The 72,089-nt window shown below is 37.9% G+C and overlaps 1 protein-coding gene across 1 annotated transcript; it reads right to left on the reverse strand.

The window, feature by feature from the left end:
* Positions 1–3,805: 3,805 nt before the first annotated feature.
* KITLG (KIT ligand) lies at positions 3,806–60,014 on the reverse strand. The gene is made up of 10 exons (XM_064419674.1): positions 59,679–60,014; positions 34,343–34,456; positions 25,180–25,242; positions 20,546–20,725; positions 18,845–19,007; positions 17,873–17,968; positions 11,187–11,296; positions 10,601–10,677; positions 9,053–9,136; positions 3,806–7,855 (listed from the first exon to the last, which is right to left on the reverse strand). The coding sequence occupies exons 1-9, from the start codon at positions 59,691–59,693 to the stop codon at positions 9,097–9,099; spliced, it is 858 nt and encodes a 285-aa protein (XP_064275744.1). The 5' UTR covers positions 59,694–60,014; the 3' UTR covers positions 3,806–7,855; positions 9,053–9,096.
* Positions 60,015–72,089: the final 12,075 nt, after the last annotated feature.

Raw genomic sequence — 72,089 nt, forward strand, 5'->3', positions numbered from 1 at the left:
CAGACAGTCATGGAGCAGGAAGGGCGATGGTGCTGAGCTGCCAAGGGCTGGGGAGTGCAGCACAGCGTGGGATGCCCAGTGAACCTTTTGATCAGTTCATGGAACTTGGCAATCCTGAGGCTCACTCTCGCCAAGGGTTGGATTTGTGAAGAGATCCTGTGATATGCAGCCATTCCTTCAGGGTATATGATTGAAGTTTGTGGAAGTTACCTGATTTGCTAAAAAAAATTGCTACATTGAAGCACCACCTCCTCCTCCACCCCCACCAGCACCCCTCATCCCACACACGTGCACACTACATTACAGGTATATTAGGATCCCCACTTAAACTTTGCCATGTAGCACTGACTGTAGCACAAATTTCTATTTGAAATGCAGTGAGTACCCAATTATAGCACTTAATAGCATTCTTCATTCCCACAACTCTTTGTTTGATCCAGAGGTTGGAATATTTAAAATATCATCAAGAAAACACAGTGCTTACTTGACTGAGGCAATTGGATTCCTCTGGAACAATATGAAACAAGACTTAACAAAAAATTGCCAAGTGGTACCACCATGTCAATGAGATACTTTCTTCTCAACTTCTGACAAAGGAGTAATTGCGTCTAAGAACTCATTGCTTTATTCTTGGGGATGATATTTAAAAGATTTAGATGCTATGCCTCTGCCTTCACTGATGCTATTAATTGGTTTTGAGACACATCCCCATTTTTGTCATTTCTAAAGGTGAAGGCTGTTCTGTGTTTTGTTAGTGATGACAGCACTGCTGAGAAAAAGGAAGGTCTAAAATATTTGACTTTAAGAACATGACAGATTAAATAACCTGGGGGGTCCTAATAATCATCATTCACAATGTAGGAGATGACAAGGGGAAATTTTTAAGATGACATTTTGTCACTTGTGGTAGTCACTTAAAATGACAAAAGCTATACATTCTGCTCTGCAGCTTCTTTACTCTAATTGGGCCAATTTTGCTATCATGCTATTATCCTGCAGAGCAGAACTGGTGACAAACAAAGAGGCTTTTGTGATCTCAGCTGAATATTCTTCCATGAGCTCAAGAAAATATCTTGTCAAAAGAGAATGAAAATTGTCCTCACATTTTGTGACTGGCCAGAAGCCTAAGGCTCATGTCTGTCTGGAAAAAGTCGCATCTGTATTTTTACTTCCTGCTTGCTTATGGCGGAATTTTGCAGAAGGGGCCACAAGTCAGAGGAATTATAATTGCATTTGGGATTTTTCCTGTTACGTGAAATAACTTACCTTGGGATACAGCATGGGAAAAAGAGGGCTAAACTTCTCTTCTGAACTCTGCAATTTTGGCAGTCTGCTTTAATTTAACCATATTTTCCACTATGCACCATCACATAATAATTCCTTTTAAGTATGTAATGACATAAAAGTTGATTGTGTTAGCACATGCTTCTTTGTAGCTATTGGGAAACTTAATCCATTTTAAAAACGTTTGAACTTTGGGAGAAAAATTGTCATAAACAGCTACATGAAGAGTAGTAAGAAAGTGGTTCTATAAGCTGTTAATGTAGTGTGAAATCCTGAAACAACCCATCGTGTTAAGATGAAAACATATTATTTATTACCATTCAGAAGCTTTGGGAAAAAATATGTTTAGTAACACACATTTGTTAACATGGAATAAAATTACACTGGAGTGTAGCATGGAGTGTATATGGAGTGGGCATATATCCAGCTCATCTAAAATACAGTCATTTCATGGAAGTGTTAAGCTGTTAAAACATATTGCTATCAAGAAACAGTTGTTTATTACAATAAGCATTGTTTTTCTGCATGACAGATGTAGGAAAATGTCATTATTAATGCTGTCCAGGATTTGGACAAAGACAGCCTTTGTTTCCATCTACTGAACAAGATATTTATATTCATTGTTTTGGAGAAACTAAGATTGGAAAACTGAAGGTAAATATTTCTCTCAATCCTTTAGCACATTTAAATCTGCAGGGTTCAGATTAAGCAGTGATGATGGTGTGCAGTTAGTCAGCATTATGTAAGGCACCAAACACTGTAAAACAGACTACCAAAAATATTATGGTGGTGTCACTTTGGCTGAAGGGCTGCACATTTTCCCAGACCTTCCCTCTTGCCCTTTACTCCATCTGCATATGCTACAATTCATAGAATCATACATGAGTTTGGCTTGGAGAAGTACTTTAAAGACAATCCAGAACAGCCCCCCTGAAATGAGCAGGGGCACCTTCAACTAGATCAGTTTGCTCTGAGCTCTATTCAACCTGACCTTCCAGGGAACTTCTCTGGACAACCTGTTCCAGTATTTCACCTTTCTTACTATAGAAAATTGGAAAATTCCTTCTTTATACCTAGCCTGGATCTGTCCTCTTTTGATTTAAAACCATTGCCCTTTGTCCTATTGCAATCGTTCCTACTAAAAGGCCACTATCTTTCTTGTAAGCTCTCTCTAAGTACCAGAAGAGCCTTCTCTTCTCCAAACTAAATAGCCAAAACCATTTCACCCTTTCTTCACAGGAACATATTTCATCCCCCTAACCATTTTTGCATCCCTCTTCTAAACCCTCTCCAACAGGTCCATGCCTCTTGTGTGCTGGGGCCCCAGAGCTGGATGCAATACTTCAGGTGGAGTGCCACCAGAATGGAGCAGAGCAGAGGGCCAGAGTCACTTCCCTCAACCTGCAGGCCATGCTTCCTGTTCGTGCAGCTTGAGATATATTTGGGACCACTCAGCTTGGTGCTGTCTGTGAACATGGTGAGGGAGAACGTGATCCCATTGTCTGTGGCATTGATGAAGATATTAAACACTACCCTTTCCAATACAGACCTTTGAAGGACACCCCTCACCACCAATCTCCATCTGGACATTGAACCAGATTATGAGTTACCAGCTCCTGACTTCAGCAAGAGTTGTTTTGTTAGCTAAGAGTGCTCACATCTCATTTCTAGGTACCCTACTGTTACTTCTGCCTTCCTGAAATTCCAGGTCAAATTAGAGTTTTTGTTGCATTAGTGCAGCTTGCTCATGAAGTACACTCATTTCCAACTCTGCAGTCACATGGTGCTCATGGAGCCTTAGCTGAATCGAGTGCCATCCTGCTGCTGACCCACCTGAGCCACCAGTGCTGCTCCTCAGGGCATGACTTCTGCTACACCATCAGTGAGGGCTGCTTCATGGCCTTCTTCAAGCCATCAACTCTGCACTTCTGACTGTGTCCAGATCAGCAGCCACAGCTTTCATTCATAGAAATTCCGGCATCTCCAGAATCTGTTCCCCTGTGTCCCAGGCCACTAAACCTGCTCTACTCTTCTTTGTCAGTCCTGTCTATACTTTATTCTTATTTACAAATCCCTCTGTATCTGCCTACTGCAATGTCCCCTCTGCCTTCCAAGGCTCACTAGTGCTCTCTGAGGCAGCTGAAAGTCTCAGCAGGTTTACCTCTTCATCTTTAGCTGGCAACTTTTCATTCTCTTTCAGGAATGGAGAGGTGCCAGAGCTCCCTGAGCAGCTCAGTTTTTTCCTCCCAAACTCATCCCATCCCAGACTTCTTAGAGAAAAGCCGTAGTAAGCTGCTGAAAACTTAAAGTAAGGATGCCATCCTTTCCAGGACAAGCTCTGGTTTCTACTGAAAGATCCTGGTAAATGTCACTCTCTGCAAAAGAAGTGCATCATCATGAAATGTCTGCATCAAGTGAAGGAGTCTGCATCAAGTAGCATATGTTCTGACAAAGAATTCTTTCAGATCATGACAGGACATAAAAATGTCTTAATTGGGACTAACACAATGCAATATACTAATTATGTGACAGTGCATAATATCTTTATTTAGAACAATAAAGCATATGTATATAATGTAAATTCCAAATCTGAACTGGTATAAAAAAGGATCTGGGAAAACATCTATCTTTAAGTGGACACATATGTACATACACATCACATTTTATAAACTTTGTTGATTACCTTCAGTCAGAATGTAACTATGCAAAACTGTGCTGACATTTACATTGAAAAAAATGAATTTGCCCATAATGCAACCAGCAAACATCTGTCTCTATCACTGAAGAGTCTGAAGTTTCCACGTTCCATTAATTTGATAACAAAATAGCAACATGCTGCCATTACTGTAAATCTGCATTTAAGACAGTTGAATCAGATTTATGAATTGAAAAATGTTAGATAATTCTTAAACATAAATTAAACTAAAATATCAGTATTTTATGTGCACTGTTAAATTTTCAAATTAATAATTCTGTTTTGTGTACTGAACAGTTTCAGTATATTACATAGAGCAACAGAGAGAGCTGCTGCAGATGAGAATCTAAAACATGTGCAGGTTGTACACATACTCCATAGTAAAGCACATTTTGTATGCTTATAAAATGACCTTGTGATGAAATAAGTACCATTAATTCATTCAAGTAAACACACATCTAAAGTAGAACAGTCACTCAGTATAAGACTATCTGCTTTTTTATTCTCACAAGGCCACTAGTAATTGCATGCAAAGTTCAACTATTTCAAAGGAAACCTAAAAATGTTACATTTCTCACCAAGCCACAGATATCCAAAAGCCAAATTTGGTTGACTTTTATATAGAAAAAATAAATCACCCCTTTTTCCCCCAGATTTATTCTAAGAAGGAGTGTGTTGATTTTCCAACTGTGTTAATGCATGGGCTCTGTCTACCCAAAAAGAAGACTGAAAAACTGATCACTGTTTAGAAGTTAAACTCTTTAGGAATTAAGAAGCAATTAAAGGTCTATTTCTGCCACCCCATCTCCAGCTGAAGAGTACATTACTCTATTTCCATTGATTTCAAAGATGTCTCACAAGTCAGTAGTCTTTCAGAATCTCACTATGTCCAAAGATCTCCTCAGTGGGCACAGAAAGTTTCCAGTAAATTCATGATGCCACTTCAAAGCACCACACCACCTAGTGTATCCCCAAATGTCCAGAAGTCTCCTTCTGGTTTGCAAAAGGATTGAGAACACCCAATCAGATCTCTTTTGCATTCAGATCTCTCAAAATGAGGGCAAAGAATGAGAAAACCATGTGGTCCAAGAACAGTTCTGCTACTCCAGGTGTCACACAACTTTTGTGCACATTCAAAGAACAATGCTTGTGATGTGAAGGTCAAAAGTATACATGAGCTTTCTTTCTGATCTCATATAACTTAAAATTTACCTTGCTCCACAGAAAATATTAAAGTGTCTGACATTATTTGAAAGTGACTTACTTTAAGTTGTTGCTCCTGGAAAGTGAACATTTTGTCATAGTCAATTTTTATTTATTTTATGCTTCAATTCATAACTGATATTTTCTATAGTATTGAAGATTAAGAAGCCTAAAATATCATGCTTTTGAATCTCAAAGTATAATTTGGGGAACACCAGTATGACCCAAATGAAGTGTTATTGAGTATTTAATTTTCTGGAAATAATGCATTTAGAAAATGGAATATTTTTTGTGAACATTAGAACATTTTGTGAACAAAGAACATTATTAAATACAAAATTTTTGTTTTACTGAAGCTAAGGAAAAAACCCAAACCCTCAAATGCATAAGCTAGCCTCAAGAGCACATTGTATGAAGTATCTAAGGTTTTCATACAATGTGTAAGGATAATTGCTCCCATTTACTGTGGACACTTTTCCATTCAGTCAAAACCAATACACAGTTATTTTCTTCATTACCAATAAGGTGCAAATTTTCATCAAGTAGGTCATGCTGACATTTCTTTTAGGGTACCTTTTAAAAAAGTTTGAAACTCAGTCTGAGGGCGTTGTGAGTAAAGAACTACACAGAGTCAAAGGAGACTCAGCTTTATATGGGGAATTCCATTGTTTGAGGAATGCACTTGCTTTTTAGAAGTGATAAGCAACCCTGGTTATTAATTGGTGAGTGCTCCAGCATCTTCAGAATAAATGTGAAGGCCTAATTCTGACACTAAGCTTCTTTTGATCTAGTCTAAAAGAAGTTCCTCAGGTGATGTAAACAACAAAGTTCTGTTATCCTTAATAGAACTATGCTAATTTATGCCAGTTGAGTAGGACTTGAAGACCCTTTTCTGACAAACAGAAAGTGCAAAAAGGGCTTGAGTATAAATAAAAATTCTGCATGATTGATCAAATCCTTCCATCGGTGAATTCATGAGAAATTTCAACCTTATTGCGGTAGGGTCAAAATTCCACACAGTGTAGCTACATGCCACATCATCAAGTATGGTAAGGTTCTGAGATTTTTTTCTTCCTGCAAGTCTGAAAGACAGTTTTACCAACAATACACACAGAAACACACACACACACGTATATATTTTATGTATGAAATATTCTTTTTATGCATGGTTCTCAGAAAACTGAGCAGAGGATTAAACTTCCACAAGGACTCTTAAAAAATTTAGTTACTGTACATTTTAAGGAGAACTCCAACTTTATGCAAAACTTTAAAAGGGTTCGTGTTGGGTTTTTGTTTGGCTTTTGTTTGGTTTTTTTTTAAGTTTTCAAGTTATTTAAACTAAAACTCTTGCTGACCTGGTCAGTATCATGACAGATGACAGTTTGTCACCTTATGTGAGCCTTTACCATTTACCCTTCTGAATTACAGCCCCTAATACAGGTAAATAATTCATACTCATTAGCTGGGAAGAGACAAGATGAAAAGATGCACAACTACACTTGTAACTTTTACCATGGTATTTTTAGGATTTACTTGAAAATGCACATCTGTACATTAGTCCTGTTCATATGCCATGGATACTGTAACAGTAATAGATGCAAAAGACAGGTGGGAAACAAAGCCTTTCTCTTTTGTTTCAAAAGAATTAACTTTCAAGAGTGGAGAATGCCAGGATATTAAAGCTTACTAATCACTTAAAACACAATGCAAACATTAATTACAGCTGATGTAAGTAAAAGCTAAATACACTCTCAGGATCTTTCGGATTTTCTATGCTATACATTTACAGACAAGGTATAAATGGCATGCATCTTCAGAATTTAAAATGCATTTCATGGGTTTGTCCTTATTGTGATGTTTGAACGCAATTCAGACTCTTTACTTTGCCTTAGCATGACTGGAAATTTCACCAGTGTTCACATACCAGCAGTTATACTTAATTCTTCGAAGCTCCATGAGGTACATTCACCTCCTGTTTACTTTGTCTTCATCCAGTATTTGGTTCTCCTGAATAGAGACCACCAACGCTGATGAATTCTTGAGGCTTTCTGGGGTGGGCATCCAGCCACCTGGCACCCGATAGAGACCACGTGTTGCTGTACACACTGCCTTTGACAGTCATAAACACAGCTCCTTATAAGTCTAAGTCTAGAACACGAGCTCAGGGCATGACTTTGCTTTCAAGTTTTATATACAATATTGAAGAGTATCTTATCTGTAACCATTTCTGCATTTTCTGTCAGTTCAGAGACCTTCATCTGAAGACATCAATTTAAGGTAGAGGACACAGAATTTAAATTAAGGATGCAAAAGTATTTATGACTTGCAATGATTACACACTGTTGGAGGCATTTGAAAGATGCTTTTTTTGTCCAGGACATACTTTGTTTGCCAGAGTCAGCTGAAAGTATTAATGCAATGAAAAAACCTCAAATGTCACACAAGGTAGATATTCACATAAGATACAGTCCTGCTAAGTGCACACTCTTCTTGTCATTGTTCAATTCAGTGTTGATTTCACAGTATCAAACACAAATTGTCCTCATTTCTGTATCATGTCTATGGAGTCATGGGCAGCAACAACAGATGCAGACTCAGTCTGTCACTCCAGAAGGAATACAAATGCGCTTAAAGCTGCTTCATTTATGAAGCGAACACGGAACTGTTACCTGCCTGAAGAGAAAAACAGAAATTCTGATTTTGCTGATTAGTTTTCCTTTCGGTATTACTAAACAGTAGATCTTTTCAAAGACATACAACATAGGCATGTTTTTCTTATAATTTTGGAAATAAATTCAATAACACTTGCATAGGATTTCTGTACTCAGAAGGAAAAATGTTATAAGATGTACTTTCCTGATGCAAGAACACACTTGCCTGCAAAAGCTCATTGATATCATCTAAGGTAATGGAACCACTCTTGTGTTTTACATAACTGTTTGGGCATTTTGGTATTGGCAATCTCTGGCAGCAAACTTCCCTTTGAAGCCATCTGGACAAACCAAACTGAGTTTACATCTTTGGAAAAATAGAACAACTTGTCCAATGCAGTGACAACTTTGCCTCTCAATGAGCATATGGTAGAACAAAGCAGTTAAGGACAATGAAACACCTCTCAAGTTGCAGCTAACTCAATCATACTGAACACCTGAGAGTAACTGCTACAGGAAGAACTGCAAAACTGAGATTGTCTGTTATACTCTAAAGCTGCTCTTTCCACTCATGATAAATAATGAAGAGTTCAGCGCTGTCTGAATTTTCCAGACTCTTACATAGATGCCATGGGTTAAATATAGAAGAGTTTCTGTGGTAAGAAGCCTCTTGCCAGAGAAGTGCTGCTCTGCAGAGGACAGCTGGAACTGAGAAACCTCACTCACCTTTGCTGCTCACTCTTACATATTAAGTAAGACTGATGCATCTGATAAGGCTACAGAGACTACAGAAATGTGCTGACTAAGCTGCAATTATATAAAAGCTCAGCTCTACTTGGCCTGTTCTCCTACACTCACCTGCTAATTTTACCAGATTGTGCTTTTTAGTTCACCTTGCTTTGAAACATCTGTAGTATAACAGCTGAAGGCTTCTCTGTATCAGCTCTAACACCAAAAAGGAGAAGCAGTAGCTGTCCTTTATTCTGGAATTCTTGTAAATTTAATTTTGAAGCATTCAAGTTAAAATCCAAGGTCTACATTAATGATACAGGATTAATTCAATTAGCTGTTAAAAATCTTATACACCTACTAAATGCTAAATTCTACCTAATGACAGCAAGATTTCTTTTTTTCCTGAAAATGGACCCTGAATCACTTTATATTGCAGCAGCTGAAAGTAGTTAAGTCTATGCTAAAACTCTCACAATAACCAACTTACCAGTATATGAAACAGTAACAGTGTTGAGGGAGAAAAAGCAACAGCTACACTTGTAGATGTTCCTTTTCTTTTTGCTGCAACATACTGGGGAAAAAAAAAATAAAAGGTACTTTATAACTTCAGTAATAGCCTTCCAAGGAAATAGAATAGAAGGGTTTATAAGTTAGTTAAAATTTAAAGGAATAAAATAGAGGAATTATAATTCATGTTTGATATTAGTGCTTCCTACTTATAGATGAATATTCCTAATTTCTCAGGGAGGAGAAATTTGTGATGGTCATCTATGCCATGTATGCCAAAACACATGCCATATATTTACAAAGACATCTGATAGAGAATGCAATCAGTTTCAAGTTCCTGCAAAGGCTCTCTCCTGCATTTAACTGTGTCATCTTTTCTTCATATTAAAAAATGTTCTGTATTTTCTCTGAAGATAAAAGGAAAGCGTATGTTCCATTTCATAGGTTTTAACAGCTATGAGGATGACATGCAGAACGATCTATTTGTAGAAACTAATATACTTGGCAAAATGAATACACAGCCTTCCATTCTATATACAGTATATGAAGAAAATAAGAATGTATTACTTTAGCAAGCTTAAACATGGACTATTTCAGCTCCTATCACCAAACTGCTAGATCAGAGCCTCGCCTATTTGTCCCTTCACCAACGGGCAGCACCAGGCATTTCACACAGTGTGAGGACACTACAGGATACATCCTTCTGCCACCTGCATCAGATCTGTCCCTAAATCATTCATAGTTAAAATCTGACCACACATAATTAAATATGAAGTTAAACAATACTCTCAAAATGCTTTAGCATGGACTAAGTATTCTTACTTAAAATGTCCCTAAGTCCTTTCCTGGATTTCACAGAATTCCTTGCCTAAGTCATGTCCAAGGAAATTCAAAGCCTTGAATTGTTATTTCTAAGATATTTTTGATTAATTCAGAACTTTCTCTCTTTAAAAATCAGACAAATCAGTGTACAAGTAGGAAGAGATGACCTTAAGAAGTTATTAGCATCTGAATGAGTTCACATTAACTTTCCACAAATATTAAAAAAAAAAAACAAAAACAACTGGAAAACATAGTATCCCGGGGAACGTAAAAAAGTGAAAGAACATAAAAAATGTTATTGTAAAAGGTATTTAAAAGGATTTAGTAGCACAACCATAAAGACACTGCTTTCTATTTATTTCTATATCTTCAACCTAGCTTTACACTACACAGCAAATAACATTTACTTAATTTTGTTGGTTTTCCTATAGGTCTCAGCAATTGTTTCTCACAGTGGGAATAAAGACAGACAAAAAAAAAAAAGTCCCAATAATAAAATGCTGTACACAGAACTATCCTCCATATCAATTTCTGTGTTTAAACCAGAAAGTCCTTTAAATGGCACACTCTAAGTACATATTTTACCTCTGCAGCAAGACCTTGTGTTTGGGGGTTTTTTTGTGTGTTTGTCACACAGCTAAACAGGAAGTAGTTCTCAGAGATAAAGTTATACCTGTAAATACAAATTTTAAGTGAAACAATATACCTTATCTCATTTTCCTCTTGGTAGTCATGGCACTGTGTAGTTTCATCACTTTCTGGTCTGGATTTGGGATGTGTTTTCTAGGAAGAAAATGCACTAAATATAAATATTCTAAATCTATAAATATTCTAAAGCTTTCTTTAGTAAATAACAATTGTATGTTTCAATTTGCTTCAGATGTTCAATATCAAAGTCCTCTTGCAAAATGTAGGCCAAACCTTGTCCTCTAACATACATCTTCTACTGATATAAATTTTACTCTTGAAGTTTTTGTATTGCAGGCAGGGGCTTAGGGGCCAAAAGCAAAAGAATTCTTTCTCAATATACAATAGGAGAAATGGAAAATTGAGTGAATCACACAATTTTTGTTTCCAATTAGAGAGCAATCATGCTGATAAGACAGGATTTGCACTTTGATGGTAGAATTCAAGAACTTGACACACAGATTTACATTGGCAAGTCACAGTTAAGTGGAGATCAAAAGAGGTGTCGCTTACTTTCAAATACAGAATGGTTCTCTTATCCTCACCTCCCCCCAGCTAAGAAATGTAGCATCACTATGTAAACAATTATATGTAGTATCTCTTACCTTCCAGTATATGGCTCCCAAAATAAAGCCAATAAGGAGAGACAGCAATGATGTCAGTGCTATGCTGATCCCTTGCAGGCTGGAGCTGCTAATGAAGCCAAGTGCTTCATCTGTAATTAAAGATACTCTCATTAGTGAAGACAGATTTATATTGTCTTCAGGGCAATACTATTAGCAAGAGCACTTTCATGCACCACCTACATAACAGCATCTTAAATAGCAGAACAGATACTTCAAAGTGCAAGGTACATGAGATGTACTTCATACAAAATCATACAGGAAATTTCTGACCACAAGGATGCTCCACCCACTTCTGAAACAGCAGTGTTGAAAAGTACCAACACCAATTCTCTTTTTGCCATTTGTAGAGAATCATTTCTTTCCCACACTTCAAAGTTTTGGCTTTCTTAATTTTTACAGGTTTTACTTTGAAACACAAAGCACTTATTTGGAAAAGAATATATGCCAATTCATACATTTGCACTAGTTCATGAGGCAGCTCCCACTGACTGCAGGCACTTTGCCTTGCCACTAATCAATGACCAACATGAGGGCTCTCAGGAGAGGTTAATTTAATAGAATAAACTTGATCATTTCTAAAACTTCCTGGAAAGATACCGCTGACTTCAGCAAGATCAAACCCTTGTACATTGATGTTTAACAGTGTGTTATTTAGTTATAAGTATTTCTTGATAGCTTTTAACATTTTGTATAGAAGAGCATCAATCCTATTCTTTTATGTACACAAACAATTCCATTTCGTCACTGGGAGCTGTATGCATGCTGAGACTAAAATTTGTCCCTTTGGTTATTTCAGGATGTGAAAGTCCAACAGAATCACCTGGGGACCCCCTGGAAATGCAAAGTGAACCTCAGGAGACTGGTATTTTAGATGTCGTGCATGCAGGTTTGGTTCATTTCAAACTGGGTGTCTGCAGCACAAATGGTGGGTGTATTGACAGATTACAGAAAAAGAACCAAACTATAAGCACTGGAAAAGTGTAGGTGATTGGATACACAGAAATGAAAATGAACTGACAGCACTCAAAAATTGCGTGACTCATGCAAACAGCAAATGTCTAAGCACACACAGTATGATATTCTGGGTCAAACAACATGTGTTTAGTACATTATTAAACAGCCTCCAAGAAAATACATTAGTTTAGAAAGAAGTGCTCTTATAATTAACTAGCAACTCATTTTCAACTCTCAGATTTTCTTGTTGACATTTTTCAAGTTTTAGACAAATATTCTTTTTATCTTTGAAATTCAACTGTGTTTTCTAGGCTCAACATTGTTAGAAATAACAAGACAACATAAAGTCTATATCTTATATATTCATATACTACATACATCTCTGTGCCTCATACACTGTTTACAGAGTCTAGGTTCTTACTGTAGGGGCTTGAGTTTCACCTACATCTGGTAGCTTCTGCCCACTAAAAGGAAACATCAGTCAAGCAGAACTGATACCAGCTTCCCGTGAAAGAAATCTGTCTACAGAAGGGAAAGATAGCAGACAATGTTCTACAGAGGTGAACATCAGCTGAAAAAGAGAGCCTAGTGATTAGTCTGCCTCTCTCTGCTCAGACATTAAAGCCAAGTGCAGACATTAACTGGGGAGACATAACCTTTCTAGCTTTCTGTCCCAGATTAGGCACAGGGGATGTTTGCTTGCATCTTGATGATCTGCAAGAAAACTGGGCAAAATCAAGTAGGTGGGGCCAGCCTGAACAACTCTAGAAATGCTCTCCTGTAGTTGTTTATCTAAACTGTATTCTCAGAAGAAAATTCTGATATTGCTCTTATGCTCTAAGCAAGTAAAAAGGAATCCTCATTTGCCTAATGCCATCCTTCTCAGTGAGAGACTGCTGAGTTTTACAGCTAAATTATGTAAATCATATGGGGATGGCTACATTTTCTGGATTTCACCCTGCAAACTTCAGAAAAAAAATTTAAAAAGTGAAATAAAAATCAAAGGAAAGACTCTTCAGGTCATGTAGAGCATAATGTGTTTGATAACATGTTATGGTAGAGTGCATAACCTCAAAAACTTTCTGCCTACCCACAATGCTGAGCAGCACGTCATGGCAAGCATGCTGTTTTTCAGATGTACTACTAGAGAAATATTCTGCATGCAGGATAATCAGTGATAATTTTGTACCTTTGTTTTTAACAGTATTTTTCACAAACTTAATGCAATTTAAGACAACAGAAGAGACCCCTTTAAAATTGAGTATCTAAAACTGGAAAATTCTGATTTCTGAAAAGTTATCTCCAATGCAGATGATTTCTTAATCATCTATGGAAAACTGAAAGGAATTTATAAATTGCTTTCCATGTGGGGACATGCAATCCAGGGGCTGAGCCTAAATACAGTCCCATTGTGATGCTCTTCTTAGCCTATCTTTTAAAAATAACAACAGATTTTCCACAACCTGACAGTGTATGAATTAATTTGAAAGTTAAGTAACTACCATCCATAACTACCTTAAAAAGCAAGCAAAACTAGAATATTTAATTTCACTTTCAAGTCCAGAAAAAATTCTCTTGAAAGATCTGGGGAGAATGAAATGAGTCATGACAGGTTTCTTCATGTGCCTTTTATTTATATTAAAATTTAAAACAGAACAGGCTGAAGAATTTGCAGTCTGGAGAAACTCCCAAGGACTTGTCTTAATGAAGAAAATGGAGAGAAGGAAAGAAAGCTGGCTACCACAGGGACCTTTTGTCTGTTAGAAACTTTGGAGCGCTACACAGGAAGATTCTGATTCCCATCAGTTGTAAAGGCAGAGCAGGAGAAGGAATAGCAGGAATCAGGTGTACCAATAACTTTATGAACACTTTGGGCAATGCCAGAGGAACTGCTGACTCTATCCAGCAGAGTGAAAAATGGGAGTGGATGCAGGCCAGCATCTCTCAGAGCTCTCACTCTGTATCTTGTGGAAGATTCCCTAAGGAAGTGAACTCATTTGATGCTGATTTATGTATAGTCTTCATGGACATTGGGATGTTAAGCTGTAAACAAAATATATTTACATTAAAAGCCACTCAACTACACAATGAAGGTATAGAACCGCTTCCTACCTTGAGCCATATGTGATTATAATTGAAAGCACTGGCTTTTTATTTTTTTTTTGCCATATATGTCTCAAAGGAATTTCCAGTTTACCTCTGCTTAGTTCCAACACAATTACCACAAGATCTTATCTGTAAAAATGCAGAGCAGCTCTCACCTGTTCATTAGGGTTTTCCATTAACTATTAAGTTGGAACAAAGGAACAAAGGCACAGAAAGCAGCACCAATTGCATTAAGCCATGGGTGAACATTTTAAAGTTGTTGTGCAATTACTGAATTAAACGATGGTATTTTTTGCTTAATTAAAAAAGGAGACCTTCTTCCTAAAAACAGTTACAGAGATCTCTGTGTTTACATGCTCTTTGAGCTACTCAGTACTAAATAATTGGGCTAAATTATTGTGAGGAAATTACAGACAAAAATGTAAGGAGGCAACACTGAACTCTTAATAAAATTATAAAGAATGTTATAGCATTCAATTGAAGGAGAAGTTTTAGTCACAGCTAGTAAGTTCAAGCTTTGATCAGAGCAACATGAAATTCATCTGATGGCTTCAACCACTGAAAGAAGAGATTAGGACTCTAGACTTCTTATCCTGAATCTTCTTCTTTACATAGGAACCATCTCATCTACATTCTTTAGACAATGTGTGGTATAATCATGAAGAGAAATATGAGCAAGACTGGAGCTTTAACAGCTAATTGGAACTTCAGTGGATTACAGTCAGGTAACACAAAGAGGAAAAAAAAAAGCAGCCTAAATACATTTGGGGTGGTGGCGGTAGTCTTTTGAGAATTTTATGAGAAATAAGGAAAGATCTTTCTGTTTTTGAGAAAAGATGAAGCAGAAACATGTTACAAGTCTACATTCAATATACAAGAATGAATAAAGCACTATTACAATTCAAAGAACAATTACAGTAGCATAACTGTTCTATTTTTCATTTGGCTGAGCTAAGACTTTTTGTGTATATTTAGCTCTGATTCTACTCTATTATTGTAGTTTAACTTTATTGCTGTGTAAGAAAAATGGAGTCATGAAATATGACTCAACAAAAGTATCAAGAATAAAAATCTGTAACTTAGCTAATTTATATACAATTTCTATTATATTTCACAAATTATTTTATTGGATGATGCACTTCAGGCTTGTCTAAGTTGAATTTAGAATTGGGGCAGTTCAAGACATCTGACTACACAGACTGTATTAATAGATTCAAAATATATTAATCTGGAGGGGATCTTTTGCAAACACTGAATGTTTCTAAATGCTCTAGAAACTATTAAAATGAAAAATAACTCAGCTTAAAACTGTTTAAAATAAAAGGGTTAATTTAAAAAAAAATACTGTAGTTTGTGTCTGAAGATGCTTTTTTTCAGGCTTCCCCTTTTCTCAATGTTTTCCTTTTTGAAATTTGAATTTAGTGGTGCTTTTCTGAAAACAATACTGAAGCCAGAGGAATGCTATGCTGGGGAGTCTTCACAGGGGAAGTGCTAAGGTTTATTCACTGTCATTCATCCTAAGAAGGTAAGGATTAACTAAAACAAAAAATTTCCTCAGCAATGAAGTCAAGACAAAAGTACGATTGGCACTAAAGGCCATTTCAGGGAATAAAACAGTGATGTCAATAAAGATTCCACAGCTCCCTCCCTCCAAAAAACCTCCAAATGAGTAACTACAGTGTAACAAGTCTGCATCCAAATTAATGTAATTTAATCTGATTATGAGTTCAAACTGTCCTCAGACCCAGCCAGACATGCAGTCCTCATGTAATTTCTACATAAAGCTGTTAACTGATATCCAATTTTCCAATAAATTGCTTAAGAGAATGATAATCAGTTAAAACACACCTGTACAGCATATGGTAGCCAAGCAATTTACTGCATTATTTTAATTAAGCTTTTTTCCTACTTGATTATCAGTTCCAATTATAAAACAAGATTAATAATCCTTCTTCTGCACTCTTCTCCACAATACAGACACAGGTGCCACACTCCACTGCACTGCCCTTCTGTTACTGCACTGGGTCAAACGCCTTTCATCTGAACTGCTCCTGTAATCTGTCTGTCTTTTGGCTTGTTGATCCATTCCCATTGCTTCAGGCTGTGGCTGAATATTTTTCCTCTAGCAATGACAGCAAAAATTATCACATGTTCAGACCTGAGAGAGAGACAGGTATGAATACTTTAACCCCTTCCTAGTGCCTCAGAGTTGGCCCTGGGCTCATCAGGTTATTTGCAGACAGATCTGTGACCTCCTGGCAAGAAATCTACCACAGCAAGTCTTGTCTTTTCCAAAGACTCAGGCTGGCAGCCAGAAGTTGAGGGGTTTTTTTTAATTCCTTCTACTATGAGGGTTCTGGGCTGTGATTACTTAAGACCTACTCTTAATTAGAAAGCAATCAAGAAGGGCTTCAAATCTGATAGCAGCTGTCAGACAGCTACGAGGTAGCATTCATGATGCTAAAAGCCCAGAGGGTAACTAGATTACACATTCCAAAGAGAAGGATCATGAGAAAACACTCAGGCCTAGTAGCAACTGTGTCACCAACAGAAGCTACCATTGTGCCCACTAGAATACATCAGGCTGCCCCTCTGCTCATATTTCCTCAAGCACAGGGAGTACCAGTCACATACTTCATCACCACACATTCAGATACCATAGATGTTTGTGAAGTGAAAAGGGGAAATTGTAAAGAGAGCTAGATACATGTTGTCATCTTGACATGTCTGGGAAACAAGAACAAGGAAACAACAAGGTTAAACTTTGATCACCATTTCAGGAACCTCTAAGGAAAATCCCCTCTTGTTCACCTGGGAAGCTCCAGATAGTGTTCACCTTGTTGTACATGATGTCACTAAAAGCCCCTGAAACTTCACTGTTTCCTTTCACCTCAGATACCAATCTTTTGGCCACCTTTCTGACCTCACGATAGGTAATGTTGAGCCTCTTACAGCAACCATTCTGGACTCTTATCAGGGAGCTGCCTTGTAATAAGTGATCAAGACAGATACGAAAGGTGTACATGAGTATGCCAGAGAGAAGATTACAGCCTGCCAGAAAGATAGTGACTTTGTCATTAACCTCAAGTGAAAGCATGCTGACTTGTGGAGGAGGCCCTACTGCAACTACACCAAACAAACACGGGGACTGTCCTCAGGGCTAGTGTAAAGCTTGGTTGGGATTGACAGTACCCTCAATATGCAATGTACAGGTACCCTCTTTGTTCACATGAGCACCCTCATCGATTTAGGATAGCTATTCTGTTCATTTGGAGCAACTTCCTTTTCTGAGAGTTAAAATGAAGTGTCTGGCCAAATTTTCTGAGGCCATATGACTAGTGAGACCTCATGACAGCCAAAACGAAGAGGCCTGCCCTCTCCAAGTTGTAGATTGCTGTCACATAATTGTAACTCAATAGCATCTCTACATTTTGATTAGATAAGTTCATTGCATTTCAGTATGACAGCTGAGAAACACATGGTACACCATCAGGAACATGTAACTTCCCATTAATTTGCACAATTAATGACATTCTTTTCCTCTGAGCTCTCACAATCAGCTACCAGAACAAAATGGAGACATATATTCAATCACTTGTACTTACTGTTATTGCTAGCGCTACTGCCAATGCTGTCATTCCTAAGAGAGCTGGCAGCAACAGGAGGAAACAAAAATGTTTTTGTGACAGCGACTCTGGAATCTAAATAGAAAATGAATGTGTCAGAATTATGAAACTCAAAATACAGTTCCCTGTATATAGGATGATGGGCTACAGGACTACTCTAATGCAACTATAGGGCTGTTTTAAGAGCTGGCTGTAGGACTGTACATAAAGTGGATTAAGCCAAAAAAGGCAGTTTTATTAAGAGGCAGAAGTGTCTACATGCTGAGATGCTGGTGAATAGCTAATCTGGAAAAGTGGTTACTGCTTACAAGTTCTTAAGTTATGGCACTGATCTGCTTCTAGTTACTACTGACATAACTGTACAACTGCACACATTGCCCTAATTAAAAAGCAAATATGTGTCACTAGAGAGAGTAAAATAAAAGGTAATACAAACCTTCCATTTACTGGAAGGATAAGAAAGAGCTGCAGGAGCTTGACCTGAGCTTGTTAAAATGTTCAAATGAAGTAAACATTTCTCTGTTCAGGAAAAGTGGGATTAAATTGAAGGTGACTTGAAGCTGCTGCGATTTACAGCTTGTCCTAACTTCCTCTCCTTTCAGTTGTGCACTCTTAGGCTCTTTTACCGCCTTATAAAACCAAATAGAGCATTAAGAGAAGATAAGAAGGAGAATGTAAAAAAGACAATTCAGGATATATTTTGGATGAATAGAAACAGAGCAGCATAATGTGAGGTTATTTTGATTATACTGAGAAATGATGTATCTAGGAGTGATGGCACTAGAACTTGACTTCTAACAGAAACACAACCTTCAGTGTCAGTAGTTATTTTAACTTGCAGTAAAAAGGTGACATGAAGGCATGTCAGATCTTTAGCATCTCTGAAATCCAAGGAAAATCACACATTTATATCTGCCTAGGTTCTGCTCCCCAAAAGGAGACCCCTCTTACCATTCTCTGGTGTTCCTACTGTTGAAGGCAGAATGCAGTCATTCTCATCCAATCTGTCTGCAGACTCTTTGTAGACCTCAATGGTACTATTGAAGTGCCTAAAAAAATCCTCAGGAATGAAGTGACCTTCTTCATAAAGGTGACCATTTTCTTTTACAAAATCCTAGAGTAAAATATAGAATTCAGCTTGAAAGAAGGTCAAGGGAGAAGCTCATTTCAACACCTCAACAAACGATAAGAATACCCAAAGATAATAAAAAATAATTTATATTTTTAACTTCCAGACAACCAGATTAGCTGCATAGAATCTTCATAAAACAAAGAAGCCTTCTGATCTGAGGATTTCAAATTAGCTTTGCAAATAGAAATGAATTATTAATACAGTGTTGCAAAATTGCTAAGGAATGAAAGACAGTCTCCCATGATATACTGAAAACCAAGAGACTTTTTAAAATTCCCCTAATTAATAAACCCGCCTTGATTTCACATTACTTTGCAAAGTTTCACAGGAGTCTTTTAATCTGAACACATGAACACAACAATCATTGGTATTGTCATCAAGAGAATGTGGAATAGAATACAATAGCTGGGGTACACCACTGCTCAGAAACACACAGAGATCCCAGATAACAGACCTAAAAATAAAAACAACTATAAACAAGGAAGCCCAGTCACTCTGAGGTCTAACAGACACGTTTGTTATGCCAGACTAAACAACATGATTGAGATCCATGGTGATGATTGACGGTTTTCTTCTTTTTTTTTTATGTCAGCAAGTCAAGTTTGGCCTGGGGTTACTCTGTACTCTTAAGAAGGAGGACAGTGGTAAGAACATGGTCTAAGTATGTCCTAAAGAAAACCTCAAGGTTTTGGCTCCAAAATTATTTTATGTTTGATGGTGAAAGTACTAGACTTAAGATCATTATTCTCTAAGGAAATCAATAGCTAGTTGTTTTGCTGAACTACAGGATATTTACTTTTCCATTCTACAAAATAAAATTCCTCTTCCCCAACCACATCCCAGCTGAGTGTTTTGAATCATCAGGACAAAAATAGAAAAGAAAAAAAAATATATACACTGAATATTGGAGATAATTCAGTTTGAAATGGAAAAGTAGGGAATATCTAAATACAGCAGTGCAATGCAAGTACATGGCAAGCTTACAAAGTTATTCCACTCTAAAGGCACCTGAGTGTTTACTTATTTGATTCATTCTGGGTGTTGAAAAGCTGCAATTACAAGAACTAAGGACTTAGCTGATAAAAATAACTTAGCTGATAAAAATAAATAAGAGTATATTAATAACTTTAACCAAATCATCTTTAAATTTACATTAAGGTCACTAGCAAAATATATAATTTAAGCTGGATACACAAGGAAGATTTCTGCTAGCTTCATGGATTTATTATCTTAAGGAAGATGACTGCATTTCTGACTTTAAATAACTGCATACAGGCCATTGTATATACTGTAATTCCTTCTAAGCCATTTTTCTTTGAAATAGGAGATAAAAATTAACCAATGTTAGCACAGTGTACTCAATGCATTTCTAAACAAAGTAGGATTTCAGATGCACAGAAATAGAAATGAAAACAAATCTAATACAGCCTTGGAAATTCCTAAACTATTTCTGAATATTGTGCAACAGAAATTAAAAAATAAATATCCAGTACAAAAGCTAAAACTCTGTATAAAATTACCTTGTTTTTATCAAAAGCAAGGCATGCCATAAGATCATTGATTATCCTTGTGAGATTATTGATGATTGAATAGTTGCTTAAAACATCTGACATATCTGGAATATCTGAAAATTTCTGGAGAAGATTATGTAGACTCCTTGAAAATTCAGGCACCATCAAATGCAACCAACAGTGACTAGGCTGTCAGAGGATAAAAAGAGAAACAGATGTAAATTGAATAACAGGTATTTGTAAAAACTGGTTAAATATCTCAATGTGCAAAAGTAAATTAGACCATTCTTTCCAATTTAAACTCTCTCAAAAGTATAAATTACAATTATTTAATCTGACCAATTTTCACTTCAGTCCTTTTGGTAATATTTCTGTTATCATTCATACTGACATATTTATGGTTGTCTGTTAAATGCCATCCTTTCATTAAATTCTTAATGAATGCCAAGTGTCATTGTGTTGAGCATTTGAGCCTTGGAACATGTTACTATGAACCTTAGCCCATGCTTTTATTAACCTATTTGTTTTCTTTTCAATTCTTACTGCCCTAACAATTCTTTAAATATCAGTTTTCATTTATTGTTGTTACCTTACATGACTCAGTTAACCCCAAAGATCCTTGATTTAAATTTCTTTTCAGGAGGGATTCCATAAAAAATTTTCATGAAATCCCTGTGTGCTTTCATCCAACTTTAAACTAGTTAGCTGAGTTAATTCTTTCTCTTCAGCTTTTTCACTAAATGCCATTACTGGAACAGTTTCTAGATTTAAAAGCCTTTCTTCTTCCTGAGTCTTTGATAACAAAAGTGTTCTGCACAGCCTGTCACTGTACACACTAACACCTATGCAATTAGTTTGCAGACAAAGTTTGTACAGGTGTTCACATGACTGAAACCTGGTAATTCATCTTGCTGTCTTAGGGGAAGTCATTAACTGCTTTTACTTAGTTATATATAACATAAATAACAGTAGTCAAATAGAGGAAAAAGTCACCCAGCCCAGGAAAATCCCTAACATGGCATGATCAGCAAAAATACAGGTAATGCATTAGTCAGAACTGCAATTTGTACCTGTAAATACCTTCCCAATAAAAGCTAAATTTTAATAGCAAATATTATGAGAATTTATTCCATATATGACATTATTTTTCCAATATTGAAAATGTTTCATTAAAGCCTTCCAGATACAAATATCCTGGCCCAATAAATCCTAAGTACTCTCAGTATCACTAAACCAGTTTCCAGTTGCCGCCCAGCGGATAGGCAGCACCCACTGAATCCACCTTCAGCAACACACAGCAAATGTTTGGCAATGTACACACTTCTAGGCTTAATCTCATTTACTACATTTCTTCAATAAACCTGCATAGAGATTCTTAAAAAAAAAAATTAAATCCACAGGTGTTGTTCTTCTTTGATGTGTAAATCTTTCTGACAAGAAAAAATACACTTTTCATTTCTGAAGCATAACCAGACCTATATTAGGCTTCTAGGCTTAGAGAACCAAATGTAAATACATTGCTCAGCTCCACCTGAATTTCTACTTCTCTGTACAACTCTCTCACACAATGATAACCTGTGGCAAGTAAGTAATAAAACCTTTTGCAATTATCTCAACAATGACTTAAAAAAAGAAAGAAACAGAAAGCAAAATGGATAGCATTTGGCTTAAGTCTGCTTCCCCTCTTTCCTTTGAGAACAACAAGGTGAGGGGGAAGACAGGAGCAAGTAAATCAGAGAAAGCTTGTTGAAACATATTCTGTTCAAGCAGCGTATGTGGTGCCATGTCCCACCACTTCCACAAGACTGGCAGCACGTTTTCTTTCCTCTGCTTTGGGGTGGGAGCACTGACACAGAACTAACTACTGTGCTTCCCTGAACTGGAAATCTCAAAAACCTTTTCCTTTGAGGTTTTGTGGGTGAGCATTCTCCTCTGGCAGGGACTAGCATAAGCTTGCTGCTTCTCCTAGTGAGCATTTGGCAATTCCAGCAGGGAGTCTATTTTGCTGCTCCTGTGGTTTAGCATGCGTGTGGGAGTCTCCACTAACTGAACTGTTCTGACCTACAAAGCTGTATTTCACAAAAGCTCAGTTCTCTTTTCAGTAATGTCAAGCTGTGCAATCATTTGCTATGTCAATACCTACCGAACACAGGGATAAAACTGCTCTAATTGAAAAATATGACATTATGGAGGCTCTACTCTGATATTTTGTGTAAACTTTGACCAAGATTTACATTTCAGGACAATTGAAAATGTGATTTCCCTTGTACTTCAGGGTAGCTCTCATTTGGCTTTTACTTTCTAGTTCTGTGTAAAAGTTTGAATGTTATCTCCTCTTCTGAATTCAGCCCTTTGCTGTCATCTCTGCCTTTTAACCTGCAGGTTCGACTACACAAGACTACTTTTAAAGCCACTCAGTTGCCTTGAGCTATTGCATAATGCAACAACCCTTCTGTTTAATGGATGGGTCAGTCTGTTCCTGTTACATGCACTACACTGGCTTCCCATCTGCTTTGTGTTCACCCTGCCTTCCTACCTGTAGTCATCCACATTTGGGACTTGCTACCTTGGGTACACTTCCCCCTTTATGCACGCACTGAAGATTAAAATCTATTGAAAAAAATTGCAGAGCACCATTTCAATCCTTTCAGAGTTGAGCAAAGGGCGTTTACTTTAGGCAAAGCCATGGGTTTCCCAGCTTGCATGGACCAGAGCAAAGCCTACTTATTCAACAAGCCTCTCTGTGGTATGCATAACACAACCTGAAATTCACAGAGAGGAATTTGGCAAAGTGGGATCTGAATACTGCTGAATACTTTCTCCTGTGAAGGCATATGGCCAAGAGCTGCACCTGCCATTACCATGACTGAAAGTGGTGTGCAAAGGGAACATGGAAGCCTCAGCTCTGAACTTCTCTTCTTCCCTTTTATTTTTTGGCTGCTTGTTGTAAATGTAAACTGGGTCTAAATTCCTGGATATGATGCATCAAGATGACATAGCACTGAAAAGAATGGAAAAGAATCTGCATACTGGCACTCAAAACTGAACCATGGAGAGAGGCAAGAGAGAACAACTAGGACCCATTGCTCAAGCAGGTTCCCTGGCCTTTTTCATCTGCCAACACCCCCAGGAGTGCAGTGGAGGGAACAGCCTCCATCTAGCTAATGGGCTGAAGCTGGGGAAACAGCACTTAGGCTACAGCTGTCCTCCACAGGTGTGAATATCATCACGTCAGACACCAAGATCAGTGAATTTCAAAAAGCCCAGCAGTCAGGGGATGGTGGCAGCCAGTCTTGCTTCCTTTTTCTCTAAATTAGATATTCTAAGAAATGGAAAATTTTCTATTAGTTTTATTTATATGGAACCTAGTACCTGACTTCCATAGCATTTATTGTGCAGAGTTTTCCTGTCTTAGGAAGCAACATTAAACTGGGTTTTCCAAAGTACTCTAACTTTTAGTGAAAACCTCAAGCTTCCAGCAAAACTCTTAAAAACACTTCTAATCTGACATAACCCTTCATAACCTCACAACTCAGAGCCCTTCACTATCCTGCAGCCTCCTTTTCCTCTTCCATCTTCTTGTTATTCAGGATTGAATGTTGCTTCTGGTATCATTTTCCAATATCAATAGGGAATATTGCTATATTTGCCACATTGTTGTAGGGTAGGTTATATTTTATATGTGTATCACATACAAATTGGATTTTTACAGTGAAAACTTTGTACAGACAGGAAAACAGCTTCTTACATTTAGCAGATATTTTTCAGCTACTGATGTTTGTGTACAAGGATTAATTTTTAAGACAGGCACAGTGTCGTTCAATTTCACTGACAAAATCATGATTTTCTTACTTTTTTCCTTGCCTTAAAATAATATAGCATTCAGCACAATTTGTACTTTCACCTTGTTTCCTTTCCTCCTTTTTATTGCAATGTATGCAACAACCAAGTTTTCAATACAATATTTCAATTTTTGTTTTGTTAAATTGAGGAAAACAAAAAATATGTAGTAGATTGAGCAATAAAATAATATGATTTTTAAATAAAAATGTCATAAAATTTTAAGATGTAGAGGTAATGATTATTTGAAAGTACTACTATGTATTAAATATGGGATTATAAAGAAAGAATAACACAAAGTATGCTTGAAATTCTACTGGTTTGTTTAGTTAGTGATGCTACCATTTGCTGAACTTGGAATTCTGTTTACTGGCTACTTAGTATTTGTTGTGCTGTAGTGACATTTCCCCTGGCTGAAACAAGAAGGACTTCTACAGTGTGTTCTGAAGTACAATTACAGAGAACTTATTTCTTTAAGAAAGCAATATTTTTCCATTGACATAATGAAATTATATTGATGAAATAACAACACAATGAAAATTTGACTTTTCACAGAAAAAAAGTTAAAAAATTTAATATGAAGAAACACTTTCCTAGAACTCCTGTACTTAAATAAATTTTAAAGGACTGCAGGTATCTCTCTACATTTCTTTTAAATAAATACTTGGGAACCTTACGGAAAGTGAAATAAACATTATTTAACTGCAACTTGCTAAGACATAGGAATAGGTAAAAAATGTTACAGCCATCACTGGTTCCAGTGGGCTAATTTATTGGGAATAACCTGAAGTGGTTGTACATACCAGAGTATCCATCTTCGGGACATATTTAAGGGTTATCATATAATCATTTGGAAGATTTCCAACCTACAATAAACAGATAATAAAAATGTTATTACTTATTCCACGAAGTAAGACTTTATTTCCATTACTGCATTCAACAAAATCTAGAAAATATAAACACAAATTTTCAGGTGTTTACAGGTGCAGGCAAAAAATGTTTACTTATGCTCACTTTCCTGTGGAACTACTATTGACACTTATTTACTCACAAGTGAACCATCTTTCCACAGCTCTGCAATATGCCCAGATCTGATGTGATCATACTACAGCTTCCCAGCAAAGTTAAAGTCAACAATGGGTTGAGAAGAAGTGATCTGATGTTTTTCATTACTGCAGAAACTCCACTGCCCTTCTGTCTTTTAATGCCTTGAAGTGTCTACATGACAACTTCTGCTGTAGACATTAGAGGACCCAGAAGTACCTAGCCCTTTTTCCTTTAAGTGATATCTAACTTCAACATGCATCTGAACCTAAATACTTGCCTGCCACGTGCATAGTTATGTACCAGGTCAGAAAAACACTTGAGCACAACTTTAACTTTGGAATTGTGCTTCTTACGAATGTTGAGCAGTATCAATATATCATAGCAATGTCCTGCGGCAAAGGAGAGCTTCCACACACATAAGCTGCAGCTTTGCAGATGTAGGTGAGCATGAGGTGTGCTGCAGTAAAGACAACGAGTGGAAGAAGGTGCCCACTGAATTTTCCTACACAATCTGCCACAGATGGGTTCCAACACTACTGTGAGACATGGCTGAACATCTGGGCAATGTGCTGGGTTGGGAGATGAACAGTCCAACAGTCACTGGACTGCCACAAATCCACAGTCTTTTGAGATATTTTCTCAAAAGCATCATAATATGAGGCTTAATGATACAATAAACCTTTCATCTATCAATGAAAGCATCAATTGATATTTCTCATCCTAGTTTGAAATCCACATAGTCAAAAACAATATGCACAGATGTAGCTCCTTTGGTGCTAAAGCATTTCTACTTCAGGTTAAAGATCATTCTGTTATGGCTGCTTTTGATTCTGCTGCTATAGCAACCAGCACAGGGATTTCTTTTCCCCCTGAGCAGTTTATGGGTAGTATTTTGTTGGGCAAAAAATAATGTTTTGTTTCTTACATTAAAAGTTTGTTTCAATTAAAAATTAAACCAGTTATTTCAAAACATTATGGTTCTAGAAATTATCAAGGGCAATGCTTATACACAGCTAAACATAAGTGAATTCCAACCATTTTTTAATTTATGTGGGCTAAGATACAATTTTTCAGCTCAATGGCATCTATTTTTCTCCTATAGCTTAAGAACAGTTTCTGTATAAATGATCTTTAAAAATTCCCTCCCATAAATCAGTTTTATTTCTTCTTTTATTCTTCTCTTTTTTTTATACCTACACATTCCCAAAGCAGAAGCACCACTAAAATTCCCTATATTAATTTCTATTTACCTGGCATTTTGAGGAGTTGATTCAAGATGCTATAAATACCGAAAAATATTTCAATACATTTGTTCTTTCTTTAGAGCATCAGATCTATTCTAAATCCTCATCCAAATTTTTTGTCTATTATTACTTTCTTTAAAACATCATGGCATCACAGCATACTAACAGGTATTCTTTTTTTTTTTTTGAGCTTCCTTTGCATGCCTAGAGAGGTAGGATTAGCAGCACTTTAAGCAGCACAGATAGTGAAGATGCTACTCTATGTGCCAAGTTTCCCATACTCACTCTAGAGGGATTCCACACTTAGCAATGCCAGCAAAACCACTGTTCTTTAAGAAAGGTCACTGGAAGATTAAATTTGTTCCATATCAATGAACACTACAAGAATTGATATGCATTATGTATACAATCTACTTTCCTGGCATCACAGTCTCTCAAGCACTTTTCACGCACAGTTAAAAAAATGTAAGTGCCCAAGAGCTCTTACACCTTCTCAATCAGAGCTGGAGCAAACAGCTCAGCCTCAGATATTTCTTTCCTTGACAGACTGTGAATCAGATAAGATATTTTTGAATTTACTACTAAAAATGAAGATCACTGGGAGGAAGGTGTCAAAGACGAAATACATTCACTGCCTTAAGACAAAACTTGTTAAAATTTTGTTGACTGAAGTCCACATGTCAGATGCTGTGCTGGTAAATGATGGATCTCAGTCAAAGTGAGGGAGTTACATTTGTGTCACACTTGGACTTCCCAACTCACACACAGAAAATAGGGTAAAGCCTCTGATGTAAGAGTGAAAGATATGTCTATACTAGGTCTGCATTTTGTGCTCCCTTGCTTTGCTGAAATGTATCTTGAAATTTTGTTGAACACTAACCACGAAGACTCTGATCCAAACCCAACCGCTAGATTTTCACCTGCTGAAATGATCCTGAAAGGAATGAATGGACTCTGCACACCCACTCACTGCAGGGAGCCTGACTGCTGTGGCTTCCAACAAGAAGATGACAAGATGGCTCTGACCTGCCTGAGAAAAGGTGTTTGGAAAAGAACTCCAAAACAACTGTCCCTTGAAACCACCTGAGTTCTGGAATGGCTTTTTTATTAGTTCCTCTACTGAACTCCATGAGTACAGTGACAAATCTGGGGTGCCACAGAACACCTGCCTGCACAACTTACCTTGGTTTAAACAGAAGCAACAGTTTTGATTATTATAGAGAATGTCAACTGATAATCTTGCAAAGGAATGTATAGAACCAAAAGCATTGAACTGCTATTAAAATGTCACAAATTTTTTCTCTTATTAAGTGGCTGTGTGTGATTGCAGATATCCTAACAGGCTGAGAAAAATTTAAGAGCAGGGAATCTAGACTTATGTCTTTAAATCCATATAAAACCAACAGAAAGTGCTATAGTCCCAGCTGTAACAAAATCTCAAACTGGGGAATGTAAGATTACTTTTGACATAGAGAGGTCTGAATGTTTAATACAGCACTCTTAACATTGCATAGCCTAAACATGTTTTAAAAAATGCTCATGGTCACATAGATGTGGAGATGAAAAAAGGAATAAAAGTGATTTGAGTTCCATAAACTACTCTTTCATTGCAACAGCAGACATGAGAGATGACCTACCTGCAGTCACATCCTTTGAAATGAGGGCTACTGCTCCCGAAAATTCCTTTTATTGTGATTGTTATGAAAATTATAAGGAGACAAGCACAGATATTTTTTTACAGACATATAAAAGATAAAGTATGTTAATAAAGTAAAATTATAATTTTCCATTGTCAGTGTTTTCTTTTTTAGTCTGAAGCATATGATGGGAAAAAACATACTTTCCTTTTGGATCTAACTTCTACCTTGAATTTTTCTCTATTTATTACCCTTTTCCTCTTCTTTTCATAGAATAATAGAATGGTTTGAGTTGGAAGGGACCTTACACACCATCTGGTTCCAACTCCCTACCATGGACAGGGACATCTTCCACTACACCAGGTTGCTCAGAGCCCCATTCAACTTGGTCCTGACACTTTTCCAGGGAAGGGCCACCCACTACTTCTCTGGGCAACCTGCTCCAGTGCCTCACCACCCTCACAGTAAAGAATTTCTTGCTTATATCTAATCTAAATTTCTCCTCTTTCAGTTTAAAGCCATTCCCCATTGTCTTAGCACTACAGGCCCTTGTCAAAAGTCCCTCTCCGGCTCTTTCTCACTGCTTCCCTGGCTTTTCTTTTCCTGCAGGAGCTTACACTGTCTGTCCTTCATCTCTGCAATCCACTCTATCTCATCTGCTAATGAAGCAGTTAATAAAATCTTCATCATTTGGCTTAAGACAACATGCTAACGATTTCCCTTCACACTTTTTACAGTCATAGTGGCAGATTATTTGCAGCATAACAACTCTGGATCATTTTTTATAACCCCTTCACTCAGGAGAGTTAAATCCATTTAAAAATAAAATTCAAATGTGGCAGAGAGTGTAAAGTACATATTTACAGCAAAGATGTAATGTGAAAGCAAAGTATTTGACAGCATGTCTCAAACAAGGAACTGGTCAGTAAATCCTGACTATTGTTTGGGTTTACAACATTCAAAAGAAGAAAATTGCTTTAGAGAAGTAGTTCATGGAAGAAGAGGTATTTTAGATTTTGTTAATGGATGAAACAAAAATATGTAGGTATATTCTGTACATTCTGCACAGCTCAGTGAAAATTCTATTTATATGTAGGTTTTGATGTTCAAATTTAACAAACATATATACAACTTATTCCTAATTCTTATGCAAAATCAAATGCACAATTACAGAAATACAGCTTTCTGCTGACTTACTGTGCTGAAAAGAACAATGGGGACAGACTTTATTGACAGGTGCTGCAATTACAGTTTCATAATACGGAACATTTGCTCATCAAGTAATGTTCTTCCCTCCAGACATCTTCATTACAAAAGAAGCAGGAGGTCACGTGATGAGTAGCGCAGAATCAATACTCTCTACATACTTTCATTCTCTATAGGTATGAAATTATGCTCTCTTAAACTTCTCACCATTAAAAAACAAAAATGACTGTTCAACTGTTCTTTGTTTCTTAAGATAATTTTACTTAGGATATATTCTTCATATGACAAAATTATATTACCTAAATATGATTAAGTTTAATGTTACAGAATATACAAGCCATTTTTTTATGAAGAGATAGCAATCTGGCTTGGTCTTACATTGACTGATGCACAGAAGCCTTATGGTTATTGCATTTCCTTCTCTCCAATTCTTTACTCTGGTGTGAGTCTAGCATGGTGCTAGTGAAAATCCTTATTAAGACCACTGAGAACAAGTTACACCATGCATCTATCCTCAATTTATTGCTCAAAACAAAGTTGATTAGGTAAATGACCCACATTTTCAGGCACTGCACAGCATGCCTTACTTATTCTCCAATAACTTAGGCTTAGTAGACATCTAATGTCTACATTCACTGAAGGTCTTGACTGAGGCATGTTCTCATATCCTTACAGTACAATAAAGCTGAGGAGAACACAGCCACAGTCATGCTCAGGAGTTTTCTACAAGTGATGTAGAGTGTTTAGCGTACTTGGAGCAAGCCCAGTACCAAATAAACAAAGACTAGGTAGGGAATTGTGGCACTGTTTAGCAAGCTGTAGGTGCACTGTAGTAGAATAGTGTCTGTGGGAAACATACTGGAGAAAAAGCCAATATCCAAGGGATATGGATTCATACTGCAAAGAATTTTAGCATGACATAGGAGGAGGATGGGCATCTGCCTGGAGTTCATCAAGGAGCATTTTTCCTGTGACCACAAACAGTGTAACAGATACCATGGAAATAAGGAGGAGAAGCTGAGGGCAAACTCAGCATGTGTTATGACAACACAGGCAGTGTTAATAGTACCTTTGAAGAAAACCCAAGAAGCTTGCCATTGATAGTGGAAAAAAAGGAGGAACAGCTTGAAGGAAATAAGTAGAAGATAAAGGGTCAGAGCAGCATGTGAACAAACAGAAGAGCAAAATTACAGAAGCTGAAGCTAGAAAAAGATTTTTCATAGACTGAATTTTTATCCACCACGAATTTGGAAGAAAAATGTACTTATTTGTCCAGAGAACTATAAAAAATTTCTCCTATTATGACAAGAAAAACAATGAAAGTTTTAAAAGTGAACTTTGAAGGGTCTGTGAAGCATCAAGAGCCAAATCACACACCTTTGTTGAAGACCTGAATGGCTGGGGAGAGATGGTGATGTAACTTTACAGCAAGGAGAAATGGTTCAGGACAGACTAACATGAAAGAGACGAAAGAGACAAACTGTGATGAAAGAGATCATACTCTACCTCTGAGGAGGATTCATGCCAAACTGAATCTAGGCTCTAGACTAGTTACGTTTGATAATTTGTGATGAGAAAGGAGGAAGAAAGGCCAGTATCCTTAAGTGATGGGATTTGTGCACTACCGCTGAACAGATCATTTACTGCACACAGAGATGGGACTATACTCACAAATGTGGACAAAAAGGGTTAAAGAACATGACAGTCTTGCTGAGAATAAAGCATTTAGGAACAACTATTATATCATTGTGTCCAAATGTGACAGAGTTTGTGGATAACATCATAATAACTATGAGCAATAACTGTACACATAACACTTCTGTGAAATCCTCTGGGCTACAATTTGTTCTCAGTGTGAAAGGGAAGGATATTTATTAAAGACCCTATGTTCTACAGGCACAGATTATTTGGATGAGTGAAGAAATAAAACTTTTACTTAAAAGCCAATAGAATCAGCAGACAAAAATCCAGACTGTGGATGTTGTCTACCTCGATTTCAGTAGAGCCCTTGATACTGTCTCCCACAGCATACTCCTAGAGCAGCTGGCAGCTCATGCTTTGGGCAAGTACACCTTTCACTGGGTAAAAACTCTCTGGATGGCTGGGCCCAGAGACTGCTGGTGAATGGGTGCCACAACGAGGTGGTGATTAGTGTTCCCCAGGGCTCATTACTGGGGTCAGCCAGTATAATTTTATTTATTATCTTTATTGGTGATCTGGACCATGTGACCAAGAGCACTCTCAGTCACTTAGTTGTGTGGCAGAGTTGACCTGCTGGAAAGTAAGAAGGCTCTGCAGGGGGAGATGGACAAGCTCCATCAGTCGATTGGGACCAGTTGTCTGAGGTTCAATAAAGCAAAGTGCCAGGTCCTGCACTCCTCACAACAACTCTATCCTGTGCTACAGCTAGGGGAACAGTGGCTGCCTGGAAGAAAAGGACCTGCGGATTGCCTGGAAGAAAAGGACCTGGGGGTTGAGGGCTGGCTGAACATGATCCAACTTGTGCCCAGGTGGCCAAGAAGGCTGTCGGTATCCTGGTCTGTATCAGCAATACTGTGGCCAGCAGGACCAGGGAAGTGATTATCTCCCTGTACTTGGCAATTCTGAGGCCACAGCTCAAGTCCCTTGTCCAGTTCTGGGCCCCTCACTGCAAGAGGAACAACAGAGAAGGGCAGCAAAGCTGGGGAGGGATCTAGAGAGTGAGTCATATGAGGAGTGGCTGAGGGGTTGGGTTGAATTTTGAAGATACACATCATTAGAATATCACTGAATTTAATCAGTATATTGTGTTTCAAAAAGCAGAAATGGTACAAAATTTTTACTTCAATTTGCAAGAGTTTTCGGGTCTTTTGAACCATACTTTTAAATAATATCATGTTGGAGTCCTTTTTGTATGTACTACATATAGGTCATAGAGCATAAAAAAACCTGTACTTGCTACAAAGTAGTATGATCAGTTAGTATTCTCTGCAGGCTTTTCCCTTCTCATATTCACACTGCCAGCTAACAAAGTTTTGTTTTAAAAGTACGTCAAACCTGATTATGTATTTTTTAAATTTTGTTCTCAATGTCTAGTTGCCATGTTGTAGAATTTCAAAAGAGAATGATCACCATGCAATTTGGTCACGTTATTGGAACAAAGAGTTCTTATACTAAACTGATGGTACTAAACTTATTTTCATCTTATCCTTTTAATTCTCAAGTGACTTTATTGAAATTATTTCTGCAAATATTAACACAGACAAAACAGGGAGACAGATTTTCCTCAAAACATTCTCAGAACAACTCATGCAACTCAAAACAGAGAGAATCAATGCATCTGGGGCTTTGTACTTTCTGCATCTCTCGGTTATTTCTCCAACCCAAAGTATCTTTGAATTTACTTGGAAACTTCACCTCAATTTTGCATTTGTATGGTGATCTGAAAGATATGTCTAAGTCAGGAGAATAACCACACAACATCCTCATGGACGAGTGCCGAAAGAAGTTTAGCCCAACCCCACTCTACTCAAGCTGGGCAGCAGAAGAACAGTGTAACCTGGACAGTGTGATTATTCAAGCTGCTTGCATATTTTTTGTAATCTGTATTTATACAATCTTGAAGTTTAGATTATACTAAAGTGAAAGTTAAAGTATTTGATCTCAGGAGACATAACTGAAAAAAAAGTTATTACTATTCCTGAACTACACAATTTCACCAGCCCTCACAGGAATTCTGTTGCTCTTGCAGGCTTTCAACAGGTTTACATCAAAGCTTAATACTCTTCCAAGAGATGAAATATTATCTGGAATAAATATGCCAATACTTCAAAATTCTGCCTAAAGGAACTAATTTGAAGCACTAAACATTTAAGTAGGACTATAGAGCACACCTAGAGACTTACACTATGTGCTAATGTGTATAAAAAGGACCAAAGAAAACAAATTAAGAACACTGCACAGGCAGCCAATGCTAGGGGTTTTAATATAAGTATTTGATAATAATAACACTGATGTTGCAACTTTTTTCCCACAATGAAGCCACAATTTTCAGCTGGATTCAATACACAGATGTAGATAGGCTTGCCAAGAGTTCAGTATATATTATTTCTTAGAAACTTCAGTGTTATATCCTGCACTACTGCAAAATAGCATAATTATTAACTTCACTGGAGCTAAACACCAATTGACTTCACAAGCAGATGCTGTTTTTCAGGTTAATGCAGTGGTAAATTCAGCAACAGTTAAAACTTCCTTAAATTAATTTAGTTTTTATATGAAGCTGTGAGTCCTTCAGACTTAAACTTCTGGGTGCAGCAAGCAGAGAAACATATAATGCGTGTAACCCACTCGCAGCCAAAGACTGCAAAACCTGTTAAATTGTTACTGCTTTGATTGCTACAACAATGTCTAATATCACTCTATTTTTATATATGGCACTTGTCTTTCATGTACCCGAGGTAAAGAATTCTGCTTCAATTCAGCTGTTTGCTGCCGGTCTGCTCCATGCAAGTCAGTAACACAAAGACAATAATCTTTCATCTGCATGGGGAACAATCTGCTCTGAAAGAATGTTTGAGGAAATAAAGATTTTTGGCAATTTTGACTGAAGTTTGGAGTCAGGAAACTACATATATACATACACTCCATTTTGGTCAAGGTAATCTCTTCAATTAACACTAGAACTACTTTCACTGCAAAAAATGGTTTTGTTCAAGTGACAGATGTTGATGGATTTTCTTTTAATATTCCCCTAGTTCCAATACAGACTTAATAACTTTGCTTAGAAATGTAAGTGCCCTTAGACACTATTTTTTTAACATACGGAATAACATAAAATAAAAGGTACTTACCAATTTTGCAATGTCATTCACATCATCTGTGACTGGATTCCCGCAGGAACTCTGGGCTTTGACAAGAGGATTAAGTAGGAGGAGTTGAAGACAAAAGCAAGTGATAATCCAAGTCTGTTTAGCAAAAAAAGAAAAAAATAAACAGAAACCCCAAGTAAGCAATAGCCAAATACGAAGTAACAAGAGATTGTAGTAATGTTTCTCATATGCGTTGTCTAGAGGCACCAATACTATTTATCCTTCATGAAGGCATACTTGTACCATTACAGTATCATCTTCATGGCAGGAATCCACAAAAATGCACTTAATTGATCTTTTCTGGAAGCAATTATCTTTAGAGTGTTAATGGAAACCCTAGTGTTGAGCGATTAGGTTACTTACACATGATCATGCTTAGCTGGGTTTTTGCAAAGTTTACAGATAACAAAGAAGAGAAAGATATAAATCTTGCAATATTCTTTATCATGAAAATACAATTGATTATATACTTGTCCTTTACTTGATAGATCTGTGGCTCTAATGTGATAAATTATAAAGAACAAAATTATACCAGACTACATCAAGACAAAGGGAGAAAGTTCATAATCACAGCCATTTCGAGTACTTAAACTGCAAGCAAACCCACAACTGGACTCTGCCCAAATACTGACATCTCAAGCAGCAATACAGTACATCTTCTCCAAGTGACGTGCTCTGGCCTCTCAGAAGTGCCAACTTGGCTTTGGCACTACATTCCCCTCCTAAATCCTGTTGGAAACAGCAATGCAATGTACTTACACAGGCTTGTGAGACTCACACAGAAAAGCACCAGATAACTAGCTGCGATGCACCTGGGTGTCTCCTTGGCTACACTGCCTGAACTTCCTCGCCTTCTGTTGTTCCTTGTGCTTCACTGGTTTCCCACAGAGCCCTGTGCCAAGTTTAAGCTGCAGATCTTTATTTCCAGAATGTTAAAGCATTTAAGTTATGGATAATCAAAAGTTGCCTCGGGTTGTGAAGCTTCTTCTGCCAGCTGACTGAAGCTGTCAGCAAAAGCTGATGATGGTGTACATTTACGGCAAGTATGGAATTTGCCTGTGCAGGCTCCTCAGCCTCCATAAGGGCAGGACTCAGATCAGGATTTGCTTCTGCACAAACTAAGATACAGCTCAGCCCCGTCTGTTCTGTGTGACAGGTAGAGAACTCCAGCCTCCACCCTTGCCTTCATGTGCTCTCGAACCTTTCAATTTAAGACCAAAGCAAATGAAACAACAGCGACACAATTCTCTAGGAAAAGAAGAGAGAAATCACAGATTAAAAAGATGTATCATTATAGTAATCTAGAGGGCCTAAGAAAGAATGATAATAAAGATTGCTCAGGAATTTCATAAACTTGACAGAACAGTGTCAGGCACTTTAGCTAAAAGAGCTGTTAAATGACATGAGTAATCTCTTTCTTGTATCTTTTATCTCTTAAATCTTGTATCTATCCTACAACTAAAACTGGTCGTTTGCTTTGTTAGAATACAGCTTCCTGACATATTTAGGTAAAACCAGTGTGGGCTGCTGGTAGAAAAGACAATCCAGCTTCCTCTCCCTACCTCTTGCACTGGCAGTGAGGGTTTAGTCAGTTGTACCAGGCAGACAACTTCCATTTTTGTTTTCCTGTATTATTTTTCAGCTTTCTGATCCAAGCAACTGACGCAGCTGAAATGCTCTGTCAAAGATGAGACAAGCCAGGACTGCTGATTTCAGTGGAGCCTGCACTTGCCTTACCCTAAACTTTACCCTCAGACACCACAAAGAAATCAAAAGTATTCTGAGCAAAGTACATTTACAATATGCAACGTCTTTTGGGAATGTCTCTTGCTTCAACAAAACTAGCATTTAGAAATAATTTTATTTTAATATTTGTACAAATAATTACTGAGAATAATTACCAGTGTGAAGGATTGAGAATAATTAATAGCTCATCTTACAAAATCTCTGTGTTTTAAGCTACAGAAAGCTTTGCAGTTATATATATATGAACAATTTGAGCTCTGGGGAAATGCAAAGATGCTGCTCATTTTAGAAAGGACCTTCAAGAGCTCCTTGAAGTGTATTAGAGCTCAAAGCTGTTTAAGAAGTGGTTTCAAGTGATCAAGAGAAATGTGTCCCCTTCTGTCATAAGCTCCAGGATCACAGAGGAAACAAAAGGTGACCTCGAGTTAACAGGCTACCTCCTCAATCACAATATTTAGAAATTATTTGCTGTAAAAAGGCAAGAAGTTAACGACAACTATATACTACAACTATACTATAACTACAGTGATAACTATACTGCCTTCAAGTAGTTCAACCTTTGGAGTAAACCAGTACATTAGCAGTTGCACTGGCAGGAACTTTTCCCTGACATGTTCCTTGGAGATGGAGTTCAAACCAGGAACTGACAATTTCTTTCTTAGATTCCTCAGTATTGATTAGTATGTAAAGATGGAATTTGTTCACTGAACTGTGTCATGGTCATAGGATGATGTTCAACCCAACAGTCTAACAATCAAAAAAGCAACAAAATTCTTTAACTAGACACGCTTTTTCAGCAGATCAACTAAGTAATATTAATAAATACAGCAGCATGCTCCAAATAAAATCAGAATTTTGATGCACCTTGTCAATTTTTGTACTTCTGAAGTTTAAAATCACTGTACATTCTATAATTATGGAAATAAATAAGAATACTTTTTCTCCTATGTAAATAATGGTTGGGATTTAAAAGCATAATAATTTTATAACTGCTATTAAAACCAAATGATTTGTAAATTTTGAGATTATTTGAGGTTTTTCCTGCATATTTTCTCCCTGTGTCATCCAACAGGAACTGAAAAACCTTCAAAATACTGCTAGTTTCAACATGTCTATTATACAAAATCTTTTAATTATTTGCACTTACAAAATATTTACATTACGCATGCCTTCAGGCACATTATATGTAAGGACTGTACAGATCAAAGGGTTGAACTATTTTCGTGTTATTTACTAATGACCAAACCTGCTGTTTGAGCAAAACTTGAATAGACTGAATTAAATCAAGGACAGAATAAATGGGAACCTTAAACAATAGCTTTATAAATAGAGATGCCCATTTTATACTTTACTAAGCATAAATAAAAGTTACCTACACAGCACTCATAACAGATTTCCATATTTTATTACCCCTAAGTTAACATGGGATTTTTCAAAGCTGGCCTCAGAATTTAATCACACATAATTTATTAGCAGGAAGATATATAGCAGACAGGAGGCAGACCTTTATACCAAAGTGCATCTTCCTATTTTTGGCTTTAAAATTATTCAATTGTCTTTAGATTCTGCAGTCTATTAAATAGTGAATGTTTAAGTTTGTGCAAGGGGAAACAAATAATGATGAGACTCAAAAGGATAATTAAAACTGAAGATTTCAAGCATGCAAATTTGTTTATTCTGCAAATGATTTGCACCATTGCTTATAAGCCATAATCTAGAATTTCAGTAAACATCATTTTAGAAGCTCAGCCAGTGATCCAATGTGTTGATGACCACCCTTTCAGTTGTAAATCAACATCCTTTTCATTTATTCATTTCATTTATAATTTGAAGAGTTGACAAAGGCTGCTGAGTGAGTGGTTTAGCATCTCTTGCACAGTATGCTATGAAAGATACTCAATCATGTTAATGTTTAGCTAATTCCTTAAGTGAAAAGCAGCAAGGGGAATACCACATTGCTAAATAAACCATACTTTGGAAAGTCTGGACATTCCCAAATATCTAGTTTGTCCTGATAACACTTTTAATCGCAAGTAGGGAGAAGACATTAAAAAAAAAGCAAATAACAAACCACAAAAAAACTTTAAGCACAGGGAGAGGTAGTAACTACACAGATGAACAGGTTCTCCATTTTAAAATTTCTTGTATTCAAATCATATTAGCCATGGAATTTTTCAGCCCAGTTTCCTGAGCAAATCACCCAATTAACCACAACCAAGCCACAGCTGAAGTAGGTTAGCTGACAATGTGGAACAATGTTCACCCTGGGCTAGGATTCCCAAATTTATTTTCACTTCTGTTGGAGTAGGAACATATTTCAATATTGGCCCCTCAGACAGTGTTTATATGCTGCTTTGCTGAGACACAGCTTGTGAACTTCTGCCACAGACAACACAGGTTGGTCAGTCATGGACAGGTAACTTAATTTTCACACTTATGCCTTGAAAATCTTCTTTTCTTAGAAGATGTAGAGAAAATGTAAATAGCAAGAAAATATATTTCTCTGCTATTTTTTTTAAACCACAAAGCATCCAGATGCATAGAAGCACAGTAATTCTTTCCTATGTCTATTTAGTTATTCAGCTGTGATAGAGATTAAAGAATTAAAGTAGTGGAAGAACTGTCTTAAACCAATTAAGAAATTAACTGCCAGCATAGAAAAATCTTTAAATGAAATAAGAGCATTTATACAGAATGTAATCCAATTACCATTTACATGGTATTCAGTGACACCTTCACACCTGCAAATGGCAGTGCTAATTTCAATCCCCAACATGGCCATGCCTAAATACAGCTTAAGTGCTAAACATTGCTCAAGCCCCTGAAAAAGTGAGTTAAGTGTGGAAAAAGAAGTCATCCACTCACGACCACCTAGCTCTGCAATAATGAAGTACTTGGCGAGCACATTTGGAACTGGCAATGTCACGTCCATACTTAAGTACCCAGGAAATTACTTCAGAGTAGCTGAAGGAAGCACTGCTGAATAAAGCATAGTTAAGGATTAAGTCTAGCGCACACCCCCTGGCCATCAAAACTGGCACTAGTCTCACCAAATACAACAGCCGATCACCTAGGGTGCTCTCTAAGTGACAGACCTGGGTTACACCTCCTGCAACCAAGGTCATTCAAACTCACAGGAGTTGAGCTGTGATCCTCTGATATATCTACCTTGTAATTACCATGGAATCATAGATTCATTTAGGTTGGAAAAGACCTCTAAGATCATCAAGTCCAACCATAAACCCAGCACTGCCAAATTCACCAGAAGGCCACGTCCCCAAGTGCCACATCTACCACTGGAGCTGATTTCCTGTCTATTAGGGGTTGCTGGCTAAAAGGGGCAAATGAGGGGTACACTGGTACTCCTGACCCTTATTTTTCACAACATTTATGCATTTTACATTGTCAAGCCAATATGTAGAAAAATAGACATGTTCACTGAACAGGCATCAGAATGTCTGTGTGTATCCTTGTCTCACACATGCTCTTCCATCTGGGCACCCTAACTTCTGTGAAGCTCCCCAGTCAACTTGTGAGTTTTCTTGAACAATCTTTTGGCAGTCCAATGAACAAAATGCATAACTCCAGCTCAGTGAGTCACTCTGCAGGGGTGAGCCACCTAAAAGTCTCTGGATCACACCCTCCATGCTTTGTTACGATTACAAAATCCAGATACATTCTTTTCTAGTGACTGATACCACTCTTAATTTTTTTAACAATGATGTGTAGTAAGGAGTATGATGATAAAAGTAAGCAACAGAAAGTGTCAGAGTTATTTTTCTGCATTTTGATTTAAACACAGACTATAGAAATACTAATCACTCTTTTTCAAAATAAGTTTTAGAATGTTTTGGACACAAAATATTTGACCATATATTTGGTTACTTACAAAACACAGTATATTTCCTACTCAGTTCTGCATATAATATCTAAAATACATAACATGAGGTATTTCAAGGGGTTAAGGGGAAGGAAATTAACAAGTTCATGCTACAGATATAAGCAGGGAGAGGTGCCATTGCTACCTACATTCAAATGAGTTCAACAGGCAAGCTGCTTTCATAGCTGTTTGATCTTTTTGTGGCAATACTGTATTTGCCTTTCTGTGACTTTCCCAGCCCTAGAAGCTCTTCCCCCGCACCTTTACACTCACTTGTGTGTCCCCAGGGGACTCCTCTAGAATGACAAGAATGGGAGTTTTCATCTAACTGTTCATTTGTGGCAGAATGTTAAAGTGGCACTTGCTGGACTCCACCAGCCATATGTGCAAAAGCAAGCCATTTGCTTTTGCAAAGCCAATTGTATTCAGATGCTTATAGGCCAGTTCCCTTCCTAAAGTACACTCTTAATGAACTGGAAATAATTCTATTCAGGTCAATGGATAAAAGGTAGTCCCAAACCTGTTAAGTGCTAATGCAGAACTACTTTTTCTCCCGTATTTTAATTTTTCAGCTGGAAGGAGAAACCATTCTCTAGTTTTGCCAAGTTATTCACATCTATTTCCTGAATCAGACAAATTTAAGATATGTAGTCTTAACAGTGCTGAGAAAATGATGAGTCACACCATTCTTTCCCACCATCCAGACCTTGGGAAAACCAGGAAGCTGCTTAAAACTATATGCCAACTTCATTTCATATGACCTCAGGCCAATTGCTATTATCCTCTACCCCTTGCAGCTCTTCTTGACAGATGTGGCTGGCTGTTCCAGCCAATGTGCTACTGTTGCACTTGGTAAGGAACATCCAAACTCCCGCTGAGTTTGGTTTGTGTGTTTCAGCTGAAACCAAGATGAATGTGATAAGCAAGAACTGTAAATTGATAGAGAGTTTGCCTTGCAGATCAATGCAATTCAGGTATTTTGCAATTACACTCATTAACTACAAAAAAGTCTTAATTTGTGAATTAACATATTTATTTTCAATCTCTATAAGGATACCATTGCAAAATATTTGGCTGTTCTAAAAATATAAGCTCTGGTTCTTTAAAAATATTATCTGATCCATAATAAATTTTGTCCACTCTTTAATCTCACTTGACAATCAGGGATTCAGGCAGTTTCTATGCATCCCAAAGTTGTCCTGGATGACAGCCAGTTTGTTTAGTTCCCAAGTACTGGGAAGTGAAGTTACCAAGAGACAGGTAATTATACACGAATGTTGCCTCTGGAACTCGTATAAAAGCGTCTGAATAAATATTTACTGATAATAATCCATCAGGTGGCATTCTAGTTCAGTAAAAGAGCCAGGAGATTTAAAGGACAAAAGTGTTTCAGTTGGAAGAAAGAATTTTTAAAATGCCTATATTTTGAAAGAAATCTTCCTATAAAATCAGAATAAGAGATTATTAGGATGCCCAGAGGTCCGGCACTTAGCAGTCTTTTTAGGACATGTGTACTGTAAAAGGGAGATTTTCTTTTCCACTTCTTGCAAAATTCCACAGCAAACTTCCAGGACTGATACTGAAATTTTGTCATCTTTCTATCTATAGAGTGATAAAGGCCAATACTTTCTTGTCCTGTAACAAAGGCACTGAGATCGAAATACATGCACAATCAAAACACAAATTAGCAGAAGAGCAGACTTCAGTTGACTCAACAAAACCTCCCAAAAACTTCAAAGAGGAAGATGTCTTTTTTTTTTTTTTTTTTTCCTACTGTGAACTTATGGAATTCTAGCATAGATCCAAAGGCATTTTTAAGTAATTTGAAATCGAGGGAAACATAAGATACAAGATTATCTTTCCAGGGAGGACAAGCTCCTCACACTGTATGGAGGTGGATGATCTGTCTTCCTCAGGGAATAAAAAGTCATCCTCTTAGATCAAATACTTAATTAAAGATTTTTTCTAAAGATCTATTTCAGAGATCTTGCTTGTTTGCCAAGTTCATAAAAAAAAATCCACCATATTAAATATTCTTTTGAATTATAATGAAAATATATACCAAGCAATCTTCTTTACTCTTGGACTTTCAAGCACCAGTAAAGGACAGGAAATAAGACTTGTTATAGAGATGCTGTACTGGATCTTTAATTTTTACCATCTGCTACAAATTATAAGTTGTTTGGGTTGGAAGAACTATTACACTGGCAAAATAAATTAAAATAAATAAAATCATCTAGAAAAGTGAAAATAGCTATTTTGATACTTGGCATACACCAGAACACATGTACATGATGAAAATGTCCTCCCTTCTATATCATTCTTAGTATGAAGCAAAAAATGTTCTCTCATACACAAAAACTTTACTAGGTAATAACCTGCATTATTAATCTGAAGAATTTTCAGTTTATGCTTAAGCCTGTGGAAAGCAAACAACAGGAAAAAATACTTATACAACATTAAAAGGAGTTTAGGTGCTTTTCTTTTTTCCCCTTTATTTTGAATTATTTTATACTTTTTTATATAACTAGGGGATGATTTTTGAAATTTGCATCACAGAATTGTCAACTTGGTTTTAAATCAAAGACGTTCTCAGAAAGACACTGTTCTGTTTCTGAATTTTTTTGATAACATCCCTGACAGGCTGTATCTTTATAAGGATATAAATCCAGAACTAATTTCTCTGACCTGCTTGATATGAGACCTCGTTACAAAAGGCTAATTGCTGAACACAGACTGAAACTAGATGCCAGTATAGTCGAGACTGTGTTTCAAGCATCTACCTTAACTGTATTACATTTACAATTACAAGCTTAGCTGTGATTAAAGGACACTGTTTGGAGCTCTTTGATATGCCAACACCAGTATAAGCTTCGGCAGTGCTGATGGATGACAGTTTTTCACATCAGTATTGTACTACATATTGGAAGACTTTTCATTTCCTGACTTTTTATAGTTGCTGTCTACATTAGTGGTCTACAAGAATATGCAGAATAAGGTGAAGAAATAGAGTTTGCATTAATGATATGGCTTTATCATGACAAATATCATGGGATCCAACCTCAGTAGCTTTCCTCAGTCCCTCTCTCATTGTGAAGGTCTCATGACCAACATCAGGCAAATGTGGTCCTCTGCAGTCCATTCAGAATGGCTTTGGCATCGGCATTGGCATCATCTGCTACTAAAGGTAAACTATATTAGTAACCTGAATTACAACATACAGGGATAGGTCTAGCCAGTCCTCCTTGACAGACATTCAGAAGATTGGTATTCTTGGAGCATAAATCTCTTCAGTAACTTTATCTGCCCTGTGCCACAGCAGGTATCAGTTTTCAAAGACACTGTGGGCTTCAGGTAACTCCTGCAATAGGTAGGATCCAATAACACTTTTTTGTATCCCACTCCTTTGAAAAGATAGCTTATATTTTTAATAGGACTGGATAAAACCAAATAGAAAGAGAGAAGTGGAATTGGAGAGAATAGTCACAGAATCATTCAGATTGGAAAATATTTCTAAGATCAAGTCCAACTGTAAACTAAGCATTGCCACCACTAAATCATGTCTCTAAGCATCACATCTATACATCTTCAAAATACCTCTGGGGTTGATAACTCAACCACTTCCCTGGGCAGCCTGTGCCAGTGCTTGGCCACCATGTTGGTGAAGAAATTTTTCCTAATGTCCAATCTAAACACTCCGTGGCACAACTTGAGGCTATTTCCTCTTGTTCTATTGCTCATTACATGGGAGAAGAGATCAATTCTCACCTGGCTACAAACTCCTTTCAGGTGACTGTAGAGAGCTTATTACTCTCCTGAGCTTCCTTTTCTCCAGGTGAAAGAGCTGCCTACCTCCCTTAGCCGTTTCTCATAACACTTGTGCTTCAGACCCTTCACCAGCTCTGCTGCCCTTCTCTGGACACGCTCCAGCACCTCAGTGTCCTCCTTGTAGTGAGGTATTCAGAACTCAACAGAGGATCTGAAGTGAATCCTGGGAAATTATCCCATATTTTCACTGTTCTGATGGTTAAAAGCCTGGTACTGTCCATTGTAAGTGACAGTGGACAATGCATTCTTATGGAAAAGCTGCTCCTTTGCTTCTGTATTTATACTCCCATCTTTCTGGTGTGTTGTCTTCATGTAATTATGAAAATCAACCCTAATGTTTGAGTCTTGGCTATGCATAATGAAAAAGTCTATTTGACTTTCATTGCTTCATGACAAAAAAGCAACATAAACTCCCCCCAAATCTCATGGAAATAAACAAAATTTTCTCTCTTACCTCTTCTCAGATTACAAATTTTATTTATTTACTTTCTACAGTACCTTAGTTTCACAGACTCTCCTCTGTGAAAAAGTATAAATATAGGATTTCCCTAACTCTTACTAAGTATTGTTACAACTGTCACAATGGTGCAGCATCCAACCAGGTGTTGCTTCTGAAATGAAGACAAACAAACCAACACTAAGACTGGCAACCTTTAAATGGGATCTCTCCTCATTAGTCAGAGCAGTTTCTCCCATTGATAAGTAACTGTTGACACAAAACGTATTCCCAATCTACTTTTCACAAAAGCTGGCTTCTTTGGATATATTCCAGACAGCAGCACCTGCATCAACTTAAAAAGGTTTGAAACAGGAAATAAAAAAAGTTTTCACTTTGATCCCCCAAAAACCCCAGCTGAGAACTTTCCAAATTGTGATGTAACATGTATGTTGGTGAGGAAAGTGATTTTGTATTTTGAAGAGTGTTGTGGTTTAACCCCAGATGGCAACTAAGCACTACACAGCTGCTCATTCCCTCTTCCTCCCCAGTGGGATCTGGTAGAGAAACGGAAGAGTAAAAGCGGGAAAACCCACAGGCTGAGATCAAGACAGTTTAAGGGGACATAAAAAGAAGAAAACAATAAGGGTAAAAATAGTAACAAAATAATTAGAAAATACAAAAACTAGTAATGCATAGTTCCAGTGCTCACCACCTACTGACCTGCCAGTTCCCAAGCAGCAGTGGCTCTCAGCCAGCTTTTGCCCCAGTTTACATGGTGAGCATGATGCCATATGCTATGGAATATCCCTCTGGCCAGTTTGGGTCACCTGCCCTGGCCATGTCCCCTCCTAGATTCTTGTGCCACTCCAGCCTTCTCACTGGTAGGGCATGAGAAGCTGAGAAGTCTTTGACTTAGAGCAAGGTCCACTTAGTAACAACTAAAAACATCAGCATGTCATCACCATTATTCTCCTACTAAATCCAAAACAGCAATGCTATACGAGCTATTAGGAAGAAAATTACCTCTATCCCTGCTCAAACCAGGACAGAGAGATTTAGAAAAATAAAACAACAAACAAATCAGATAGCTAGCCAGGCCTGTGGTGAAAGTTTTCAACACCAACTACAACACTGATGAAAGAGGGTCATTCTGCTCTACAGCTGCATTAAATCTTGGATCTTTTGGGAAATAAGTAAGAGATATTTAAGTTTCCTTCTATCATCAGTAGTGACACATAAAATTTTAAATATAAGTAATAAAAACTGTCATTTATTCTTTCAGAATTCAAAAGATGCTTTTATAAGCATTATTCTAAACCTAAATTATCACCTTGGGGCATGTATCAAGGATGAAAAGTATTTTGAAGACATTGATCTCCTGTAGCGCGAGAGAGTGCCATTACACAACTCAGCCACAGAAATGGGGCAAAGTTATGGTCTTCCATAGCGAAGCCTGCATTTGTACTCCTTCTCACTATTTTTCATCAGAAAACTTATTTTATCTCATATAATGTCTATTAATGATGTGCCATTCATGATTTAGAAACGTGACTTTACAGATTGAATGCTATGTTTTACAAGCATCTTGGTCACTGTGCCATAAAAGAATAAATTAGGAAAATTATTCAACAAAACAGGGCCTTGTTTGCCAGAAACAGTCTGAGATTTAAATAAAATACATAATCCTTTCCACATCATGTTCTGTGTATTTTGAATAAAACATGTTGTTAGGCAATGAAGTCAGCTTCTGGTCCCATAAACAGCCCCTGTGGACATTTTAAAAATTGTCCATAGTCAATTTTTACAAAAACTGCCAAAGGTTTTTGTAAGATACTTTGGTAGGGCAAAAGATTAAAAGCATTTACAGGCAAGCTGCTTAAGAGCCAGCATATTAAAAAACCAAAAAAGTGAAAAATGGAACCTGAATCTCCTGTTCTTGCTGTAAAGTTTTCATCTTCATTCATCAAGAGATACAAGAAATCCCCTGAGGACTTTCAACATGTTGAACATCTTTGTCACAACAAAAACTCTGTTCTTTGTACAGAGCATTTCTTGGTACAGTAGTTACCTGTCCATTATCCAGCATAATGTCTGTCAAGGTATTTCCCTGGGAAATGTGTAAGTTTAAACCTTACCATTCAAAAACTTGGAACCCATGATTCCATATTTGTCAATCACCAAAGAAAGTTTCATTGAGATGATCACATAAACACTGCTAGGCTTCCACTTCCCCTAAAACTATACATTTCTGAAGTTTAACTAGATCTTGAATATGTACTTCTTATCAGTTTACCTGAGAAGCTGAGCTGCACATACTAGTAGTGATCCAAGAAATGTTTACGAGAATCATGCAAGTTTACCTTAGCTGTTTCCAAATAACACAGAATATGGCAAAATCAGGTTTAAAATGCTTTCTGACTGGGAAAAAAGCCCCACAAAATGCCATAACTTTTTCCAAATCCTGATTTCAACTCAGTTCTTTCATATGTCTGACAACATTTTTTTTCCTACATAATTTGAATTGCATGTCTTCCTACATATATACAAAACCAAAGCGAACAATTTAGCTATAAGGTAATGATCTGTAAAAGGATACATTACACTTACACTGTTATTAGAATATATGTACATTAAGAATGGATCTACATTTTTTTTTGTGAAAAGAATATTTATTCAAAGCAATAGACCAATGTATGAGATTATTCTCAAATGCCTTGAAGCTTGTGAGACTGCAGACAAATCAGGTAAGAGACACATCAAATTAGAAACTAATCTTCAAAACATTTAAGTATGCTTGCAAGACAACGTAAGCACTGGGCAGCCAATAAGCCATTTACCTCAGCAAGCTGGAATTACAAACACATTATGCCTTGTCTTAAAGCAATTACATTAGTATATTAGTAAGAAAAATCAACTGCATTTTTTTCAGGTTTTTGATCTAAACCAAAAGCATTTTCATATGCCAAAAATACTTTAGTTGTTATTATTATTCTAACTGCATATTTCTACAGTAGAAAACAAGCATCAATTTCTTTTTCAAGATGCACTAAAATGCATCATGTCATTGTTAATTCTAAAAATTCTTTCTGAAATTATTTCCTGGGGCATATGTTGCTGTTTTTTTTAAGAAAGCAAATAGTCAGAATGGCCATTTTAAGAATTTCAACCCCTGTGTAACGATTTTCCAGGAAAATGTAAGTTTAAGATGGCAAAAATGGAGTGGGACTGATCAAAATGCTTCCTTTAACACAAAAATTCAGCAACTGCATTACTGCATCAGGAACTCAAGCATATTTTTAATTCCTATGCACCTCTAAAAGTGCACACACTTTTAAGTGCTTTTTCCTGCTAACACTGAAGTGCTGTACAAGTGTATCTTTCATTGATGGTACATGGAAACTCCACTAGTTTTCCATGGCTAGAGCTGTGCGACAACTTTACATAAAATTTTGACTTGTCACCATTGATAGTCACATGGTAAAAGAATGATCTTTCAGTGTAAACATCTCAGCTGTCACTACTTTCACATGTAATTGAAGTTCAGCTACAATGTATCTTAAAAGTGTTTTCCTTTCCTCTAAGCTAAAGGCTGAATTGTTACAGATGGTAATTTTGGCAGATGGTTGTATATGAAACTGAGTTTATAATTAGGCCAAACCTGACTTCTACAATTAAGGCAATGAAGTTTTGAAAAATAAGAAGTGTCAAACCAGTACATGATTAGTCTGGTGCCCACTGAAAACTGAAGAAACCTGATAATTCAGATTTACAGAATACATTGCCTATATGAACATTTAATCAGAATTACATGAATTAGAAGATAGAAAACACTTCATGTACAGAGTGTAAACTGAAATAACCATGGCGTTTTACCTACTTAAGTTTATAATCCCTTTTTCTTCAGTCGAGGCTAATGAGATGGTCTGAAGCCATCTAACAGCTCCCTGCTGCTGAGAGGGGGCTCCTTCTCCGCAGCTTCCCTCCCTCTGACATTCACCCGACCCCTGAGCAAGCCACTAAATTCAATGACAGTGACTAGCCAATTCAGCTGAGAGACAAAAAGTAATCCCTGAGGAATGAGCGGAGGAGATGAGATGAGCAAGGATGAGAAGACTTCGATACCCCTTTCTGGATGTGACCTCTTGGGCTTGCTCTAACATATATCAAGCTGCATTTCAAGCCATATTATATCCAGTGTCAAAAACCGTTCCAGACTGGTAATTTTGTGTTAAGGTGGCATTGCCAGTTTTAGCCTCTTCTGTTAAATATTTATTTATTCTTGTACCAAGAAAGGATCAGTAATGTCCAGCAATCATTCCTTCTACTACTTTCTGCATATCATTCAGTAGTTTCTTGCAATCAACTTTCAGTCTCTCTTCATATGCAAATTGCTCCCTTATAATGCTTTTGCCTATCTTAAGATTCCTATTTCTGTTATGTTTCTTTTTTCAATGGGAAAACCAGAACTTTTTTCAGGATGGCTGATGAAAACTCATAAAAGCACTCTTCTTTCAAATTTCTCTTTCTGCTCCTACTTCATCCTGCTATGCTGTCTGATTTGTTCTACTATGGGCACAATATAGGGATTTTTCATTCATTTTCCTGACCAAGCATTGCTAAAAGAACATAAATAAGAGCTTGTAAGTAGCTTTCAGAAGTAATTGAAATGGCCATTATTAATTCAGTTACAATTAGTTCAAAACATTCCTTCCAAAATGCATCCCCCTTGCTCTTCAACACAACAAACTCCACTTGCCATCATGCCATCTGTTCTCCATTTCCTCTCCATCTTCTCTAAACCTTTACAAAGTTCCTCAGAATCTCTTTTAGTTTCAATTAACCTGAGTAATTTATGTAGCTTGCACATGTTGTCATCAATCTGTGAACCCTATTACCAGATTGAATTGTATGAGGTTACTGACAATTAGAGAACATTACCTTTTAGGTTTTTGCTATGTTACAAATTAATGACTTGTTCCTACACTTTGCTTTCTGTCCTAATTAATTTTTTTTCCCTCAAACTGTTACGATAAGAGAGATACACTGTGGGGCTACTTAGGTTTTTTATTAGGTCTTTATTTTTTAAGAATCTAAATAAGTAATTTCCATTCTTTCTCCTTGTTCATCCATTTCAAAACACAAATATATTTTGTGCATTGAATGCATTTCTTTTACAGGAACTGGGCTTTTCTTTTCCATTCATTAAACTCTATTAATACAGAGTTCCCATCTGCCTTCTACCAAGCAAATTAAATACAGCAAGATCTGCTAGCAATGCAACAATAGAGGCAAGCTGGTAAGAAAAATTCTTTTCAACTCTGGACATATTAATTAATTAATTAATAAAGACAAGAATTAAGAGTTAATGTGCTAAGAGGTGCTATATATTTAAGAAAATGAAAAAAAACACCAAGCTCACTATTTCTATGAAGTTATAATCACCTTGTTTTTACCTTAAAATTAACCCGACTTACAATTTGTATCCTGCCTTTAACTTTACATCTCTTCGCACAAACTGTATTTTTAATATCCTGGTGGTTTGAAGGTGGGTTTAGAGGATTTTTGGGTTTTGTTTTTTGGGGGTTTTTTTTGTTTTTGTTTTTTTGGGGTTTTTTTGGGTTTTGGGGTTTTTTTGTGGGTTTTTTTTTGTTTGTTTTTTTGTTTTGTTTTGTTTTAGTTGTTTGTTTTTGTTTTTGATTGGGATTTGTATAGACCAACAACAACAAACTCCATCAAAGTGTTTCTGGTATTCTAGTGTTTCCCCACAATTCTGCTATGTGTCCAGGAAGAACAGGCACATTACTATGATATATACCAACATGCAAGTGCTCTCAGCTTACAGTTAAGAGACACAGGATAAACTCCAGCTAACTTCATCATCACAGATTTGTGACCACAGAATTAATATCAATGTCATTCACGTGATATCTCAATGTTTTTGTTTGAGTTATGCTAACTAGAGAGAACTTTAAATATCTAATCTTAAACCTGAAGCTCCACTTGTGACTTTCCTTTAAAAAAAACACAGAAATTGTGGGGTGAACGTTCAAAAAAGCAGTTAAGTCATTCAGCTTACACTACAGAAATGCACACATAACTGGACAGAAAAAAATCTGAGAAAAAAGCTCCCTAAATCTGTACAATTCTGAAGAAATATAAATGCCTATTAGATACAAATGCCTATAAAACATAACTCTTACACCAGTAACACTGTATTATGAATTTAGTTAAATAACTGAGATTAAATATTAGTTATTCTCACAGCATCTGCAACAATACAACAAGACACAAAACTTGTAAAAAACCAGCTATTTTACCTTACTTTTACTGATAACTTTCACAGGGGTTACTCATTAAAAAATGGAATTGTAAATCACATGTAGTACAGAGTTTTACATTTGGTCAGAAGTTTTCATGTGAATCAGAAAGAATGGCAGCTGTCAGCAGGGAAATTATTTTGGCACATGTTCAACAGCATCCTTGTTACAGATGTGCTGATTGAAAAACTCATACAAATATTGACACAATATAATATGTTTTCTAGGATTATTGTTACACCTAGTTCTCAAATGCTTCCTAGAATCATTCTTATTAAAGAAAACACATTAATTTTCCTGGCCTATTATGAAATTTCTTTGGCTTCCATAATTAATCTCACAGAAAATATAACCCATTGTTGAGATTAGTGTAAATATCCTGAGAACATATACTTTTCAATGTCTGCACTCTAAAATTCCAGTAATATTACTATGCATTTTCATAACTAATACAATTTTTAGCAAGTTTACTTGAGTGACACTTATCAATTTTTACAGGAGAAAAAAATCTTCCCAGTTTTACACGTATTGTGCCATTTACTTTGAAATAAGTAATGGAGTATGTATGCTAAGAAGATGACTCCATCATAGTGAATAAAGCCAAAAAGAACATAATTGTTTGACAAATAGCATTTTTAACAGGTATTAATTCTACAGTAACTAAAAGAGTGTTCTTGGATGCAATGGACTGGTTTCAATGGAAATAAACCAGATTTTAGTAGGCTAAAAGCAGATTAACTTCACATATGTCTCAGGCCATTTGCAAATGTCAACAACGTTCTGTTACAGTGGGAAATGACCAACTGTAGAGAATCTGACCATTACTGGCAAATGTTGAGCTGATCCCTAAAACCTGCATGTGAGATTTTTTTTTTTAATGCACTGAGGAGAATGAGAAGATAAAAATTCTCTTCAATTATTTAAAGAATTTATTAGACCAGAACTTTTAAAAAGTAAAACGAACACACCAAATCAGTCATTTCTCACTTGGTTAGGTAACAGAGCTGAGAGGCAAAGGGGAAAGCAATAACAACTACTTCTAAATGGATTCCTTCTAAAAAAAAATTATAAACAAGAATTTTCTTAATATATTAAGAAAATTACTGACTTTACAGAGAAAAAAAAAAGCATTGTCACTTCTAGAAATGGCAGACCAGTATTTCAGAGGGCTCTTCCTAACTGTAATAATAGATTGCAAGCATTGTAAAACAAAAAAAACCAACATATTCCTTGGAGCAATGGATTCATTCTAATCCTGTCCAAAGAGACACTTTGTTTCTACAGATGATAAAAAATACAGTGACAACAGGTTACTCAGAGGACTAATATTTGAAGTGGGCCCCAAAAGGTAATGGGAAATGAAAATGCCAGAGAAAATATAGAGAACATACACTGGGCATGAAGCTTAAGGTGTATGGGAGCAAACAAGATGCTGACAGACACACCTGCAGTACTGTGGATACTAGAAGTGCAGAAGGTCTGTTGTCAGAGGTGAGGACACCGACTTAAACACAACAGAGTCTGGGAAAGTTCCATAAAGAAATAAAGATACTTTTCTTTCTCAAGGGGAAAAGGAGATAAACTTGCTGTCATTTTCAGATGTGGCCTTGAGCTATGATGGTAGGGAAAAAAACGCAAAAGAAAATGGAGTATTATGAACATCATCTGACTTGAGATTGGAGTAAATTTTTTAAAATTGTTTTTCACTTATTTTGAAACGCTGCCTAGTATTACACTATTAATGGAACAAACACTGAAGAAATACATCTAAACAGTTTGGAACAGACTACAATTATGGCCAGAATTTTTAGAGTGCATGGCAAATCTAGGGCACATTCTTTGCCAGGGATTATAATACAGAAGATCAAAGCACCTTCAGTGACAGTATTTAAATTTATAGTTTGTAAGAAAGGTTTGCATTTCCTAGAAAATAAAGCAATGCCCATCAGAATCATTTAAACTGGTGTCAAATACAGCACTGGCAGTTTTTGCTGTTAGAACACAAATGCAATCTACACATTGCTGAAGCACAGTAACTTGAAAAAGACACCAATTATGAATACTGGAGATACATTTTTTCCCTTCTTTTTAAAATAACCACCAAAAAGCTCTGTTTATTCAGGAACATGTTTTTTAATCCAAACGAAAGAGGGTGCCAAGCAGTGTTATACAAGCTTCCTAAATTCATTTGGTTGACTAATGCTCCTATTCCTGCATGCTTCAAAGTAATAAAAGAAAAACAAATCTCAGGAAGAACTGACATTCAGATCTGTATCAGCTTAACGACATAATGCATAATATTGTCTGCTTGCTATTTAATGCAAAAGACAAATTTTGCTGAGTTCACTTAATAAGGAGCAAATGGAGGGTGGAAATTAGAGGGTTGGAACTTAGGACTTTTTTACAATAGACTATTAGCATGTTTAAATTCCAACCTCCCTAAATTTCTAAGCACTTCTTTTCATTTAGTGAATTATTTTGCATATAAACAGCATATTATTAATTTAAATGTATCATGCCTGACTCCTTAGTGTCTTACTTCAGTTAGACCACAAAAGCCAGCACCTTGGTATCATACTCCCATTTTATACAATTATGAAATCTCCATAAAGAGACGGGAATTTTTTTGGACCAACATGAAATGGTGGAAGAAACTTTCCTACACACTTTAAACCCTCCACATTTACAGGCACTTTACAACATCAAACATTATATATTATTTTATATCAGTATTATACACTAATATAATATTTAAAGTTTAAATATATTATAGTAATTTCTTTTAAATTAAATTTTTACATCAGTGTATTACACTACATTTTCAGAATGTGTTATATACACATCATCAAGTTCATTCTTTTGTTGCTGTATGCTTTGCACAGAGTTCGTTTTGTGTTTTAAACAGAGATAGATTGCCAGGACATGCACAACTTGGTTTTACAGTCTGACTTATACTGCCAGAATAACTTTTTTCCAAAAGTAATTAAGAGGTCATGTGTTACTAAACAGACCAAAGAATCCATCCAGTAATGATGTATCATGCTGCAAACATAAAAGGAAGACATACCTTGGTCTGCTGCTACAGAGCAAGCATAAGCTCAAGAGAAAAGTTACAAAACAGTGTGATTCATTTAGGAGGAAAGGCACTGGAAGGTTATCAGTACAAGTCATCCTGACTACATCAAGTACAGCAATTCCAGCCATAGCAAATGCAGAATTTAGGTTCACAATAAATACACTGCATACGTTTCACACATCTCTAAAGCTGTATTTAGGGTGCTTCTAAAAACTTCTCAAAGTATATCTAAAGAAGAGATGACAGAGCTAATTGGACTAAATTTATTCTTGGCATTAACTGTCAGTGAACTGATGTCCCTGGAGCTGATGGCAGCAGAACAAATGAAAGGCAGAAGGCCTGCTAAATAAGACACTGGATAAGGGTTTATTGTCACTAAGACATTTAAGGTGATTGAAGCCAGGTTCAGTCACATGGGATTGGCCAAGCTACAAGAACAGATATGACAGACAGACTGATATTTTCAGACAGACTTGAAAATGCTTAAATTTTTCTGGATGGAGGTTCAGACGGTGGCATGATTCACAATCTGTGAATTAGGAGTTGTGGTCTGAAATAGTCTCCCCCACATTCTTAGCTCATGTGTAAGCCACCCTCAAGATTGAACAAATAAACCTTCAACAGAACAGCTTCAACAAGATAAACTAGATAGTCAGAAGCTTCCCAGAGACTTAGGATGCTACCCAAGAAAACATGTGAACGTGTGTCTCTCTCACTCTAGTGATCACGTAAATTTTTCGAGATTAACTTTTCAGTCTGGATTGAATCAAAGTTTTTCACAAACTCAGAGTTAATTGCTGCAGACCATGCATGCATCCTTTTGTGACAGCCCAGACTAAACCTGCATACTTTGCAGAGCAATCAGTCTAAGCTTAAGAGTGTAGCCCACTGCCTGGCCCAGCTCTGAGGCTGCCAGGACACAACACCTCTCTCTGACTTCCCAGCTCCGCTGCCTAAACCAGTGAGAAGACAGTGAAGGTAGAAGAGGACTGAAATACCCAGCTGGACTCCCAGAAATTTTTCACTGGTACATTAACAAATACATGTGAATGACTGTTATAGAGGTGGGAGAAAGGGTGGCTCTTGTGGCTTGGGCTAAATATGATCTTGAGGGTCCTAAACTCGATTTTCTCCATTGAGTAGGTTTTGCAACAAAAGTGAAGAAAAAGAAAAATAACCAAGTGTTCTTTAGCAGCAGTGAAAGTTTAGGGCTGGAAGGTAAGTGAAATGTGACCTTTCAGAAGACCTGCTTGAGAGATCCTTCCAGGAGCACTGACCACTGTGTAGTAGCAGTTAGCTATTGGCCCTGCAACAGAGAAGCCTGCACTCAGTCCCCCAAGCCTGCACCACATGGTCTCACTTTTACTGTTGCTTCAAGTGGTAATGAAATAGCTCGAAGCTAAGCATTTACCTCCTCACTTTGCAAAACATTGTCCTCCACAGTATGGCTGCAAAGCAGTGAGAACCATAAGGGACTTCTTCAGGCAATACCTGCAGTGGTATCTTGTTGATGCTAGACCTGATGCTATTTTCACCTTGCGCACAAAATTAGGTCTGCTCCACATAGCAACAATAATGGAAAAACACATATAGAGCAGAAAATTCCTAATGAGATTTAAAATCATTACTGTATTCATCTACTTTGTATAATTTAAACCTGGTTTAAACAGAAACAGCAACCAATCATTCACTCAGTGGTTATTAGATAAGTGTAGGAAATTAGATGACAATTATTTCCTACACTAATGTGATCCAAAATGTTCATAAATCTGAACTCCTAAACTGGCTTTTATTCAGACATACAGTATAATTAATGTGTCCATTATCATACTATCAATGACCTCTACATGCTACCAGCTTTAATAAAATAAAATACTTAACACCATTTTTGTTTTCTCCTGTTTTCATTCACATACTAATAAATGTCTGACACTATTTACATATGTCAATAAGTAAAACCATCCAGCAAAGAAATCTGTATTTCATGTGCTCCCTGCAGCCAGTTATTTCAGCATTGGTAATATTTACAAAAAGTCAGTTTTGCAGGTTTACATATGACTGGGTAGACAATACAAACATGGGCCAAACAATAAAATTAAAAGAGAAGCGCTACTCCTTGCCACTCACCTTACATTCATCCATCTCCTTTTCCCACAAACACATGGAGAAAAACACAACTAACAAAAACCAAGCGGTTTTACAATGTGTTTAAAAGGCTGACTAATCTCAGGTTTGGCACACCAAAGACAGACCAGGGCAAGAACAAGCACTTTCGTTTTCATGTCAGCTCCCACAACACTCAAATGGAATTGCGTAGGGAGATTTTTCCTTCCTTTGCTTCTAATAAATGGGTGTTGTGTTTATATACTGCATACTGAGCATTGCCCATCCGAAGCCAAGGGCTGCATCTTGCCAACTCTTAACTTTCATACAATATGGTGATTACATGAGCCAGCATACCATTAAATCACATAACAAAACCTGGAGAATGGCACTGTCAGCTTGCAGAGCCGTACCTGAAGGACTGACATGCAGTGCATAAAGGGAAAAAACAGATTTCAGTGCAATGGCAAAACTGGGTCAGGAGAAGACTGGGTTACTGGCCTCACTTTAAACGACAAAGTGCCAAATAGTTCACAGAGATAAAAACTTGCAGATGCATAATAAAAGCAGGTGAAGAAAATAAATAAAAAAAAAAATCACTAAACATTCCTTACAAAACGCTCCCCCACCCCTGAATCCATAGGACTCTTTATTCCAGGATGTTCTTTCCAGTTGCAGTACTTGCAAACTGGCTTCCCTTGAGCAGAGGCAAAACCAGGGGAACAGAGACCTTAGTCCATTGCTTAACATGAATAGCACAGCATCTTTCTGGCTACAGCAAATTCTCTTTTTCTATTTAATGAGCAGCAGATCTATACCTGCCATGAGCTCCAAATGTCTTCCAGTTCCTAGTGTTCATTTGTTGCAAAATGAGCAATAGAGACTGATGATCAGAAGTCTCTATTTCCCCTAAAAGCAAGCTCACATCAAGGTATCAGGTATCTGATTTGCATTTCTGATTTAGCCTGCTGATAAGAGACTAGAAATGCCAATTTAAGTACTAATTCTTTTTCCAGGTACTGGTCCACGATAATCTCTGCAGAGGCTTCCACTTTAGTGACACAAACATACAGATAGAACAACCTAAGATGGTAATTTAACTGCCCATAATTTCACGTTCAGAAGTAGAAAGCTGTGCTGAAATCTAAGACACTTTCAATACTGAGGTTTCTAAGAGGATGTGCATCTAACTTACTGCAGGAGATCTAGAGCCTGAACCATGTATCTGTGATACCTTATCAGTCTTCAGAGCTACCCCATAGGTGACCCCTCTTTGCAACATATTTCTTAGTAACTTAATCCTATTTAGATTGTCTTCAAATCACACAAAGAACAAGCAAATCAGAAAACTGCCACATGTTTTTGCAAGATCATATCACTAACCCTGTTTATTCAAATTGTAAAAGGCTGTCCAGACATCAGTGATCTTTTATTTGTTATCATGTTAGCATGCAAAAGGACATAAACTCACTTCTGATAATAGTTTTAATTACTAAGTATATAAGCCTACAAATCCTCTCATCCAAGTAATCCTTCAATAAGATTAATTCATGGAAATAGCCTCATTGAAAAAGGATTTGTATGACAGAACCCTAAATGCTTAATCACTTCTTTAAGGAAATCATGACTTACAAAGAAAAATCCAGGTGTTGGTATGTTTTAAAACAGGGGGGTTATGTATCCATCAAACCACAGAGTTTCATAAACATCACTTCTAGGACTGACACTGTTAGGGAATGTGCTTCTGCAGTTCCTGTGGTTTCTCAGGTTAAGAATGATTTAAATAAACGGACCAACTTGCTCACATTGAGTCTAGTTCTCTACACAACTCTTCTTTCAGCACTTTCGTTGTACTGACGTATGACTCAGCTACTCCTTCAGCTGCACTAGTTATATATTATCACTCCGCAACATTACCCCAAAGATCAAAATCCCTGATTTATTTTAAACAATATCCAGGCATTACCAAGTGTTTGCAAGGCTCAGTGAGTGTGTGGTTCTTGCTATCTGTACTATGTCTATTGCAGAATATTTTATTGTAAGAAATATTAACCTCTTTCCCGGTTTTCCGACCTTGTTCCTTCCACTATGACAGTTACCAGTCTAGACAATGACTGAAGTAGCCACAGGAGAGCATATGGATTAAGGTTTACTTTAATGTGTCGAGTGCCCTCAAGTGCTTAAGTCCTCTTTCTTGTACCCACTTCACTTGCTCTCTTTCTTTGCACAGGTTCTTCATGGTTTTAATGGCAAGTCTTCTTGAAGTATTTCCTGCTCTGATCCCCTTGGAATGATTAATGGTTTGGTATCACATTTGTTTGCTACTCCTTAAAATATAGGAAACAAGCCTTTGGAGAACTAGGAGTCTGTCAGTGCCTCCAAAAAGCAGGAAGCATAACTGCTTGAAGGCTGACAGATGCTTCACCACCATGACAAGAAGCTGCTCCACAGGCTACAGCTTGTGAGCCCCTGAGTCAAGCCATATGGTCCTGAATGCCAAGACTGCCTGTCTTTCCCAGTTTACTGGGAGAGAGGGATTGTTCCTGCTTTCCTCTAAATTTGCAAAAGTAATCTGTTGACTTTTATAAGTTTACAATTCAAATGTAATAAAATGCTTGACTGCTTCCACTCATAAATCCTGATTTGTAAACACATAAACACGGCTCTCAGACTTTAAGAGACCCTTCACAATTAACAATCTATTCAGCACATGTAAATAATTGTATAATAGGGTCTGGAACATCTTTGTTCAAGGCATCTATAGCAATCTAATGTGAATAATAGCAATGGATATACATTGCTAAAATTCAGAGCTGATAATTTAAGATGAAACCCCAATATACTTTAGCATCACAAAAATTAAGTCTCCAAGTTTTAAGTTCTTAAACATGGGTACATTCTCCAGTGCTTTGGTCAGGTGAAACTTAAATATTTCAGAAAGTGAGAATTTCTAATTTTTCTATCCCTTGAAAAAATATTTAACTACTCAAGATACTTTGGTATGATCGTTTTTAAGATACGTTTTATGTCTTTTCCAGTGACTGTATTCTGAAGTGTCTTCACTGGTGTGTAGGTGACCCAGCAATTGCCAAGAAATAGACGAAGGCAAAAAGTATCTCGTTTCTATCGCAAAAATGTAGGAGGAGGGAAAAGCCCCCAGCGCAGAGGCAGCGAGCAGTGTGCGTGTCCATGGATTGTTCCCTCCTGGAGCAGTCCTGGCTCTCGCTGGGGTCTGCCCGGATAGAAGGTACCGGCACCTTGCAAAGTCCAGCCTTAAACTTTCTCCTGTTAGTTTCCTTGAGCCATTTCTCGTTACAATTTTCCACTCATGCCTCCCTTGCTTCCTTCTAAAAAACGCACAGCATAGTGATGAAATCTCTACAGAGCCTGCAGAAATAATGGCAAGGCCCCCGCAGCGGCACTTCCCGGCGGGATGCGGGAGGACGAAGGGCGAAGCGCCGGGGTTCCCACAGCACCCGCCCGGCGCCGCACGCTGGAGCGGCGTGCGGGGAGACACCGGGAACCGCAGCCACCGCACCGCCGCCCCCGATTATTTCATGTTCTCGCACTCGTCAGGGTAACACTGACAACTGATTTACTACGGCAATTTTCCCAGTGCCTTCCGAGATCTCACCAAGGCTCGGCCGCTGGTCCGGCCGCTTGCTGCAACTTTTCCAGGGTCTGCGGAACGCCGAGGGCGAGACCGGGCGGAATTTTTTTTTCCTCCCCCTCACCTCGCTCCCCCAGCCCGTTCCCCGGCGGCAGTGGCTCCCAGCCCCGGCGGGTACCCCCCATCTCCCGGACGGCCCGGGAGCCGCCGCGCCCGCGGACGCGCCCTCCCCGCCCGGCGGCGGCCCCGGCCCGCGCCCCTCCGCGCCGCTCCGCGGGGCAGGTGGGTGCCCCCGCCGCCGCCGCCCGGCCGCACTCACTTGTGCCTTCTTCATAAGGAACGGCAGCGCTGCAGTCCAGCCCAGCCGGCCGTGTGCAAACTCCCTTCAGCGGAACTGTAGCTCCAGCATAATGCAGCAGCCGATAGTCCACGCATTGGGGTTGCCCACGGCGAGCCCCGCGCTGCCTCCGCCCGTCCCGCCGCCGCTCCGCGCGCCCCGCTGCGCCCCCTCCCCACGGCCTGAGCGTCCGCGCTCACTGAAGCCACCGCCGGCCCCCGGCCAGGTCTTTTATATCTCCGATCTGCCTCCAACAGCGGCGGCGGCGGCAGCCCAGGCAGGACACGCCTTTCCCCTCCCTCCCGCCCTCCCGGAGGACCGGGAGCCCAGGCAGACCCTGCGGGGCGGAGGAAACCCGAGTTAACTTAGGGCGAGTTGGAGGCAGGAACAAGCCGAGCCTGCCCCTCGCCAGCGCCGGAGGGGAGCGGGGCCGCGGGCGGGCCGCCGCGGGGAGCGGCGGGCGGGGATGCGGAGGGGGGTGTGGGCATGCGGGGCGGGGGGCGCCGGGTACCGGCCCCGGGGGGTGGATGCACAGGGAGCACAGGGTGCCCGGTGCCGGGGCTTCCGCCGTGCCCGGGACGGGCGATGCCAGCCGAGCGCGGGGAGCGGGGCGGGGGCTCCGGCCCTGCCCGCGGAGGGCTCCGGCAGAGTGCGGGGAAGCCGCACGCCGCAGCGGCATTTGAGGTCAGCCAGGCTGCGGGCGCCGAGCCAAGTCCTTGGGTTGGGTCCCCCCACCCACGCTGGGGAAAAGCGGGGGTGCCCCCCGGCTGAACCCGCCGCCGGGAGCCGACTCGGCCCGCGGCGGGGAGGGCAGCGGGCTCGGGGGCTGGCGGGGCTCCCAGCGGTGCCCGGTGCTCCCAGCGGAGCGGCCGCTGCAGCGGCGCGCACAGCCGAGGTGGCAGCCCGGCGTTTGCCATTGCCATTCCAGTGCTGCTTTCCCATACTCGGTGAATGCAAGTTAAGCACTGGGATAAGCATTTCAGCTGGAGCTTAAAAACTCCTTTACCTGCTCCAGACACAGAAAAAATTGTTGAGCAGTGCCTCCTAACGCTTCTTCAAAGGTGATCCTGCGGGTCTTTTCACATGCTGTTACAATTTGCATCCCGTGTAAATAATGCATTAGTGTTGGGTGTGGAAAAGCGACTTGACTTACTTCTTGGTGTCTTCTGGCCAATCCATCACAGCAGTAGCCACAGAATTTGAGTCCTCTTTAGAGAAGGCAGCTCCCAAGGTTAATATTAATTAAATTTTGGGTGTGAATTAAATGGAATGTAGAGCACTTTATGGAACTAGTATCTCCTGAAACAACCATACTAGGTGAAAATTTAAAGACCATTAAAAGGAGGAAAGAATAGTCTGACCCAGTCAATGGTCATTTCCTAAAGGAGATTAGGCATGCTCAGAGTGTACAATAAGATAATTCATTAGAAAAGTTAGTCTAATTTTCACCTAGAATTCATGATAAATTTTGTAAAGACTTGATTTCTGCCTAAGTAAAGGTGAGCTGTTTGGGTATGGAAAGGTTTTGAACTCATCCCCAGTTTTGCTATATATTTGGACTTCATCAGATAAACATCTAATATAATTTTGCAGATAAAAATCTAATGTCATTTTGCTTCTGCATCAAATGCAGAAAAATGGGTCAATAATTTTCCTTTACATCGTGACAGTACTGATGGATTAATTCCCTTTTTGTCAGGTTCTTTTTTGCATTTCATGATTATTACTGAACTGAATTTGTCAGACTTTTATATTCATATAAATAATAGTGTCTTCTGCTAAAGCAATAGATAATAAGTGAAAGGGCAGAAGCCTGTAACAACAAAAGAAATCAAGGACCTCATTCACTGGAAGGGCTGTTTGTGTATCATCTAGCAGTGATCAACCAAGTACCTTTCACTGTCTACACATTTAACCAAATAGGGCCAGGAAATTAAAATGTTATGGCATGTTTCCTCCTTGGAACAGATGACCAGTTTAGTCTCCTGGGGAGAGGGCCTGGAAAGTGTGAAAGAGCAGTCTGTCGCAGCAGTTACCTATCTTATGGAAAACACTTCTGGTCTTTCTCTGTGTTGAACTCTATCACAGTTCACCATTAGTCATGACAGGAAAAATTTTGTGGATGCCCTGGTTACATTTTTACAATTACGTTATTGGTAACTGTGCAGAGTGAATAACGCTTTTGGGCATAATTAAGTTTCTTTACCACCCTGGCATCATGCACCTTTTCTCTCCATTCCCAATGTGACTATTTGTACCTGCCCTTGTGTTTAATGCCCAACTATAGTAAAGTAGTGCCCTTTTCATCTCTTCCTTTTGTGTTTGCAATTTTCAAGTGTATTACTGCTGACACTCAGTTTGGTTTGGGAAGACTTTTCTATGAAGTTCAGAATTTAATAGTTTAAACTTATTAATATCTTGTGTCTGTATCCCCTAGGAAAGCATGTTTTTATTTATTAGTCTTGTCCATTTCCAACACAGTAGCAACTTTTGATTTCCTAGAGGTGAGAACTGATTAGCCATGGACTGTTAGTGCATTGACTGGGAGTTTTCCAAAGCCCAACTGCAAACCACATTCTGTCTTCTATGGCCTACCTTATTTGCATTTCTAAGTGCTTGGGGGTGAACACAGGCCCTGTCATAGTTTTGTGCAAACCTGTTCCTTCACAGGGAAGATATGGAAAACACTGTTAGTTATCCCAGCTCTTCACAGGATTTAGTTCCACCCATTCAGCAGGATTGTGCTCACCAGGAATACTGTTTGACCTGTATGGAAATACCAGCAACTGCAAATTAAGCCTTTCCAGTCTAACATGAATGGAAAAGTCTCACCATCTTTACCAGCTGAGAAATGAATGTTAAATGGCTCTTAAATGTGTTTTTATTCTGTAATTTTATGGAATATCTGCTGTGCTTTCCATAGCTTCAGCTCTGCACTCAGTCTGTTGATAGCTTGGCTGCTGGCTGGAACAGCGGGAATTTGGGAATATGCAATATCACATCCAGCCTCAGCTGCTGAGATTGCTGGATTAAAAAGTGTTCTGTGTCAACTTGGAAAATTGAAAAAATTTCTCCTAGGAAGCCATTTAAGCTGTGAAGGCAAACACCAGTGTGTGCATATTAGAAAGACAGCACACTAATCCCGTCTAATCGGTTACAGACTGAGCATGTGGGCGCTGTGCTGGCACAGAGACCTGGCCTGTAGCATCAGCTCAGTTAAATCCCCTCTCACCAGTCTTTTTTTAAGGACAGAGAGTACTAAGCACACACATTCCTAACCTAGATCAGATGTACAGAATTGAAAAAATTATATTTAAAATTGAGGTATGAAGAGCCAAGAAACTGAAAAGGTGGCCTCAGACTTCTTTAAGTTTTATTTACAGAAGTACATGATTGTAGAGGAATGACCTTCTACAGAAAAGACAAACTTTGCAAGATTTACAGAAAATTGCATTAATTACTTTGACATTGAGGAAGTACATTTGGATAACTATCTCCTTAAGAAGTCTTTTATCTTTGATACCACAAAATGTTCTAGGTGTTATTCTGTGATTGTGAACTCGTACACTCTAATTTCAGAGCACAACCAAAACCAATACTTAATATTCTGTCAAAGCACATATTTTGAATTTTTAATTGAGCCTTATGTTCAACAGTTACCAAAGGGACTGTTAGTTTATTCTAAGCATCATACATCTTTTGTGTTGTATACAAGTGACAAGGGAACTTCTGCTGATATTCAATATCACTGGTCAGTAAGTAAACAGATGACTCAATCAGTACTTAGTCCACAGGGACATTTACACTACTACAGAGCCACTTTTTATTTCATTGAGTACCATAAGAGCAGAGGATTCAGGTGTATTTTTTTCATTCACATGACCTGCCTCTAAAGATTGATTTGCAAGAAGCAGTTTTCATGGAACGGATTTTTCATAATATATTAGTGCAGACTCAGATTTTAAGGATAATTAAGTTATTATATGGTAAAATCATAATTCATTTGGCAGAGTAGTTGGCAGAGCAGCTGTAAGGACGTAAAGAGCGCAGTTGCCTGTCTCAAACACTGTTAGGGCCACAGAAGGGCTTTGTCGTGAGATAAGCACAGAATGAAGCAACAGGATGGCACAAACTCCAGGCCTGGTGGAGATGACGTCCTGGTTAATGCATCCAGACAAAAATTCCCTCTGTGGCAAACTGTGTAAAGAGGCAAGTTCTCATACACATATCACTGGCCAAAGAAAGATCACCCCAAATTATGGGACAGATGGCATCTGTCACCACCAATAGCCACTGAAATCCCCCTGAATATGCCTTCATGGATCCTTGGAATTTAGACTGTAAATTAAGCCACCACAGGGAACTTGAGATAAGAAAAAGATGGGTTTTTCTCAGACCTAGAGGGAGGTTAACAGGCTGGGGGAGAAGAATCTATCACTGATAATGGATGTAAAGAATGCAGAATTTACAGACCACAAGGAAAGCAAACTCAGCAGCTGTGCTGAAATCAGCTCAGACTGGGTAAAAGTAAATTTTGGCAGGGGGAGGTAGCAATCACTGACTCATAGCCCATCGACCCAAGAAACCCACTTACTCAGAAAAAAAAGACTGAGCATGGGACTAAATAACTTTAGAAGTGAGGGAATAATTTAACCAATAGAATGAGAGAATTTTGTAGCCAATGAATATTAATTCCTTTGCTTGTTAAAACATATAAATAGTGAAGTTTTGAATGCCCTCAGAACCCCCTCCACAGAGAAGCCCAGGGTAAAGAAGGACAAACAGAAACACTGATTGGATCAATGGATAGTGACTACCTTCTGCTTGAACTGTCTCTCTCTTCTCCCACCTGGTGCCTCTTTTCTGTTTCTTTCTATCTCTCTGATTTACATTCATTGATAATCAAATCTGTCTTCATGACTTTGGCATATGTTCTCATTTGTACCTTAATTCAGGCAGGGGCATCTCTCACTAATCAGATGTTAACACCAGCTGGGGGAAAAATGCAATATTCTGGATGAACAGAGATAGCTCCAAAGGGAAAAAAAAAAAAAAACAAAAAAACAAAAAAACCCCCCCAAAACAAAACAAAAAAAACCCACCCCAAAAAAAAACCCAAAAAAAAACTCCCAAAAAAACCCACCAAACAGGATTGAAATTCAGTTATTTATTGTAGTGGCAGAATTTGTAGTTCTGTATCTCAAGCTCAGTATCTCATTATGATGCTTCTCCAAAACCCATCTAAATGGAAAAAGAAGAAGCAGGCAGTACATCATAGGAGAGGAGCCAGGGAACTTCAAACTATTAGAAATCTGTTCAAGAATTGCCAGTGAAGGAGGCTGGAGTTACATGATTGTGTGTGAGATTTATTTGCCCAGAAGCAGATATGGAGACAAGCAGGTAGAAAAAGCTAGAGTGTAGTCTTTGTTTTCAGTAGAAGGAAGGTGAGCTTTGTTTATTTGAGTATGATCCTGGTCTGAAATAATGATGGAGTGAAAGAATGATGGACTTTTACTGGATTAAAAGTGCTTCTGTCTGTTGGTGTCTTTACAGGTTTACTTTGCAGTAACATGACAGTTTAATTAGCATGCAAAGGATACTGTGTTTTACTAAGAGAACTTTTTGGCGAGGAAGACAAGCCCAAAATAGGAAGTTGCACTGATGCTGCTAAAACTCAGTCAGAGCCTGTAAAAATATAGTTGTAGATAGTAAAAAGTAACCATTATCTGACTTACAAGTAATCTTATTTCTACTACTCTTTCAGTATGCTACAGTTTTAGCCTCTGAAGATCTCAATTGGTATAGGTGGATTCTCAGCTAAGAAAAAAATTATACTTGGAGAACAAAGCCTGGCAAAAGCTGATGCTGCTGAAGATTTTTGATCTTTGGCAATCCCCTTTTGGCTTCTGGTGACCCTCATGATGTTCACAGATGTTAGCAAAAATGTGAAGCTCCTTGAAACTTGTGTAAAATTTTGCAGCTACTAAAGTTCCAAGAAGATCAGAGGGCAGCAGCATTTCAAAGATTTTTTTGGTCTTAACTCTCAGGGTTTTCTTCACATGTATGCCAAGAGGGGTCTGAATCTGGGATTGCACTAAAAAACACTACTCTTTTGAAGAATTACTTATGTGTGTTCTCCTGAAAGATCAGGGAGACTCTGATGGCATGCCTCTGTTTCCTTCTCTTGGGAGGGAGGCAGGAGGGATAAATGGTGTCTGTCCAAACCTGATTGTTGGCATTCAAAAAGAGACTGGAGTATACCTGAGGATGGACTGATCAGCTGTTTTCCAGGCCCTGAGGCTGAGTACACCATGCTGTGGTAGTTGCTAGTGGTTTTGTTCAACAGTGTTCAGTATGGCTCAGTTTACCAGAGCACAATCAACACCTTTTTTTCTTTTTCTGAAATGATGGTATACCAAGCCCACAAGGACTATTTGCTCTTCCTTGCAGAGTTTTTTGTGTTGGAGTTTTGGAGATCAGTGCTTAAATCTCTGATCAGCAGATGCAGTTATTAATTCTAACTCTGAAAAATATTCTCTTGCTGAAGTTTACCAGCCATCTGCTGAGGGGTGTCCCCAGAGATGTTGAATGAAAATGGAGCAGTTATTGTATTCTGCAGATTGCAATTCCTTCAGAGTGCTGTAATTAATGTGACTACAGCTCATGCTTCCAAGGAGCATATCCAAGGAGAGTGTAAAACACACTGCCTACAGCAATCGCAGGGACTTATAGGTACTGTATTAAATGATCATTATTTCCCCAACATTTACATGATTTTTCACTTTCTTGACATTTTGCTTATTTTCCAATTCGTGAGAAAAATAAGATAATTATGCACTACAATCACCAAGCCAGGCAATGTTGGAGGTAGTCAGGTTCAAGCTGATACATCCCCTTGAACAACTGCAGTGCAACTAGATGTTTATTACAGGACAGGACAACCACTGCTTATTATATCTAAAATTCATGTTTTATGTCTCTCATAAGATCATGCATAATGTATAAATTATGGCGATACAAGCTCAAAAAAAGGTGTTACTTTGCTTGTACAATTCTTTTTCCAAAGAAAACAGCAGTTTATAATTTGTACCATAATTAAGTAGCTCCTTGTTATATTCACATTTTGGTTCCAGTAATTTGGAAGTGATAAATGTATGAGAAATAAATATCTCTGTTCCTAGATTTGTTGCCTACATCTCTTGATTTGCATTAGTCTGTGTCATCCTAGTCACAGTAATTATAACCCTAGGGAGTTTCACAATAAAATGGGTTCATTTGGAAACAAAATGCAGTGTAAGTGGTATTGGATGTAAATATTCACTCTTTACAGGGAAAACTGAGACTTTCCTCTTCAATGAAAAATTGACATCTTTTTTTCATAAAATCCATTTAGTCTGAAGGAAGGGAGAGGTATGGTATCAGGTAGAGTGACTTCACAGCCATATTATGTCATCCCTTTTTATTTTGTAATGTCTGGTTGTGTTAGGACTGTAGCAAGGATTAAAACATAGGTAGGAGTAGAAGGACTTCCTAGGCTGAGATTCATGCCTTCAAGAACTACATCATTCAGTCCTTGATTTGAAGTTTTATCCACTTCCAGCATAAAATGAGTTAACCTTCTTGCTCTTACTCTTCTATGGGAACGTTACTTTAGAATTTGACTCATCTCATGGTTGGAAACCATCTTTTAATTTGAAGCCTAATATATTAATTGTTAATTTATACCTGTTTGTTCTTGGGCTGAAGTTATGCTTTACTGTAAATAGCTTTTTCCTTTATCCACTGCTTTTTGATCCTCCTCCTCAGCCTACTGACAATATGTACACTAATAAATGAAACAGAGACCAAGCCTGAGCTCAAGTACTGGCATGCAATGGTCTCTGCAGCTTAACTTATAGCACTCATTTTGGCATGTTTTCAGTCCAGCCAGCATTGTGATCTCCAGGCCTGAGCTCAGAGGAAGAATACAAGCCAGGACCTGTTTCAAGCAGGCAGTTTCTGGGGAAGGAAGAAAGTTTTGCTGTGTGGATGCAAACCATCCCCTGCCACTTATCCTGGAACCAGAGAATGTGTCCAGGCCTAAAGCTGTGGTTTGGACTTTCTCTTCTAGTGCAAACACTATAAATAGTATTTGCAAATTATACTGAGAAAAAAAAAAAAAGTTTGGTAAAACAGATGTTCAGGAAATACCCAACCGCAGCACCTGTGCTGTAAAAACCAACCTTAATTCTGGAATTTCCTCTGTTTTGAGGTTTGGAAATTCAATCAAAGCATTCTATTAACAAGAAGAAAGGGAAGAATGCAGAAAAGACCTTATGCTAAAGTATGCTCTCCCATACTAATGTTCTCTGCTCTTGGATCTCACTAGAGGAATGAGATCTTGCTGCACCAACAAGGTGTTATGGTGCACTGAGGTACGGTCATCATCCTGTATTACTGCAAGGAAACACTTTGCTAAAGCTTCTAAAGTGCTGAAGAAGGGAGGATGGGGAGAGGGTCAGTGAATCAATGTCCTTTGCAGGATAGAGGAAAGGTAGAAAGTTAAGGATTTTTTCCATTTACAAGGAGTCACTGTCATTCGGGTGTTTTCAGTGCTGCTCCAGAGAGGCACCCTATTCAAAACAGGGGTCCTGGCAAGAATGATGAGAAATGTTTGAAATGAATTTTTTGTCTGATAGTTTAACCCACCCAAACTGATGGTTCAGCTTACAGCATAAGGAAATGCAGAACTAAACTCTTTTAGTTTGATTTTCATTTTCATTAAGATGGCAGTACTAATCCATGCAAAGCCTTGAGATCTGACAGGATACATCATCAAGAAATGTGAAGATGATATTTTTCTCCCACCTTTCAGTTTGAAAATAAAGCAAAATGTAAAGCTATGATACATGAATTAGCCTAAGTCATTCCTCAGATGGATTTCACGTGAGGTTAACCACCATATTTCATAAAAAATGTACCATCTGTATGTTGAAAGGATGATGTGTTTTCTGGTTCATATTTTTTAAGACTTTGTGTAAGAGTGGTAGTTCTCATTTAATACATCCAATCTGTGAAATGTATGCATTTACCACATTTAATAAGTAATTCACTCATTTTAAAAAGTGGTCAAAAAAAGGAAATGTAGTTTAGTCTGTTTTCATTTATGAAGTAATATGAATTCAAAGTATTATTGTTATAAGGAAAAAATCATGTCGCAACTCTTTCCCCAAAGTTTACAGCTCTGGATGACTGTGTTAAATGACTTTCACTTTCTTTCTTTTTCTCTCATCGTGCAATGCTCACTGACAGCTGCTTTCAGAAAGGTAGTTTTCAATATTTTCTTCTACAGTCATAGATTTAGTAAAGGGTTATTTCAGAAAGCATTGGGAAAGCATGAGCGAAAAAGAGAGGAAATGCAATGAAAATACTTTTGTTATCCACTTCATTTTAATCTTAAAATTTTCTGAAGTTATTCTTCCATTATTGTATTGCTATCAATTTCACAAGCTGATTATGCATCTTGTAAAATATAAACACCTTTCTATTTTAATCCAGCTGCCTTTCAATATCATTTAGTTACCTTGTGTTCTTTAACTATTGTAGAATGTGCACTTAGTATACTTAGTATACTTTTTATAATTGTTTGTTACACATCTAACATATACCTGTTTATATTTTCTCTAGACTAATGATGTAACCTTTTTAGTGCCTTTTTACAGGAAAATCACACCCCCACATAGATAAATTCCATTTTCTACCTTTGTGTTGTGATAGCTCACCCTCTTAAAAAGAGGTGGAATGAAGGCATGTTTTTTCTGTCAGACAGGAAAGGAGTTCATGTCGTGATGCAGACAGCGTACTTCAGGCTGGTACTGGAAATGATGTGGTTAAATCTGACGGGAGCCAGCAGCTAAAAATTTCTATCAACAAATTCTGCTGCTCTAATGTCAACCTTTCCTCAGGAGCTTTGGCCCTGTGTGCTTGAATGGCCTTTCCTCCTCCTTCTCAGACTTAGCCCTAGCTGTCCCTGCTTCCCTGTGTATCCATTTGTATAGAAGGAGGAGGGTATCCTTGCCAACTTCTTGCCTCCCAGCCCTGGCACTGAAATTGGTTGCTGTTCCCTTGGCAGTGTGTGATCCTGGAGCTCTACAGCTGTATACTGCAGCTAGTGACAAATAGACAGCTTTGAGCTGCCAGCTTCAACTTCTCTAAGACATTTACTTTCTCAACACATTTCTTTTCTTCATACTGAAAGAAATATTTCTTCAAATTCTTCAAAAATGAAATATTAAGTCCAATCCTAAAAGACAAAAATCACAAATATGGAAAGTAGAGGTTTTCTTCAGCATTTGGAATAAAATTTTTCAGTGGGCAAAAAAGCTTTGTAAAGGAAATAAAGTAGGATCATCTAAGCTTTTAAATATGTCAGAGTCACTTGTAGCTATGGAAAATGTAGATAAGGTAATCGGTCCCCCCCATATGCCCTGACAGCAGTACCTGTCAGGTATGAGGCTCTCCTGAGTTCTCACCCTTTATAATGGGGTGATTCTATCACCCCATTATTCTATTAATACTGTCTTAAGAAAAGTTTGTTAATTTTGAACATCTGTAGAGAAGGTTTATTTTGGAAAAATAAAGACATTGAGGTATTGGAGTGAGTCCAGAGAAGGCGGAAATGTTGATGAGGTCCTGGAGCATTTGAGTGATCTGGGGGTGTTTAGCCTGGAGAAAAAGAGGCTCAGAGGAGACCTTATTGTTCCCTAAAAGCAGGGTGTAGCCAGGGGGATGTTGATCTTTTCTCCCAGGTAGCAAGTGATAGAGCAAGAGTAAACATCTTTAAGCTGTGCCAGGGGAGGGTTAGATTGGATATGAGAAACATTTCTGCACCAAAGCAGAAAGCAAGCACTGGAGAAGGCTGTTTGGGGAAGTGATTGAGTCAGCATCCCTGAAGGTACTTAAAAGAAGTGGGGATATGACACTGGGTGATGGTTAAGTGGTGAACATGATGGTGCTGGAATAATGGTAGGGCTTGATGACCTTGGAGTTCTTTTCCAACCTAAATGCTTCTATGATTCCATGGAGGGGATGATATGTTGTGCTGGTAGGAAAGAATGATAGGTGACAAGAACTGAGGAACAATGCCATCTCTTGCTCTCCTGCCAGAAGGGTAATAATCATAATTTTCTGGTGAATATTAGTGCATGAAATTCTTTGCTATCTGCTTTTTACTAAGAGCCAGTATGCCTCTATAGAGTGCTGTGTAATACATCCCTACAATGAGAAGCATTTCCCTCTCAAGCATAGACCCACCTCAATAGAACCACCCGATGTGATTTTATGTGGGATGTAGTGAGTGATGCAAAGGAAATAAAGTCTAAGAGTGTTCTCCCTAGCCTGCACAAGATAGTGGCACATCTCTTGGCTGCTGTAAGGATCAGTATGTATTCTAATTTCTTCATGTTATATGTTGCTATGCAGTGAATCAGGATAAATGCCTAATCATACAGTAAAGGTAAGCTAGAAATGAAATAAATTGTGTTGGAAGGAGCTGGGAATATCTTAAACTTGTCTTTTACAAGACAGTAATGACAAGAAGTAATCTTTCAAAACATTTATGAATGTGTCCATATTTCATATTAAGAGAGGCTGATCCTTTGCTGGTGTTGTGACATAAACTAGATCCTCAGCCTTCTAAACCCCTTCTCTCTGTGCTTTCCCTTTGTCTGGGGAGACATGACCTCTGCCAGGCTTTGGCTGTTTCAGACATGTTCAGGTATCCTCAAGCAGTCCTGCCTATTTAAATGCTCGGAGAGGGTGGAAGGGTGCTAGAAACTGAAGAACTTAGAAAGATGCTGAAAACTGGTCCTATCTCTAATCCAGGGTAAAATGTCATGGGCACATTTAGTAAGGGGTCTCACCTCTGTTCATTCTTAAAAAAGCCTTCAATAATCATTGGCCAAAGTAGAGGATTAAAAAGGACTGTGCTCAATTTTAAATCATAATTACCAGTTCTCTTGGATTAAGGGAGTAGTAAAACTGCAAAACTGAACTAAATGGTTTACAGTAAAATGTATTCATCCTATTGGAAAGTTCTTTTAGCCAAATGAAGTTTTTATTTCAAGCAATTTAGGCTTGATATTGGATTTTCTTTTAAACTATTGCAAAATGCTGTCATAGTCTTTATCTTTTCCCATTTGCTTTTTAAGAGAAATCTAGTTTTATAGCAAGATAGTATTATATATTCTAGTGACTGTATATGCGTCCATGTGTTTATTTCTAATTGCTATTTCTGTGAATGCCACAATAATAAATTAGATCTTTGGCCAGCTATTCCAACAATTTCATCTTACTCAGTGGAAATATTCTTTATTTATATACATAGTCACATGATCAGAATTTGACCTTCTGTTT

The sequence above is a fragment of the Passer domesticus genome, chromosome 5 (assembly GCF_036417665.1).
Source record: "Passer domesticus isolate bPasDom1 chromosome 5, bPasDom1.hap1, whole genome shotgun sequence".
Lineage (NCBI taxonomy): Eukaryota > Metazoa > Chordata > Aves > Passeriformes > Passeridae > Passer > Passer domesticus.

Bases quoted from the DNA above. Each gene is read 5' to 3' on its own strand.
- KITLG (XM_064419674.1), bottom strand. The intron at 19,008-20,545 runs GTAATTTTATAC...ATTTTACTCTAG, and splicing joins TTGCTTTTGATAAAAACAAG to GATTTTGTAAAAGAAAATGG. The intron at 17,969-18,844 runs GTAAGAGGGGTC...TTTTCTATTTAG, and splicing joins AGTAGGAACACCAGAGAATG to ATTCCAGAGTCGCTGTCACA.